This window comes from Aquila chrysaetos, chromosome 10 (genome assembly GCF_900496995.4).
Source record: "Aquila chrysaetos chrysaetos chromosome 10, bAquChr1.4, whole genome shotgun sequence".
In the NCBI taxonomy this organism is placed as follows: Eukaryota; Metazoa; Chordata; class Aves; order Accipitriformes; family Accipitridae; genus Aquila; species Aquila chrysaetos.
The window spans coordinates 41,094,650-41,152,343 of record NC_044013.1 but is presented as its reverse complement, the minus strand read 5'-3'; the positions used below and the strand labels follow the sequence as shown (position 1 = coordinate 41,152,343).

Sequence of the window (57,694 nt, the reverse complement as noted above, 5' to 3'; positions counted from 1 at the left end):
GTGAACGTTATTGAAAGTCCAATTCCTAAGTACCAACCCCTAGAGTTGATTATGCAGCCTGTCACTGAAAATTAAAAAAAACCAAAAAGTAAAGAATAAACTACAGATGTATTCAGGTTCTTTAGGTTTTGTAAAAAAAAAAAAAAAAAAAAAAAAAAAAATGAAGTAGTGCTTGTGTATCTCACCCAACGGAGCAAGGGGTGCAGGAGAGTTTCTGGGGGGTGCTGAGCTTGGGTAGGTGCAGGGCCCGCAGCGAACACAGGGCTCCTGCCGGGGCAGGGGGACGCAGGAGCCGTTGCAGTGAAAAGGGCCCCTCGGCCATAAGGAAATCTATAGGGACGGTTGTAGACGCTGTCATTTTGCAAGCAGCAAAGACCAGGTACAGCACCTGCTGACAGCTGAGCTGCTCGCTGCTTTCCTCCAAGCCGCGACCCCGAGCACCAAATCACCCGAGCGGTCTGCGATAACACTGCATTTAAAACAAAGTGTTCTTCATTCCTTTTTTCCCCCCATCATTTCAGCTGCTGGTAAAGCACAAAACAACAAACACTCCTCTTAAAAGTGATGGTTTCATCAATTACCCAGGACAACTACCCATCTGAACCAGCTCCTTGTGCATGCGCAAGCAGCGCGCAGCCAGCAGCTACGCTCTTTGAAGTTAACTGCATTTCTCCTGTAGCTGACAAATGGAGTATTTGATTATATTTGATTAAAGAGAACCACCACGATAAGGACTCCCCTTCCTCACATCGCAAAAGGAAGACATTTCCATCTTTAAAATTAGCCTTCTGCCATAGCAAACGCAACAGAGCCCATGCTGCTTCAGAGGAAGCTGAAGGTTCATTTTCATAAAGCTGAATTTCACAGTTAAAAAATCTGTTCTCCGTTATTCACAATGAATTAACTCTCAGGTCCTTTGTGAGAATCCTGGGCAAATTAAGCATCGCCAGGTACAGTGCCTCTTTATAATGGGTCTGAAGCATGAAGCAAAGCCAAGAGAACAAACCTGTCTCTATCGGAAAAAATAAGGGACCGCAGTACAGAAAATGAGGAAATTAGGAATGATATTCTGTAATTCTGCCTACTCCCCCCCCAAAACAGAATTTTCTTTTAGTGGCAGCTGCTACCAAAATCTAAGCACTGTCATATAAAAAAGCATTCATATCTTTATAGTTTTCTTCTGTGCTTTGTAATTGAGTGAAATAATCAGTAAATGCATCTTAACCAATACCCAAAGGGACTATTTATCAGTATTACCAGTTAACTTGGAAAAAATCATGAAGCTAAAGATCACTCAAGAACATATTTTTTACATCTGATTTTGTAAAACAGCTATAAAATAACAAAGTGGGGGTGTGCATTAACAGAGTATGATCTCCTTTAAATATGAAAGTTATTTGGGGCTTTTTTTATGGTGATGAAAGCATTTGTTTCTCGATTTCAATTTGCATACACAATTTTTAATTCCTACATTTTTCGAGTTGCATTTGTACAATGAGTAGTCTCTGTCTCTAGATACATGCCAATACACACCAGCTTCCAGGTGTCAGTGCCACAGAAGGCAGCTCATGTCAGCTGAATTTGGATGCTTACCGCACACAACCGTACCACCACCTCCACTCTTGTCAATTTAGTACCAGGTTTTAAACTCCTTTTTTCTTAATTTCCCGCACCCCACATTTTCACCGCTTGTCTGATCACCCTCTTACAAACAAGCCGTGCCATTAGATACCATATTTGTAAGAACAAGATATGGCTGGAAGGCTATTTATGCAAAAGCACTCCTGTTCTGTCCTCGGAACAGAGCTCATTATTCCATCAAGAAAACGTGAAGGTGTGTTGAAAACCTGCTTTTTGTTTGATTACGTTCTGATGGGCTCATGCAGAAGCTTTAAGTCTGCGTTGCCAGGGGAGAAGGAAAATGCACACAGCAGTCTCCTAACTCACTGGCACCAGTAATCGTCTTGATGAAAACCTAAATTAAGGCCCCAAAATGGTACAGGCTGCATGCTCACAACAAATTTGGTACCATCACCAAACTAAGCGTGCTGACCTCGGGCACAGCAGCAATGTCAAGATTTGTACGATATGTCCACACAGCACAACGCTGTCTAGAGACACCTCAGATAGCTCCGCAGAGCGCCGTGCCACATCGGTACGTTATCTGAGATCCTGGAAGCGGAACAGCCACTCCATGCCGAGCAGCGCCAGCCAGGTTGGGTGCAGTGCCACGCCGACACAACCGGGGTGTCACGGAGCCCGCTTGTTTGGCAGTAACTCGAAGATCTCTAAACCACACAGCCCGGCAGACTGGTATTCATGAGCGCCACTGAAGCGTCTGTACTTCTCTCAAGCAAGTTTACTCGCCTTACACCTACCTCCGTGAAGCTACGCGGACTGAAGCGACAGCTGTCCACCTGAACAGCAAGAATTCAGACCGCTGGGAAGGAGCGTTTAAAGTAGAAGCGTGTACACCAACTTTTACTATGCATATTAATAAATATTCTTTATTTAAATTTTGCACATTGCGCTTTAACATATTACATCCAAAACATTTTGCAAATGGATGTCTACTTTGTAAAATCTTATATTCAGCTCATTGTCATTCTGTACAGAATTATAGGTACAACATTACTTTGCCACTAGTTTGCTTTTTGTAAGTCTCACAGTAAGAGAAACATTTAATGAAAAGAGATGGCTTAAATTATAAGAGAGGCTTGCACAGCTACTCAACTAAAGATACAAGCCTGAAGAAAGAACAAAATTAATGAAATCACCTCCACCAGCCTCCCCAAAAAAACAAGAAAAAAAATCACATTAATTTAAGATAAAATTTTGCCATAAGTCACTAAATTAAGTTTTTGAAAGAGAAGGCGCAGTAGTCATCTTGAGAATTTCAGTGAAAGACAGAGCTACTTTATTGTATTTAGTTCGCTCCCGCCGTTGTCAACCAACCATTACAAATGGGCCCCTTGTGATCATTTAAGCGGCAGTATTTATTAAATTTCTCCTTCAGATGCTGTCGGTATTGTTCTCTATTGCTGTAAAAAGACTTGTTGTTTGCCATAAAGGACTGTATTTCATCTTGTGAGATAAAGATTTCCTCATCAGAAGTGCATTCAGACTCATCCTACGAATGAAAACAGGCATTTAAGAAGTCAAGCATTGTCATTCCTGCACAGCACACCTGTCTTGCAATTGTACATGTTGTCTACAGTTGCCCTGAAGAAAGACGTAGCCTTCATGTCACGACACCCACAAGGCTTAGCTGGCTAATCCAGTCACCTGATTCACATACAATGCTCTGCTATTTTTTGGGTATAGAGGCAGCCTAGACAGTCACAAAATCTACCAGAAGAAGCTTCAGAGTCTTAGCACATTTCCATTGAAAGCGGATGGCTTTTATTAAGAGTTTAAAAAACCAAAAAGAAAAGAAAAGAAAAGAAAAAAAGGACGTAAAGCAAGGAGAAGAAGAAGGGAAGGAAAGGGAGAGAGAAGAAAGTTGTCCAAGGAGCCTGTAGTGGGAAGTAATATTTGAGGCATGAAGGCAGCAATAATGCACGCTTCATTTTATGGAATAATGCAATCCTTGATAATGAATACGTATAATACAAGTTCTGTCACTTGCATTCCAGTGACAGGCAATTCCTCCTCCTCTGCAAAGCAGCCGAGTTATATACTTTACAGAGAACACGCAAAAGCAAACAAACTAAACACTGGGAGAGTAAGCTATGAATCTTAGGTTCAGTTACATTCTCTCTTGTAACAGTTCTCCAGTCGGATTTGAGTTCTAAACCCCACCCTCAATCCTGAGAATTTAAAGCAGTATGCTACAACCTAAAATTCAAAGTGGTTACTTACAAGGAGTTCCACTAAGCTCTTGGCACCTTTTCCAGTATCAGGAACAAGTGACATTTCTGTAGGTTCTGCAAACTGTGACACATTTTTCATATGCTCAAACCAAGGCAACTGCTGCCCACTTTTTTCTGAGCTACAGCAGCTTTCAGCATGTGTGTCTTTGGTCTTGTCGCGATGAAACTCTGTGTGCATGATATTTCCTGAGGTCTCTCTGTTACCTGGATCTGCCATACAGCTTCCAAGTTTCTGAATCTACAATTGAAAATAGCCTGTAATGAACCACGAGCAGTGTTAAATCTGAAACATTCCAGTTTCAGATGGAAGCAGGAGGGAAAGAGGAAAGGAAAAAGTTCAAAAAGAGAGCAAGGATTTATGGGTTTTTTTAAATGTGCGTGCCTGGGGAGGAGGGGGAGAATGGCATGTTAATTCACTGAGAGTGCGCAAAAGTGCACATGCTTAGGAACATAGAAGAGAAGAGAATCCTTCTGCCACAACCTATTCTAGGAAGGACCTCAATTTCAGCACTTGGATGGAGAGGTAACAGAAGATCCTTGTTACCCCATTTACAGCATTAGTCACAATTGAAATCTGAAATACTTCTGTAACTACTTTAAGATGTGTGCATTTAAATAAGCATTCTGGAATAGTTATGTTCCTTACATGTTCATTCTCACACTTCAAAGTTTTACTTTTCTTTTTCTTCTTTTTGTTTTTGCCTTTTGTGTTATTCTCTTCCGAATTAGCCCAACATTCCACACAGCTATCTCCATCCTCTTCTTTGTCGTCACAGCGATGGACACAAGAATCATCTCCTGCAAAAGACAGGGAATTTTCTTCTCAGATACTTAAGTTTTGTGGATACCAAAACAGTATCGCATTCTTACCAAACCTACCATTTTCATCATGGTTGCAAATGCCTTCAGTGCAGGCCACATCTGATCCCTCTCGAGATCCTGTTTCGCTGCCCTCCATGCTAGATGAATAGCCGCAATCACTACCATTACAATGCGGAGATAAACCTGAGACGAAGTGAAAAGTTACGGTAATCTATAGTAGCTGTTGCATATTCTTCAGTTATGCCCCTAACAAGAGAGAATTCTTTAAAAAAGTTATTTTTAAAAATAGCAGCTGAGCACTGTTTACCCCATAAATGGTATGTGTTTTTAAAAATGAAAAATAAGGACATTTAACATACCTTTCTTGATTTTAGGTGAACCTAATAGGGTACCACTACTAGGACAGGTGCAAGAAGTGCTTTCATTAGTAACAATTACTTCTACACAATTGTTAGCTTCTTCGGTGCTACCACAGGCTTTGCAACTACTTTCCGTGAAGTTTGAATTTTCCTTAAAAAAAAAAAGAAAAAATACTTGCAAGTACTGAAAATAGCTCAGCCAACATCTTTATAAAGATTACTCTTTCCACAAGAAGAACCAGCTGACAGTGACTGATAACAGCCACAGCATTGCTTGTAATTCTTCAGAAGTATGAGACAACTAAAAAGAAAACCAACCAACTTCTTTCCCCACAAGAGTATGACCTGCAGTTAGCCCATTAAGTTCAGTCAAGAGATGCAGAATAATAATTGACTTAGTCAACTAAAGCTTGCCCCTCTCCAAAAATTCAATGGTAATTGTCTACAACTAGCATTTGAATCCTGTACTCTAAGTGATCTTTAAGAAACGATAGTTGAAAAATATTCTAGCATAACCTGACCCCCTAGATTTAGGATTTTGTTTGGTTGTTTTTTGTTTTGGTTTTTGTTTTGTTTCGTTTTTTTAAAAACCCACCAAACCCAAACCCGCAAAAGCTAAGGAGTTTCAGGCAACTACTTTACAAAAGGACTGTACTAATCTGAAAAAGTAGCAAATTCCATCAGTGATCAAAAACTAGTTCCCAAAACTGAAATACAGTAAAAACCTCTCAAGAATTCTCACATTGAACAGTGAACTGATGAATGAAACACCAAATTAGAAATCTAGCTATTTAACGCTGGCAAAAAGCCACAGCTATCAATCAAGCTACCTTTGCTTGATTTATTTCCTTCTCTTCTGTTGCTTGCAAAGGAGGAGGGATCTCACACACACACTTATTTTTCCGTCTGTTCTTTCGTTTTTGGCGCTTCTTCTCTTGTTTAAGCTCTCGCACTCTTTCTTCTTCTGAAAATTCTTCACAGAGCTGTTCCAATCGACTAATACCCTGCACTTTTTCCACAGCCATCTGTTTATAAGAGGTTAGATCTATTTATAGAAGTTAACACAATTCAAGCTTTTACATTTATCAAAAAGGAGAAAAATAGCTGGTAAGTACCTTTTATAACAAAGCCACAGCAACACAACTATTGACTACAGAAGAAAAATGCCTATCCAGATTTAGTCACTAGATTTAGATTGCTGGAGAATATATATGTATGGGGGGAGCGCTGCATTTAACTTATGGCCCAGATTCACAATTTTCAGTGAAAAGTTGTGGACTTGAACGCATTTTCGGATCTGTTTACATGGCAGATACTCTGATTATTTAACAGAGCAGCACAAAAAACAACATTAGAACTATTGCTACAGAATTCCTGCAGCTCTTTGTCTAGGGTAACCAGTGAAAAATCTGATTTTCTAGGCAGTGCACTTTTGACGTGTAGACGTACCTTGAAATATAGCAAGTATCTAAATATGTTCCTTAATATTAAATTTAGAACAAATATCATAATGGCACATCTACATACAAAGTTACAAGAATATAGTTAAACTAGTAAACTCTTCTGGATCAATGCTCCTACAGAGGTAAAAATAAATTCATGGGTTTTGGGGTTTTTTTTCCCCAGATCACTCTGGGAACTCCTTAAGCCAAAATGAGACATCATCATTCCCACTCACCTTAGAAAAGGACCCAATATATAGATACAACAGTTCCGTATTTCAGATTCATAGCCAACCTTGCATACCAGTATAATTACCTGAGGTTTTACAGTGTCAATGAATTTTCAAAACCATACTTTACTAGATTAAAAAAACCACCAAGACAAAACCTGACAAAAACGCCACAGTGTACCCAGTCCAATGCAACTTCCATAGCATTGCAAGTCTTTAAAAAAATTACTTCTAAAAACCTCCAAGAACTAACTAGATTAGGGTTCCACTATGATCCTTCCCAAAGATCATGATTTTGTTCCTCCTCCTCTGACATTTTAGAAGTTTTTAAAGAGAACACTCATTATGAATGAAAGATAAAAATAATGAAAGAGATCTATGTCATACCAAAGGGGAAGCATACTATTGGCATACGTTAAAGGAACTGCACTGAGTTCTGTCTGAAGTTCAAGATCCCACAGAATTACAGAGTGCACTTGGAACACACTGAATGCAAGAGTTAGCTGTTGTGTTTGTAATTCAAAAGCACATCCTCCATTTTTACTAATAAGTGAAATAAAAACTGTTGTAGCCAGAGCTACTTTAAATGCTATCAGGTAGAAATACCTTCACTGTGAATTAAAAACACAGAAGATCCAGCGTACTGTAACGTGCAGCTTGGAAAGTAAAAAGCAAGCCTCAATCTTTTATGTTCCAGTAGACTTCACATCGGAATGCAACTCAGTTGTGCTACACATTGATATTACACAACTGTTGCCTGCAGTGAACAAGGGATTGAATGCAACACCCTTGAAGCTCCTTCCAGCTCAACGTTAGTAGAAAGCAGAAAAATCATTTTAGTGAAAATGCACACAGTTACTATAGCAATTCAAATACAAGTTAGATAAAATTTGATTTTTACCTCAAAGCTTTTGCGTAAAGCATCAACACCTAGGTAAAAAAGCATCTGCCACGTTTGTTCCTCAGCCCGCAACTTTTGCCAGATTCGGTGCAATCTTTCATAAAGATGAATACCCAGGCAGGTCAAAACTTCTTCTTGGGCTATGTCTATTGTCTTAGCATGCCTTTCTCTTCGTCTAAAGGAAGAGTTGAACCAAAGTATAGCATGGTTAAAGTAGCTGGAAGTCTACCAAGAGATCAAAGCAGTTCAATGACGTATTTTCTTTATGTACAGCTGAAGATATGTTTGCATGAACAGCTTTTTAAATAGAGTTCTGCTGTGCTGCATGCGGATGCAAAATAGAAAGGACCAGGTCAAAACCACCACTACATTCCTGACACGTTGATCTGTGCATGGCACTGTTAAGCTGCACTATGCCTTCCAACCTGCGGCTTCTGAAGGTGTTGCCCTATCGGTCTCTGCTTGCTCCTACTAGGAGTGATCAGCAGAGTTTTAATGCCAAAGAGATGCAGCCTTTCTTTTGTTTCCTAGAATTTGTATTTAGTTTACATAGCAAATATTTCAGCTTCCTAGACATTTATGTGTCAGTTAACTGAAGCTGAATAAACACACATAGAAGTTTATACGTTACTTACCATACAATGTAAAAATATTTCAATATTAATCTGTATCTATCACCTATTAAGGAAAAATCATTACAAAAGGATTTATCCTCCTGATCAAACAGTCATGAATAAACTTTAAAGATATTGAGCTCAGAACTGTATTTTTCACTGGAAGATTTTAAGATGCTAAAACAGGTTCAGAAATTACTGTAACATACAAATGGCTACAAAACTAAATTGAACACTTGGCATTTGGTAAAACTGCCAACCAAGGTTCTCTTTCTATTTCGCATATTTCGAACACCTCAATGGAAAAGCAGGCAGCCCTAGGGAGTGAACAAATGAACTAGAAGACGTTTGGCAATTTCTTTCAGTCTTGCCTTCAGAGTTAAATGCACTTGAAAGTCAAAAGCATATATGAAATCTTCGCTACTCTGAAGCACTGTCTTGAAAGTCTACTTCAATATGAATATTTACATTCAGAAGTTTATTAGGCAGCAAGGAGGCAAAAATCACTTTTGCAAAATACATTCAATAATAAAATAAAGAAGCAAAGCGCTAGATAGCCCACTCTAGCAAATTACATACTCATACCCTCCTGCGAACTCTGGTTCAGCTCGACCCAATAGGTGTGCGATGAAATCTGTTTCACAGCATACATGTATATGACGTTCATGGGGACAGCAACGCAAACCCTCGTAAAGTGCAGCGCAGTAGCCCTTTTCTTTGCTGCAGTCTAGCTCACCAATAAGAATATTGTATGCCCGAAGTACTTTATTTTTGCAGTCAGTGCAAAACCTGTGTTAAAACAGAACATAACAGAACTGAATTCTTATTCAAGCAGAAATTTAGACCCGCTTAGCCTAAGTTACAATATACTGAGCTATTTAATAGTGCATGCTATATTTAAACTAGGTCACATAAGGTTTGTGTTACTTCAAAAGGTAAAATACTAAGACTTTGGCTGTAAGCCATGGAAGTTTACTATATGTATTATACTACCTATCATATATTACAAGTCTGGATATCAACTTCCATGCTCCAAGGCATAGATCAAGCTAATTGTTAATATGAAGAAATTCCTATATGGATATGCAATTCCGTAGTTGTTCAAAGATCAGAAATCTAATAGTGAACAAACTGAATCATTAGTACAAGCCAGGACAAAATTCCTCTCAACTAACACACTCCAAGTTACTTTATAGCAATTATTTAAAGTATACTCAAGTGAGTGATAAGCAGCAAGAAAAGTTTCCTCTGTTGCCTGCTGTATAAGAGCCATGTTGCCACTACAAGCACCTTTAAACATATTTTGAATTATTAGATTACTGCACAGATAGCCAAACAAGGTTTATTTATAACACAACGTATTCAATTTAAACATGTGATAACTCAGATAACTAATACAAGAAGAGTATAGTTATGAAGTCTGTTATAATTAAAAATACAACCAAATTAAGCTTATTGTATTTTATAAAGGTAATCTTCAAGAAGCTACAAAACCTCTTGCTGTATTATTCTAAAAATGCAAGTCAGACAAGCTGCTCACATTTCAGCTTTCAGCTTGAAAAGCTGGCTCTTCATGCCATCTCTGGATGGTGTTTTTCCCTTTCCTAGTTTGTCCAGTCACTTGACAACACTAAGTCAAACATATTTTGATGTTTGATAGAACTATGATAACTGGCTATTTTCTGTGGTGAAAGGAAAGAAAACAGTAATATTATTGCAGGTTAGCATCAGGAATGCTGCCAACGCCATGTTTAATGTCACAGGAGATTAAAGGTATTTTGTTTCCAAAGTGTTATTCCCACACCACCACCACCCCCGCACCCATCTGTGCCCCCACAGTTTATATCAGAACCTTGAGACTGCTGGAAATTAAAACTTTTTAATCAGCATGGTAGCTACCGTACACATGCAACAAAAATTTAGCGGCCTATTTTTTCCCTGCAAGAGAGACCTAATAGCACTAGCACTACTTAGTCATAAACAACCGTTTCAAAACAGTGATTTACAAGCAACACCAAGCCTAAAATCTGCTTCTATTAGTTTAGTTTACATTATTTTGAAATTGCACATACTCCCCAAAAGCCTAGAAGAAGGCATAGTCCCAAACAGAGTAGGCTGATTAGGAAAGAGTGAAAGAATATACAATTTGATGTATTAAAACTGTGTAAGTCATAATTTAAACATAACCCCAAAAAATTAAGACAAGTAGCTATGACTTCATCTGAGGTCTCCACAATTCCCCTACCATAACCCAGAACAACAGGTAAACCATAAAGAATATTTCAACATCTTAGTCACATCAGCTGTTACAATGTGATCTGGCAAGGTTCTCTATCACCATGAATCTTAGATCTTAAGTTTTAGAAGGGTATCAGAAGAATCCTCTACACTTTTAAACATTGTGTGAACTCTACATACATTTCGATGCACAAAAAAACCGCAGCATGTACTCCTCAAAATGAAGGTGTGTCTTTGTTCTTTTAACATACCTGTGTTTTCGTAGATAGGTTTCTAATGTTTCTAAAAGACAACTAGAGTCAATTAAAACTACTTCATCCCTGCATTCCTGGGACATGAGCTCCCACACATCCATCCAACAACCCCTGCAAAAAAAAACCCAAAAAACCATAAGAAACAAAAGACTGTACATTATCCTGTTAGGGATTTAGAAAAGCAGCGAAATAAAGCAGCATTAGTTTACCTGACTGCTCCCTGGAAAGGTCCATAGTGGAAAGTGATGCTACACTTGCTCTCCTTCCTGCTGTCTTCACTATTTTTCTTATCTGCACTTAATTTCTCTGTACTGAGTGTGCTACTGCTCCCTTCACTGTCACATAGCATTAAAAGACATTTTTTTAAACCTGTACCATATATGTTACAAACTAGCTATTTTTCCTAAACAAATGCTATGAAAATGCTACCGTGTTCCTTATTTTACTTTGAATCCTGCATAGGCTAAGCCTTAACTTCCAGTAAAGCTAGGGTCAGACACGAGGTACAAGTTTTGCTGTCTGTGTTTATAAACCCAGCTTCATAATGACTTTTAAAGTTACAGATGAAAGCCAGTAGCAATTTTTCAGAATACTACCTTAAGTATAAACATATACAAGTTTTAATACTCCTGGCAAATTAAATTTCATATGACAGGTTACTAAAAAAAAAAACCAGAACAAAACAAACACCCAAAGAAAAAAGCAAAACAAAACCAAATTTCCACACATCTACCACCATGAGAAACCATAAAACACCCTACATTAAATTTCCAAAACTTGTTTAAAAAACCCAAAACACTTCACAACACACATTTGGATATGCTAAAAGTACACTTATAGAGCAAAGAACAAACTTCAAATAGCAATTCACACGTACTTACAGGCTTGTCTACACTTGACGTTTTATCAGAACGGTAATTTCTGTTTAAGCTCATGTATGGATACAACAGAGCAGGAAAACGGGGGAAGAAGCACCCCTATTTAATAATTAGCTCCTCAAGAGCATTTATGTATGCTATTATCTAGTTTGTCAGATCATATGTCTTACATTTATGAGAGGTTAAAATGCTCCTTAGCCCCAAATGGAACCAAGTAGCCATAAACCAGGCACATTGAAACTGAGGACGTCAAGTAACTCTCAAGCGGTATTAGCTAGTTATGTAACTTGTATAATTAAACACACAATTACAATTCAAAGTCTTTTTTGTGCGTATAAAATGCCTAGCAGATGCAACTCATCTGAAGAAGTTTCTTGTACTGAAGTCAAGCAGAAGCTCTAACTTGACAAATAAAATTTGTTCTGTAAGACAATTCTATTCGACACCTCCATGTCTAGGCTGTTAGCATATTTGCTTCCACTCAAGGCAGCAGATTTATTTGGAGAAGTATCAGTACTGATACACCCTGATCACTTCTGTAGCATAACAAATGGGTATCGACTGAGCAAGCAGAGTGCAAGCCATGTTTCTTTAGCAAACTACACTGATTGTCCACAAGCCATGTTATCAGATAAAGCTGAAAGCTTTACTTGCGGTATATTAAAATACTGCTCTTCCCCATATTCCCTATTAACCTGCCAGCATTCAAAATACTAAGGGGATTTATTCCAGCATGAATTGAAGAAATAAAGGCAGCATTTTTCTCTCTATTCATTCATTTTCAGAATTGTTCTGCCTTGCCAAAATGGTAAGTGCAGGTTCCATGATATATGTTCTTACACAGAAAAGATTAATCTTACTAAAAACAAAGCAAAAAAAAAAAAATTAACACCTTCATAATGCTTTGAATTTGCTTTATTTTAAAAAACTATACCCCTATCACCTTTTACTTGTGTAACATAAGGTTTAAACTAATTATATGAATGGCCTATAACCAGAATATAATAGGAGATAATGATTAGCTACCACTATCCTCAAGCAGCACAAGTAAAAATCAAGTGTCAAATTCCACATTCCTAGCATCTCAGGGGATTTATCTAAACCCAGAGAGACTCAAGTCTGCATAGAAAAATACATGTCCTGTAACTGGAAACCACGATCAAGCTTTCACAGGTTTTATGCTTAACCAGAAGCAGAACACAACTGACTGAAAAAGGTCCTGGACACTCCAACTAAGCATAGTAGACTAATTTATTGGTCATCATATGAAAAAAAAAAAAAAACAAAAAAACCCCAAACACCCCACAAACAAGACACCCCCCCCCCCCCCCAAAATCCGCAACAGATTTACAGGGAGTGTTCTTCTTGTTAACTAGCTGGAATAAACAATTTCAACTTCAAGACACAGAGGCATATATCCATCTTTTTCACTGGTGTATTCAAAACATGCCATCCCATTTTGAGAAAATACATTTTACAGAGTTTTAGTTTTAACCCTGCAGCCCAACCACAATAAAGCCCTTTATTAACAGTTGTGCATGGCATTTTTAATAATCCCAAGCAAAATTATGTATATTTGTTTAGCATGTACCCTTTCACCTCAATGTGAGAAAAACTGCTGATCAATCATTTTGGTGCAGAGCACAAAAACCAGTTTGTCTTTCTACAGCATTGTTTATAGCACAATGCAGAAGCCATCTATGCCCTGAGCAGACTACATTCCAAGTATGTCAGACAAGATATGAAAAGCACATCAGAGAGCACTGGTTTGTAGTGGCCAAGTTGCATTTTGGCAACTGGTTTTGAAATTAAACATGGGATGTTTTTATACAAAAAGCCCTCACAAACAAACAAAATACCCCACCACCAAGTAAAAGACCCAAAAGCCAAGAGGCAAAAATGGAACAGCTAGAACTAACAAGCGTGTTTTGGGAAACAGCTGATTCCATATTGTAGCCTTAAACTTTATATGAAAGCATCACCAGTTGCCTTAGAGAGCTCTGACAAAGGGCAGAGGAACAACTCTCTCACTGAGGAAGGAGTACAGATCTTATGTTGGGAGGGCAGAAGACCTTATAGCGCTAGTTTTGTCCAGTCAATAAAGCATGAGCAAGGGCAGTGGGGAAAGTATTAAACATCCTACTGATAAGACTGTCACTCTTACTGTACAAAAAAGGGCTAACTACCTTCTTATGAAAACCCATGGAGAAAGGCTCATGCCTTACAACACACGCTGCCCAAAACTCCTGGGTGCCTCTGTTCCGCTCCCCCACAATTACTTGGGTCTCCTATAATCCAAATAGCTTGGAGATTACTCCTCTGGCAAACAGACAACAGCCTAAGAATTGATCTCAAGGCTTAAAAATAAATTAGTATCAATAGTTTGGTTCCTTAAAATATTTTAGATTGAATTGTGCATGTTAAACACAAACTTACCCCAAAGGTTTTGGTTTGTGTGTGTCCAGGGAGTGTAACTGACATCTCTTGTTCTTCTTACTTTTGGGAATTGCATCAATCATATCATTCAGTTTGGACCTATGGAAAAAATGTAACTTAGTATTCTTAAAGCATGGTTATCCAGAGAAATTTTAAAGGGATTGATTCAGCTCATGTATTAGAAACAAGCATGCTAATGAACATTAAACCTAAAACTTTCTTCCTGTCCCCCATTTTTAGTTGTTATGACATACAATCTTGCAGTACACAAGGAAAATACAGTATAGATCTTACAGACAAATCCTAGCAAGCAAGATAAAGATAACCCACATCTAAAAAGCTATTGCATAACTTTGTAAGTTACAGACCTCGAGCAATGGCACCTATTTCAAAAGTGTCGGGAGCCACTACAACCACTTTATCAAGTTACACTACCTCACGCTCCAAATCTCAATATCCCCAGCTCTGCACTAACTTTTCCTACTTGTCACTGGCTTCTAACTGAAGCAAGAATTAGAATGAGCTGAAGCCAACCGTAAGGCAAAGGCACACTGTGGTGAGCAGTCACTGTTTGGTCTGCTGTCAGCTGAGAAACAAATGGCACCGAGACTGAGGTTATTTATTGTGCTAGCCAAACCCAGAAGGTTTCACTTTCTCAGTGTTACCTTTCTAACCAAAGTAGAAAGTTGGGGGGGGGGGGGGGGGGGAATTTAGTTAATTTTTTTTATCATTTTATTTTTTACATACAAAGTAGTGGGGTGAAGAAACTCTTCTTCTAGAGATCATGAAAAACCCACAGTGCCTATTTCAGATTAATGACTAAACATTTTAATATTGGTATCTTTCAATTGCAATCATGGCATTGCAACTGATGATATGAAAGGTTAGGTGTTTGGGGTTTGTTTTTTCCCAGTTTAGGCAATAACTAGTTTAACATGGCTGTAAAAGACAAGTATGTACTATAAGATTCAAACTTGCAACAATTTAGTATCACCAAGAAAGCTGCAAAGTCAAATGCACAGAAGCTAGCTTTCCTTTTCCCCAGATAAGAATAATCGGAGCAATCTAAGACGCTTACCCATGCACATAAAACAGTGTATAAAGCTTCTTTGCATCAGTCATACAGCTTCGAGTTACAGAAAGAACCCCCTTTGGCCCTACTGTTAGTGGCTCAAGTGCTGGATTTCCAGACTCAACAAGCTGAGAAAATAGACGTTCCACACTACGACGACAGCCAACACACGGGACCAGCTGAGAAAGTGCACTCAAAACTTCACGCGATGTCACCATCATGGCGATATTTAGATCCTGCTGTTTAAGCATGCTATGCCTCTAAAAAAGAACAATAAATGATATAATTAAAAAAAAAAAAAAAACCAAAGAAAAACACATCTTAAACTGTTGAAGATTTCTTTGCCTTTGTTGTGGTTTAAACCCAGCAAGCACCATGCAGTTGCTCACTCACTCACTTCCCCCCACCCAGTGGGATGGGCGAGAGAATCGGAAGGAAAAAGGTAAAACTCATGCGTTGAGGTAAGAACAGCTTAACAGAACAGAAAGGAAGAAACCAATAAAGATAATAATAATAATAAAATTACAATAATAATAATAAAAGAATTGGAATATACAAGTGATGCACAATGCAATTGCTCACCACTCGCTGACCAATGGCCAGTTAGTTCCTGAGCAGCGAACCCCCCGAGGCCAACTGCCCCCAGTTTATACACTGGGCATGATGTCACACGGTATGGAATATCCCTTTGGCCACTTTGGGTCAGCTGCCCTGGCTGTGTCCCTTCCCAACTTCTTGTGCATCTCCAGCCTTCTTGCTGGCTGGGCATGAGAAGCTGAAAAATCCTCGACTTAGTATAAACACTACCCATCAACAACTGAAAACATCAGTGTGTTATCAACATTCTTCTCATACTGAATCCAAAACATAACACTATACCAGCTACTAGAAAGAAAATTAACTCTATCCCAGCCAAAACCAGGACAGCCTTCAATAGTATTTCCTTATCAAAATATACTTGTGGAAACTGCATGCAGCGCTCAGAGCTTCAGGTCACTGTCTTACTGTAGATCACTTAAAATACTTGCTGTATGAACAAAAACACACCTGCTAATATCATAGGAGCAATTCTGGTTCAAGTCTTACTGTTCACCCTCTGAAAGTAAGCTAATATTTGTCTCCTCTTCATGTTCCCTTCTCCCACCACTCAAATCAGCACATGCTGCTTCTGAACAAATGGCACACCTCCCTGTCCTTATCAGGAAGCCCTTTTTTCTCCACTTCAGCACCGATGTTTTAGTAAAGGGTCTCACATACAACTCTGCAAGTATCCATCTTCTACTCACACTCATTCTATATTTGGCACATAGAAATTCCTGGACACTCATTAGCATATATGGAAATCTCATTTAGAACAAACTTGTTCTGACAAGACCAAGACAATTTAGCAATATTTTTCCTGGAAGGCTAAATGCCATTTCCCATTACAATTCTAATACCTGAAATTAAAAAAAAAAGCCCACATTACTATTCAGGGTGAAATGTTTGACTTCAGTAGTGAACATTCAATGTGTGCTAATAATAGAACATTAAAGAGAAAACCTTCTAATATTTCTTACATCAATAAACAATTTTAGGAGCTTCTGGTTCCTCTGTCAAACACACCCAGGCGCGCGCACACACACACACACACAAAAAGCACATACCCTTCTATTTCTTCTTCTAACTGCTAAATTACTGGCTTGGACTTCATTAACACTGAACTGCCACTAGCACAGCTATGCAGGAGAGAGAGTCCCTTCCTCACACACCAACCAACACATCATATCAGCACTACAGGCACTTTCCAACACCATCTGTAAAAGCAGAGTCCTGTCAGTGTATTAATTGTGAGCATCATTTTCCCCCGGTTATACAAAGTACAGCTTTGTAATAAGCATAGTTGTATCTATGCAGGGAATGTTTTGCCACGATAGTATTTTCTGTATTGTTGTCATATCCCACCACTTAAACACTCCTAATGTAGAAATGACTTGCCACAACTTCTGGAGAAAGAAAGAAAAGACCATACAACACAGCAAAACTAATCAATCCAATGGAACGTGTAAATATATTAATTGAAAAGGGAAAATATTTTCAGCTGATTTGATGTAATACATGTTATGAAAAGTAAAGCTATTATCAGGTAACATATAAGGTTTGTGCTCTTAAAGACAGGCACATTAAATAATCTGACAAGTTGCATCATTCTGCAATAATCCTCTTTCCTGTAATTAATAGTACTAGTCACGGCAACAGCAGGAATGAGCTATTTTCACAACACAGCCGTGCTTTATATGCAGCACATGTCTGAACTGCTGCTGTCAAATCACAAGTGAAGAAGCACAAGCTGCATATCAGCAAACTGGCCTGTTCCTTTGGACATCAAGCAGCACAATTTTTTAGTTGCTACAGGTGTTACAGTGCTACGGTTATTTGCAAGAGTGTTAGCAGATAAGTTTCTATCATTAACGCTTCAGAGGTATCACAAAACCATCTCTCACTATTCAACTATATATAATCTATAAACTGGCACATTAAGTCTATCTTGGTATGGTACTCATCGTAAGAACTTGACCTTAAGCAATGCACACTTCCAGTTGAAAAAGCAGTACAGAAGTATTTAGAAAAAAAATCAAAATATATTTAGAAACTGTAGTTTCCATTACATATAAACTGGCAGTGACCAGAAGATGCATTATCTTTACAGGTTTTCAATTCTAACTAGATATGCAGCAATTGCCTCCTGATAAGACAACAATGTATAAATGCTGGGAAATACAGAAAACAAATGTACCCGGTGTACTTTGGTACCAATACATAATTGCATATAGGTGCTGACGTGTCTTTTAAGTCACTCCAGGAGTGACAACCTCCTACAGAAGCAAAAGCACAAATCTAAGGAAAGCAAGATCTGATATGTTGCCTTCTTAAAAAACAGAGGATGTATTTACCTGAATGAACTGTTTTAATTGTGCACTGTTATTCTGATGTCCATCAAGGTTTAGCACATTATCAGGAAATTCCATCACCATCTATATAAGAGAGAAAAAAAAACAAAAACAAAAACAAAAAAACAAAGAGCCTTCAGAAAAAAGTCAAACACAGAGCACAGAGCCATTAGTTTACTTTCTTGGGGGAAATGACACAGAAATTGTTAAATGCTCATTCTTTTCATGTAACTATTGGAAGCTTGGGAAAGGACAAAAGTAACAGTTTAAGATAGTGTATGGGAAAGGATAAAAGTAACAGTTTAAGATGGTGAATGTTTCAGCAAAGTAACTAAATGTTTTACTAATACAATGTGCTAGATGCAGTTTATAAATGGCAACTCTTCAATAGCTGTTACAGAGAAAGCAAAAGCTGCTAAATGGAACATCAGGATTTATATTACACTATCTACATGACTTGAGACCATGTTTCATTTTTTAAAAAAAATATTGTACTTCAACACACCGAGATCCAAATTGATCCAACAGCCAAACTGAATTTGTAAAGCTATGAAGAAACAGTCACAACAGTTTAATGACTGAGTCCACTCCTTCAAAGGCTAATTTAAAACCATATTAACCCAACAAGGTACTCCAAGGTATACTTTGTTTTGTATGATTGCAGCTGCAACTCCCAAGAGGCTCAAAGTAAAATGTTAAGCCTACAGAACAATGTGATTACTCCTAAGTAATTAATAACATTTATTTTCAAATTACTGAGCAACAAAGAGGGCAATTTCTTGGCAGGGGGAGCAAGGCAAAAATCAGTATGATAATTTTCAGTCAAAAATCCAACTTAACAACCATGGAGAAAAATGAAACCAACTAGAAAAATGTGTAAAGGCTGGCTTAGTTGATCTTCTTTGTCCAAACTGAGAAATATAGAATTTATCAATATGAATACTGAAAGTTCACTTTAAAATCTGAAAGACAAAATAACAAACTTCGGTTAATAACTCTAATACCAATCAACACCAAATATATTGTCCAATTCATCCTTTTTCCTCCCTCTACCCTCCCTCAATTGTCCAGTAAACACAGAATTCCCTACTGTCTTTGTAATTGCTGACACTGCCTCCAGAGAACTCAGACATTTACTTTTACAGGCACTCAACATTGCTCCAAACTAAACATCTAATCTCCAAGGCCAGAAAGCAAGGCAATATTTTGATCTCACATGTGCTAGAATTGGAACATTAGCACAGCTGCCTTATCTTTGTGCAGAACAGTGCCACAGTCAGTGCTAATTTTGACCTCTCATGCATTTTTTTCCAGATGCCCTTGCACCCAACCCGTACACACTAAGCAGCAGCACAAGTTTTTGCTGCAGAATTACAGGTTTCCTACATTGCTAATTTGATGTTTCTGTGGGAAATGAGCTACATGCAAAAGTAAAAGCTCTATCTGCTAATAGCAGAGAGAAGAGATAAATCTGCATATTTTTTCCCCCTCACCTTCATCTCCCACTATCAGACAACACCCTTAGGTCTTTTGTACAACAGAGTGAAATTATCAAAGAATATATTAATTCATGTGTCTGATGAGATTTTATTAAGTGGTTAAACATCAACCACCATCACACCCTGAACTGGAAGACAAAATTCCCGTAATACCACATCAAACAGAATGCCTTCTAGAAATCATAAGAGCTGCTTAAGAAATGAAAAGGGTTAAATATTTAAACTTCCTTTAATTTCTAGTTGAGCTGTAAGAAACAGAAAAGTGTGATAGTGAACAATTCGTTTAGAAGAGCAGCATCACATTGCACCTAAACAGCTTTCTATGCTACTACAAAGCAACGTTGCAAGCTTAAGAGCATTATAGGCTATTCATTCACTAATTTGCAATCACCGATTCGCTATTTCTAGATTTAAGGCACAGATTAAGTCTTCCAGCTGACTAACAGAAACGAAGTAGTCCCGTTATTTTTAAAATTTAAGTTTTAAAAGAGGTCAACAGAAGCCAGTTACTATCAATAAACACCACTATTTTTTAGAGATGCTGCTCCAGATGTAAAATTATGCTTCAAAGACAACTGCATGCCTTGCAATACCTCTCATTAAGAATTTAAAACATAAATTATGGGAGACTGAGACAAGGACGATAAGAGTTCGTTCACTTGCTCCTGCAGATTTATTTAATAAAAGCCTCCAGAAACCACCTAGAAATCCGAGTACTTTGTAACATTGTAACAACAGTAACAGAATGGAGGGGAAAAAAAAAAAAAAAAAAAGGACCTGAGATAAGATTATCTTCATGGTGAGGATGACTTGCACTTGCAAAGATGCCTTTCATCCAGATGGATACAAAACTGATTTACAGCTATAGGAACCTCTTCAATCATGAGTATGGCTTGCCTCGCCTCTGGTGTAAAAAGTAGAAGGATAGCGACAACACAATGCAATTGCACAAAGTTTGGGCCTGGTGTTAAATCCTGGAACTAAACCACAAATGGAATTTTAGGTCAATTGAAGTCATCTACCTGACGTGTGGTATAGCCAAATTTTCACTCTCTCTTTCTCAAGCTATTAAACACAACAAAGGTAACAAGAGCATGGTAAGTCTTCTACTTGACACAATCTAATGAGTATTTTTTTACCAGGGGAAAAAAATAAAATAAATAAATAAATAAAACCAAAACCGCAAGAAATCTAAGATCTTAAAACTACATGGGGAATGGAGGAGCAAAGTAACTTTTAAGGCGTGGCCAAGACATCAAAAAACCCCAAACTTACACTATTACTGCACAGTGCTGGGTTTTCCAGGTAATCAACCACTCTAGGAGAGCTAGGTATTGCTTTAGACAACTTAAGGGGAAACTTAGCCTAATGTATAAGCACAGTTAACCAGAGATGACAGACTATGTAAAGCCAAAAAATAGTGAAGACATTTGGTAAATTAATAATACGCCATCATTTAAAACGATCAAAACTAAAATACAGTGAAGACCCTTTCTTCAAACCTAGCAAAACCAGATGGGATTGAGATAGATAATCTTTAACAGTGGGATGGAGGGTTAAGAGACTGTCTGAAGATACCCAATTGTTTTGTTCTGGAAGATGGAAGGAATTACATTACAAAGTTGCTCAAGTTAGCTGATGCAAGTCAGGCATTCTCCCATACTAAAACACGAGATTAGGAATTTAAAGCACATACATTTTATGCTGTGTAAAATAAGAGCAGTCACTGTCACACACTGACAGCAACAGAAATCAAATACGAATAACTAAGATACCCAATTATACTAAGTCCAATTTTATTTTCAACCCAACATTTTCATACCTTAAGAATTAAAACAACTGGCTAGTTAGAGAATTTTTTTCCATTTGCTCAGTGTTCACCTACGATGCAATGTCTGAGCCTTCCTCTAAACATGTGAGGAAGAGAAGAGAAACGAGAGAGCCTCCAAGCTGCACTTAGTTCGTTTTTCCACTGAATCTTCTGGAAATGGCACCCCCCCCCATGTTTTTCAATTCAGAATAACACGTTGAAATAGAAACTCTCCCAGATTTGTTACTGTAGGCATTGCAGCACATTATTACAGACTGGATAACCCCTACTTTAAGACAAAGCTTTCAAAAACACCTTTAGCCTTTTCTTGCCTATTTAAGAGCATGATAAATTACCTAGTTGTAAACCTGGGTTTTAAACCTTAATATGGCTCCCTTCCTTACTCACTGAAAAACGGCTCTGCTCCACATTTGGGCTCGAGACACGCTTGTCACTTGAAAACAAGTTATGCGCAGGCCCCGGTACAGCGATAACTTTCTTATTATGCGGTTTGCATGTTTTTAGAGCCGGGAATCAGATAAAAAAGTTGCCACATTAAGCGCTGTTAACCCGAAGTGTTGCAAAGTCCCAAAGATTAACGCTGCAGGAGCAAAGGAGGAGCCTAGGAGGCCCGTCCAGAGAAAAGGCCTCGCCTGGGAATTGCAACACACCGCCCGCACACGTTGCAAGCGGGAGGCTGCAGGGACACCGGGTGCTCGGCGGGGCGCAGGCACTCACCGTGAGGGTGTCATCGATGTAGAGGGGAATCTGCCTCTTCTCGAAAGGGAATTCCTCCTCCCCGTCTCGGCAAACTGCAACCAGCCGCGCCATCTCTGCTGCTGTTACTGCTTCCTCCCAGCTCCAGCCTGCGAGCAGCCAAACCCGGGGGAGGTAAATACCCGCCGCGCTTCCCCGGCACACTTTCACCAGCCCGGGAACAAGCCTGCTTTACCCCATCGCCTGATTCACCACGCCGAGCTCCGGCCCCGCCGCCCAACCCACGCCCGGGCGGCTCAGCCTGCCCGCCGCTTCAGCCTTGGAAAGGACTCAAAAAAAAAAAAAAAAAAAAAAAAAAAGAAAAAGACTACGGGCCGGGAACGGGAGAAGTGGGCAGGCTGGGAAATGCGACATAACATGGAAGAAAGGGAGGGGAAGGCGGGGAGGAGCGCACCCGGCCCTCCGCCGGGCACACCCGGGGGAGGAAAGCCGAAGGAGGCCGGCGGGGGATGGAGCCCGCCGCGCTGCGGGCCGCTCCCCCCCTCCTCAACCCTCCCCTCCTCGCCTGCCCACCCGCCACCGGCCCAGACAGGCCGGCGGGGGACCCGCCCGCCCAGCCCGGAGCGGGGTTTAGCGGCTCTCGGCCGCCCCCGTCCCGCCCCGCGGCGGCTGGGGAGGGAGAGGAGCAGCGGCGGGGGCGAGGTGGGCTCCACCTGCGAAGCGGAGCCGTCTCTCCCCCCTTCGCCCCGCTCCCCGGGCGACCCGCCGGCGGGCCGCAACCGCGGGGAAAGGGGCCCGCCGGCCTCCCGCTCCCCAGCTCCAGCCCGGCATCGGCGGCTCCCCGCGGGCCCGCCGCCACCTCCCTCCGGCGGACCGGGGAAGAAGGCGAGCCGGGGCGGGGGGGCTGCAGCCGGGGCGACGCGGGGGGCAAACCCACCCCTTTCCTCCCTCTACCCCGCCCGGCCTCCAGCCGGGGCGGCGATGGCGGGGAGGCAACCCCCCTCACACACACACACCCCGCCAACGGAGGCAGCCGGCGGGTCGGTTCCCGGCCTCCCCCTCAAAGCCCCGCCGGGGCCGCTGCCCTGTACCTGCGGCCCACCGGCCGCCTCACACACACACCCCCCCACCACCACCACCCCTCGGGCCTTTACCGGCTCCTCCGCGAGTCGGCGGCCCGGGCACTCTGACAGGCGGGCGGACACCCCGAGCTCCGCCACAGAGCCGCCTCCTTCCTCTCCCCCCCCCTCCCCGGGGCCCTCCCCACAGGCGGTGGCCCCGGCCCCGGCCCCGGGCCGCCCCGCCCTCCTCTCGCGAGAGACCGCAGCCCCGCCGTTCCACCGCCCCGTCGCCCCCGGGCTTGGCCGTAGGAGGCGCCCGCTCCCCTCCGTTACCTCCCGCCCCCGCGGGCCCGGCAGCCCCGAGAAACTGCTTGGCGGCTCCTGTCACAAACGGCGTTCGACCTGCGAGGCGGGAGGCTGAGGTAGGGGAGCCGGGGGAACGTTAGAGGCTTGGCCCCCGGCGGCGGAGGGAGCAGGGCGCGGGGGTTCCTCGGGCTTTTCCCCTCCCGTGAGGCGATCGCTGCCGCCCCGCTTTCTCGCTGAGGGAGCGGCGGGACGCGGTGACAGGAACCCTCGGCCCGGATAGGCGCCGTGTCCGTGGTGCCTCAGAGCGGTTTGCGAGCGGCTCCCGGTGAGGTGAAATTGGCGGGAAGGAGGAGGTGGGTGAAGGGCGAGCGGGTGGGGTTAAACCCCAAAGCGTTGGCGGGATGAAAACCCGTCGCTGTCTCGAGTGGGACAGGGCCGGAGCGTATTCGGGGGCCCGTGTGAGGAAGGGGCCTCGGCGCAGGTTTTGCTGCGGACCGACGGGGAGGGTAAGCTGACAAAAACGCATCGAACGCCCGCGCCTTCAGACGCAGCCCAAACATCAAAGGGCAGCCTCAAGATTTCCCTGCCCTGATTACAGGCCAGGTAAGGAAGGCTTTAATTGCACTTACGGTCTCTTAACTTCAGGCTGTTGGCTTCTGCAGCACCCTAGTGCAACCAGCTAGAAATCCTGCGGCTGCTTAATTTAGGCAGCCAAAAAAACCCCCATAGCCTTTCTTGAACTAATAAATAATACAGCTGATCTGTTCATTCTTGTTATTTATGTACATAGATACTAAAGTCCTCACAAGAAAATGCAGGGGAGGCAATTAGGGAGCAGGATTTTTTTTTTCTTGTTTCTGCATAAAAACCATCTTTAGTGGAGGAGTTAATTTACTCAAACTCATCATGCAGCATCTCTAACGGAAACATTGTGCAGAGCCACATCGCTGTACAGTTTGCAGTTTGTGTACTTCCATGCTTTTCTTCTTCAGCAAAAAAGCAAGCTGGCATTTTGCAACAAGGGATAGTTTCTCACATTAAAGCGTCGTGAGCACACCGAACTGCGACCAGCATAGGTTGTCTTCGCAGGGTCCATTCAGCGTGCGGGCTCCTGTGTCACTTCTGCCCCTCCGCTCCCAGAGCGTGGTTGGATCACATCGACGAAATGGCAACGCCCCAAGTTTTGTATTCTCAGGGTGCACATTGATAAACTACGTATGAAAAGCACCATGACATTTCATGTAATTTTTACCCACGGGAAGGGTTTTATTTTTAAGTTGCTAGAACATGCAGCTTGCTTGTTATCTACAAAACAGTGAAAAGACAGACGGCCCCTTCATTTGCATACCCCTCTTTTGCCTGGAAGACATACCTGTTCTTTAGGACATAGTGGCTTTGAAATAGGATCCTGAGATCTTTGTTGTAACATTCGACTTCAAAAGAGACACTACTGGGCTGGAAAGGAAGGCATGGTAGTGAGTTGATCCTTAAAAATAATGAAATTTGGTAAGAAGCTACTAATGTTTAACAAACAAGGTTAAGTGCAATCAGCTCTGCTCTCCCACCATATTTTTTCTATCCTGCAGCCCTACAAAAAGGTCATTCCGTGGAATTATGGCAGCAAAGACAAAACAATTTACGTTTTCCCAGTCCTCTGCTTTGCTGTTGTTATTGAAGTCAGTGGCATGCAACTAGTCTTACTAGTTGAAATATGTTTAACTTTTACTAACTATGTAACAGCTAAATCAAAGTTTCTGATTTTTTAGAATATGTCTTTGTTCTGTACAAGCTTACTCATCTAAATACACCCCAAAGTGAAATGAAATGCAGCGTTCGTGTTCCTACCAACCACTGAGCTAACAGCTATTGAGGTGCGTGTGGAGAAAAGTCTCTACAGCAGTATCATAGCATTAACTTCTCTCACATCTTTTCAAACTCATTACAGCGCCGTTTGCTCGTACAGACTCTGTGATCAAAGAATGCTTGCTTGTGTTTCTTGGTTCTTTCAGAGGCATGGTTAATTATCTGTATCTATTCATAGTCTAAACATTCAGCATTAATAACTATGCTGGTTGCTTCAGGGCAGAGCTTGCTGCATTTGTTATTGACAATAAGCAATGAGAATTAATTGTCTCTCATTAATTCAGTGGTGAACAACTTACTTCATACGGCTTTAAAAGCAAGAGACGGCCTCACGATGCGGTGTTGTGCCGTTGTTGAGAGAAGCAGGTTGTTGTCGCTCTCGTCGTTACTTGTGCACCACAGTCCCCTTGGTTTGCTGTCTCTGTTGTTGCAAACCGCAGCTCCAGCCCTGGAATTGGTACCCGCCAGCCTGCTGCCTCCGCGGAGCTACCAGGGCTCTGAACAGACACAGCAGAACTCCCACGTAATTTTTTCCTTCACAAAATGGAGTTGGCATCTCGATAGTTTGCTGCTTGTCCAGACACAACTCTGCTTTGTCACACCCAATTAATGCCTTAATTCTGAATCACACTGATAGACTTGTGCTTACAGGCAGAACTCATCGCAGGTCTTGTGCTTCAAATATTTCAAAAATTAATATCCATGAGTAATTTTGCATAAATGAGTAGTGCCATTCAGTTCATGATAGAGGCCCTTCTTCCCTAGGCAAGGCTAGGAAGCGTTTTAAAATAAATACATACACCAGTTACCAGAAAACTCTGCTGTAAACTGTGACATCTGTTTACAAGACATTGTTGCCAATTAATTACATTTGTCCCCAGGATAATACAGGCTGTTTTTCTTTAAATCTGAAGACTATATGGCTATAACTTGGAAGTAAACAAGCATGAAATCAGCATGGCCACAGCCTATAATCCTCAGACTTCCCCTTTCCATTGCCCAGCGGCTAAGAGAACCTCATAAATTTAAGAATATTCCACAGCATGTCTGTCTTAAGGAATCTGATTTAGAGGCTTTATGTCCATAGGTTTTATGATTCATCACCTTTGAGAGACAAGGAGAAATATGAAATATGGCCCATGTGCACTGCTGTAACTCCACTAACATCAGACATCTATCTAATCAACTACCATTTGTATTCTACTTCTTAAGTATTTATATCTCCCATTATTGAGCTCCTCACAATTGTTAAATGTGTTTCTTTTCTCAACAACTTAATGAGGTCAGGAAGAACTGTCGTAGTTAAGAAAGTGAACAAGCGGGCGTTCTGCTCTGGGCTTGCAGGAAGACTGTGATAGAGAAACTGAGCACATCTCTTATCAATACTCTGCCGGTACCCTGACCCACTGCATCATGCTTCTTTCCACTTGCACACTGTTTGTTTGCTAATAAGAATTAATACAGAATGTTCCTACTTGAAGACATCTCAGCTGTCAAAATACAGTACTAAATGAGCTGCTGTTTAAAATAATTTTATAGACAAGTAGGTGGGCCTTGAGTACTTTCAAAGTAGAGCTGAAGACCGTATTTTACAGCGTTCCTGAAGATGAGCTGTCACAACATGTTGGTATGCAGGTTGGGGGTGAATTAGTTTTGGACCTTTGTATTTTCTTCTAAAAGGCTGTGCTGCTCATTATCTGCACCACAGATTCCAACAACTGCTTTATGAATTCATCTGCAGTTGAGTTTTATCCTTCAGAGCATCACACTTTATCTAGGGTCTTCATTTATATTCATCACTGAGGATGAAAATAAAATTTAGCTTTAATTCAAGGGCTAATTTAGATTTCAGTGTATGATTAACATTCCACATGCAATTACTGCCATCAAAGTCAAACCTATGCATAAATCTTTGCAGGACTGGGGCCAAAACATTTTTAAGTATCCACTTATTCAATACATTTTATATAAAGAATTATTCTTATCTATTATTTATGGAAGGGCCTTAACTAGGTAAATCTTGACACAGCTAAGTCTCTCTAAGTAAGTACTCATTTTCTTATTTTTCATCTGGCTTCTACTCTATGCATTGTTATCTAATTCTTCCAGCAGTTGGGTATGAACACAGTTCACTAACTGCAAATACAATATTACTCTTCTGCATGAGTGTTTATAGGAGCAACAGGAGCATTCAGCAAACAATCTCAAAAACTAAGTTTTCAGGAAAATGTGTAACGACTCCAACAGGTAACAGGACTGACTGTATAATTTGGTAAAACAAACCATTAAAAAAATAATCAACGCTAAATCATAAAAAGCTATACTAAGTTACAAATTATTGCAATACATACAAGAAAAATACTAATTTTTCCAATAAAACACCATCATTCAGCTGCAGCAAACAAAATTCAACTAGTCCACTTAAGACAGAGTGGAATCACCAAAACTTTAATACTATATTTTTTGCATGCAATATATGCATAATTAAACAGTTAAAAAACATATACAAGTGTAGTATACATAACATAAACGCAGTCTTGCTGTGGATTGTATCTATCAGTATATTCACAATACCAGTCATAACATTTGCTAGCAAGAAAAAAAGTAATTGATTTTTGTTAATAGCACTAATCAGGCAAATGTGTGACAGCTTGCCTTCCCTTCGCATAGGCATGGCCTCCGTTTCATGCTTTTTACTGGCATTAGGGGGCTTTACAACGTTCCAGCAACAGGGCACACTGGACCCCTTCACAAGAAGCTTTGTGAACACCAACGTGAGATCACTCACTACAAAACAGATAAAGAAAGTCAGACAGTGAGCAACCACCCATATGCAGTAGGATAGATTAGCCATCCGGCGGGACACAGGGTCTGCATATGCTTGCGACACATGAAGAAATACGAAAAGCACGAGAACTGTCAGCAGTAAGAAACACACTGCTTCAATCCAGCCTTTGACTGAGTTTCTGCACTTCAGCAGCCAGAGTCCCACTTGGACGCTCGCCATATATATGGCTAGATATCCAAAAAGAGAGAGCAGTCCTTCCCTGTTGGCATTTAAAACGCCAACCCTGGTATCTCTGCCATCGCTCCCATGCAAGATAAATGTCTTCAGAGAGGTAGTGTTAAGAATAAGCTGATAAAGTACAGCAAGATTTATAGCAACAATCCAAGAATTATTTTTTGGAAATATGGCTAAAAGTAGAGATGCTGCAAGCCTCACAAATGCTAAGGTAAAGAAAAAATTCCAGTGCACTCCGTACTCTGAAGTATGTTCATGATACTCTATAGATTTAACACTAAGCAGTCGTCCAATGCCAAGAACAATCAACGGCCAAACGGAAAAGAACTGTCTGGCCAGACTGGAAAATTTTGGTTGTGTCACGTAAGACTTTTGTCTTACTTCAGGACAGACGACAGCATTACCAAAAATAAAAGCTCCGACCCCCAAATCCATAACTCCTGTTCCGTAGGTCTCGGCTTTGGCGTATCGCCTTGGATACTGCGGGAAATCCACTGCTAAAATGCTGATTGATGTCAACACATTGACATAAACGCGAAACACAGTTATTGCTGGAATGTATTCTGGATCCAAGTACGTCTTCTGGAAGTCTTTTACAATTTGCCTAAAAGGCACTCTGGTCTCCTGTTTTCTTTGGCTGTATATTTTAGAAAATATTCCGGCACAGAAGGCTGCAATGATAGGTGGCACGAAAAAGATGACTGGAGACAAGACTGTACAGGAGAACAGGAGGGGAGATACTAGCACAAGGAAGTCTAGCAGCAGGCTGTATTTCCTCGAACTTAAAGGTTTCCCATAGTGCAGGTAATATAAAATCAAGAGGAGTCCTCTGCAAAGCAGGCAGAGTGGAGCTAGAGACAAGCCTACTGAAATTTCCAGCAAACTAGTTCCATTTAAGTTGCTGATAAAGGCTTCTTTCAGATGTTTTTGTGACATTCTTCTTTCTTCCTCTGAAAACACAAACGTGAACTTGAGTTAGTTGTGTAAAACGGGTCTTAGAACTTCATCAAAAATGAATCTAATGTACCAGTTCATTAAAACATACATTGATTTCAGAAGTCATCTGTTTTTCAGTTACCCTTCAATTTAAAGGATACAGAAGAACAACCCCAGTGCTGCAAATGCCGCAAGGCACGGACACTCGGCTGCGGCCTGGGAAACTGAGCAGAGGCACCGGCACTTGCAAGGCCTGACCGAGTTCCAGAATTACAAATCTTGCTGAGTTCCAACGAGATTCTTAACGTATTTTTGCTGAAGATCTCTAAATACCCAACGCTCTGTTGGATGTTCACATTGTGAATAATCTTACTGTACATCCTGCTCTGTAGAATATACTTAGTCATATTCTCTATAGCGTAAATGAAACAGATACGTAAAAATGCGACCCTAATGAAGTTTCTGTTGCCTGGTCAGCAGAGAGCGTGCAATGAAACCAGCAGCTAAAAACCCCACTCCCAACTGACGTGCCTTTTTAAAAAAAGTCCCAGACCCACAGCGATCCTACCCCAGCCAGGCTCCTCTGCCTTGTGGGACCTGTTTCAAGAGAATATACGTTAAATATAAAAAGCATTAATTAGCAAGTCAAAAATTGCTCTTTTGTTTGTTTAACCCGCAGCGTGGGTTGCAACAAAGATTTTGTTAGCTGACCGCCCTCGCCCGCACGACCTGGACAGCCGTTTCCTCGTGCAGGGGCGGGGGGGAGAGCTTACCGCTGTCGGGAGAGCTTACCGCTGTCGGGAGAGTCTTTGCCGCTGTCGGGGCCCCGGCACTGCGGCAGCCGGAGGCGAACGGGCGCCGGGGGGGGGACAAGCCCGCATTTCAAGGTTGCCGTCCCCCGCAGAGGCCGAGATGCCGGCGGGGCGAGGAAAACAAGCCCCGGAGGACCCCGGTGTAACTTAAATCTCTCGCCCTCGGCGTCCCAGGCCCCTTCCCCGCCGCAGGGCGCTCTGGTTTTAGCCGAGCCCCGGGCCGGGCCGCCCGGCCGCGACTTTGGCAGCGCTTCCCGGGCTCGTCCCGCCGGCAAGTAAACGCCGGCCGCGCTCCCCGCCCGCACTTTCGCCAGCGGGAAGCAGCCTGCTCTTCCGCAGCTCCCGATTCACCGCCGGCCATTGCCGCCGCCGGTAGCCCCCGCCCCGGCTCCGCCTCCTCCGGCGGCCGCGCCGAGCTGCCCTCCGCCTCGGCCCGCGGTGAGTGTGCCCTGCCCGGGGACAGCGCGGAGATGGCCGCGGCCCTGAGCGGAGCCGCCGCCGGGCGCTGCCCGGAGCCCGCCCGCCGTTAACCCCCGGGGAGGGTCCTGGACCGGAGCGGCCGCGACTCGGCTCTGCGAGGGAGGGGGGGGGGGGGGGACGGGACCCGTACCGCAGAACGCGGGGTCTTGCAGTGGCCCGGTGGCGAGGTCCTGGGGGGGGGACACGGGGACAAACACGACGGGCCGGTTGGGAGCGACCTTGGGGGCGCGGGCAACGTCGGATTCTGCCCCGGCAAAGGGCGGAGGAGAGGCTGCATCTGCAGGGAGCTGCGGTTGGTAGGCTGTGTCCTTGGGGAACTGGGACAAAGAACGGCTCTGCCAGCTGTAGGCAACACCTCTCCTAGGAAAGGGTAATAGCGTAACGAGATTGGAAACCCTTCAAAGGCAGGGAGGTGATGATGGTTGTGTGCACCGCGAGCTCTACGCACTTCAGGGATCAAAGTAGTCTCTAAGGGGTGTTTTCGTGCCAGGCAAGGATGGAATAAGAATAGAATAGGAATGGAATAGAACGGAATGGAAGTAATGGCAGTTTCAGCTGCTGGAAGAAGACAGAATTCTTCCTGGCTCTGTGACTGGAATCTCTGTGTTTATCACAGAAATGCAGAGGGTGAGCTTGACTCACCTTGGGTTGGCTCCCACAGATTTTTAGAAGGAACAGGAAGAGGACAGCAAGCAAGCCTATCTTGTTTCTGGTGCAATACAAAACTTCTCCGAGTCATTCCTCTTCCAAAAGCACTAGCTTCTCTGGTGCCATCAGACCCACAAATCTGCCCTATTTGCCCTAACAGGAGAAATTGAACAAAACCAAAGTTGCAATTTCTTGCCAAGAAACGTCACTTTATTAATTCAAGAGAAACAAAGCATTTTATTCCTGCAGTAAGGCAAGATATATAATTCCCTCCAAATAAGCTGTATTTGCAGGGGCAGACAGAATGTATGACTATTACTCTGTTAGTGCAGGTAGGCTTTCTAGCTCCAGCATTACTTGGGATTGGTGTCTGAAGCATTTGGGCTCTGCTTGTGGAACCCTCCGGAGAATGACATGTCCAGAATTATTTTGTTCTAAATGTCTTTTTTTTTTTTTTTAATTTAAGTGTTCTTCAGTCTGATTTGAATGAGATGCCCTAGAGTAAAGGCCCTCTCCAGCATTCCCGTCCATAGGGCTGGACAAGATGCCAAAGCAGGTAAAAAGATAACCAGGAATTGAGTGCGCTGATTAAATTTTACTGGTAGGCCCTGCAGTCAAGATTAGGTAACTACCGATGTGTATTCACCCCTACTTCATGAATTGACTGGACCTATTAACTATGTGGTTTTGAGCTTTGTTACTAACACCAGCTAGTAATTTCTGTTATGCCATTGGCTTTAACAAGGCAGGTGTTCATGCATGTAGCAAGCACTTCCTTAAGGGTATTTTTTCAGTAAAATTGATGGACACATGAGCTATGCAGTGTAGGCATCAGAAGTGATTGTATTTTCAAATATTATTTTTCTTTTGGCTAAGCGATCACCATCTCTTCTCAAATGAAGCGATGTTGAGCAGGGGGTTGCAGGGGAGCAAAACCAAGCCCTTTCTCAGGTCTTGCAATATCAGCTGCACAGTGGACTTAACTTGGCTGGTGCCAGCGTAATACAGCGAACACATGGGAGGGCACAGGAAGAATGAGCAATTGGCAGAAACTCATCTTGTCCATGGAGCATTTCATAATGTGCGTGTCTGTTCTCTGTGGAAGCAGCAAGCTTCTTAATGTTCATTCAGAGGAGAATAACAGAAATCGCTTTGATGGCAATGCTTAACTGCGTTGCTAAGCTTTTTTTTTTTTTTTTACCTTGCTGTGTAAAATTTTGTATTACTGGAAATGAACTACTTACGCTGTCTGCAAAAGATAATGCTCCTAAATGAGAACATTATTCTAGCTTCCCCCCCCCCCCCCCGAAATGTGTTAATGGGGTTTTGCAGTATATTTTCCCCTTTATTAATGAGCTTAGCTCATGTAGTGGGAATGCTGCTAACTAAATTTAGCACTTTTTCTGTATAAACAAGGTGATACTGTTCATTGACTTGGTTAACTTGTAAAGAATTGCAGATTTATGCTACTAAATACAAATGAGTAGGGTTACTTAGGAGGACTTTCTGTCAAGGAGAAGGGCAACAGAAAAGGAATATCTAGAATGCAAAAATCAGGACTGTCATCTTTTCCCTTCTTCATTTTCCCTTCTAGCCTCTCTCTTCTCCCCCCCCTCGCCCCCACCCCACCAAATGACAAACAGGACCTGAAATCTCTTCTGGCTAAGTTTTCCATTATGTTTGTACAGCAAATACGTCCTTCCAACTAATATTGTCAAGGACATGGGAGCCCAGAGGCTAAGACTTAAATACCTGAAGTGATTCAGAGGGGACAAATCTTCACTTAATGCAGGCCAGCTCTTACAATGCCACCATTTCTTTCCCCTGGCTGCAATATGTGCACTCTGCAACTTCACTCTCGGGGCCCTCAATCTCTGCTCTAAAAATTGAAGTCTCTGCTAGGAAAACTGCATTTGTGTTGGACCACAGTAGCTTTCAGCTCTACCTTAGCCTCTGCAGCCAGTCCTTCCTGCTTCCCTCTACCCAAGGCAGTGTTTGCATTGAATGCTTGACATTCATAGGCTTAGAAATATGCCACTTAGAGAACATTGTATAAGTGTGTCTGTGCTGAATGACCTGCAAAATTGCAAGTGCCAGGTGGTATGAGTCTAAGGACACATTCTTTCCGAGTGCCTTTGCTTACAGCCAGAATTACCAGCAATGAATTCAGTTTACAGACAGTGTTGTCAGCCTGCCATCTCTCATACGCTAGATAATACCTTTCTAAAAACAAAGCACCCCATGGGAACCATTGATGCCAGGGGACGGCAATTGGGAGGAAGAGTAGCTCAAACATACTAAGTTATGACTGCTGCTGAGACTGAACTTCTGTTACATGGAAGCAGTAGAAAAGCTATAAACTACAGTGGATGAGGTAAAAGTCCAGCTATATTCAGCCTTTGACTGGAGCTGATCTGACATCCTCTCTAGGAAAATGGCCAAAAAGAAGACTCTATCTTCCAGAATGACCTCAGTGAATCACTTGAAGAAGAAGTTAGAGCATTCCTCAGTGATGAGGAGAAACTGCATCTTTTTGATGACCTCACTAAAGTTAATCCGGTGACAACTACAACAGGTAAGCAGCCAGCCAGGGGAGTATCTCCTGAGGAATCACTTTCCTTGGTGGCTACTAATATATGGTAGTTACTGTTCTCATCGCATTAATACAATCATGAACACAGTAGTTAAAGATTCAAAGCCTATTAAAGCCTATAGAAAGCCTTAGAAAGTCACATTTGGCTTGGTTGATTATTTTTTTTTTCAAAATACTCTTATTTTAGATTTAGCCATGCTGACCTCTTATCCAGCTCTGCATGCAGAGCTCACATTTGTATTATTGGTTCAGGTAGCCAGGGTGTGGTTGAGAGTTAATGCTATTGAAGGACTCCTGCATGACCTTGTGATTGCAGTTTGGTGTTATATGAATGTATCAGAAAACGAGGCTCTAACTTACATTCAAAATATATCCATGAAATTAGTTTTGAAAAGTAAATTCCTCACTCGACTTTTAAAGACGATCCTGTTAAGAGAAGCTAAGGCCTGTTCCTAGTGCAGGTGGGGAATTCTTGCCTCTGTTTGTTCTGCAAGTGAGCAGATTTGCTTTCTAGGACTGACTGTGAAACTTCATAAAAGCACAGGATTTATTGAATGGAATAGTTAGCAGATCCCTTAAGATTTTTAAAAATAAGGGCAACTCTTAAAGACATTGTTATGTATATTAGACCTATATCACTCTCTTGATCACCTCATTCTCTGTTAAACCTAATAGGTAACATATCTGAAGATTTTTGTTACAAACAGGAACAGGAAGAGTCAAATACACTCTTCAAAAGATGCTAACAGAAGGTGTGTCTTTCAGTTCTGAAATGTCTTCAAGCAAGATACACAGTAAACTTGTTTTACACAAATGCTGGCTGCAGCCTGGTGGCTTTAAATCCATTTCAGCCTGTCTCCTGCCTCTATTCACCTGAGCTTATGAGAGAGTACCATGTTGCACTTCGTCCTCAGGTAATCCTTATATTTGAAATAACTGTCCTGCAGAACCAGATGTCAAGTTCTTCAAAATCTATATAAGCAAAATAATCCTAAAGGATAAAACCCATTTCTAGTGAAATATGACTTCTGTTAAAAGAGCAGTACTGTTTTCAGATAAATGTGAGAAGACCTTTGCTGTCCATTGCTGTTGAACTGTGTAATTACTGTTCTCTTAAATATTAATATTCTCTTTTATTGCCAGGATTTAAAGCCTCACATCTTCACAGTGGCTGAGCAAGCCTACAGAAAAGTCCAAAGCCAGATAGACCCTGTAAACCAGTCTATAATTGTGAGTGGAGAAAGTGGTGCTGGGAAGGTAAGGAGATTTTTTTCTGACATTGCTCTTAAGTTTTGAGATTTGCTAGTGATTTGTACTGCATAGTATTTCAGTGAACAAGCAAAGAAAAAAAAATTCTGACAGAGCATGTAGCCAGTCTGCTCTAGCACGACTGTCTTGAAATATGCGTAAAGCATTAAGTGATTGCTGCAGATAGACTCCACTAAATATAGCTGCTCTTTAGGTGACATCTGTAATTTCTGGGAGGGCTAGATTTGAATCATTCAACAGGAATTGCACCTCAGTTAATGTCTCAGCCTAGTCTGTTAGGGAGCTAGTGTGGGTCTCAGCAAACCCTATGCAGAGACTTAGAAGAAGTGGAGAGTTCAGATCCTATCCTAGGCCCTTCCATCCCTATTCAGGAAGATATTGAAGATATTTTTAAGCCTGAGAACAAAATGGTTTGCTGAGTGTTAATGACTCAAAGTCCATTTGTATTCAATTCATCTTAAGATACTAGCTGTTAATTCTAGCTGAGCTTCCAGATGGTTACAGCTTGATAAAACTGCCATTCAGCAAAGCACTCTGACTCCAATAGCATTTAAATGTGTCTGTTGCATGTAAGCATAAGCACAAAAAGTTTCCACTGAACTAGAGCTATAAACCTGACACAATTACTCTCTTTAGCTTCATCGCCAGCTGCAGCTAGCACTGTTTCACTAACTAACGTAACTAATAACATGGTAAAAACAAAGACCTATTGTCAAGCCTTTCTCTTGCAGACCTGGACATCTCGCTGCCTTATGAAATTCTATGCTTCTGTTGCTGCTTCAGTTATCTCCCCAAAAGGCAATGAAACTGTGGAAAGGATAGAGAAGAGAGTGTTGGATTCCAACCCTGTCATGGAAGCATTTGGTAAATTAGGCTTTTTTTAACAGCAAAAAGTAGTAGTGGCCACTGTGGGAATTTTCTTTGTTAATAGACAAGTCTAAGCTAGCTCTTGGTCCTCTCCTTAAAAGACAAACTCTTCAAATACTGGAGCTACATACAAATCACCCTTAATATCTGTATGTCCTACATGGAAGAGTAAAACCACTCTGATTATTCTGTATCTGTCACTGGCAATTTCACAGGAAATGCATGTACCCTGCGGAATAACAACAGTAGCCGTTTTGGAAAATATATCCAGCTTCAGTTAGACAGGTAATAATTACTGTGTAAAAACCTTATCTATTGTCTTGTTCCTTTAAATCTTTACAAGTCTCTTTCTGAAGTCTGCCACAGAATATTTTATCTGTCTTTAGAACATATTTTGGTTTGCTGGCAACTTACATTATTATTATTATTTTTTTTTTTTTCTGCAAGCTCTCAGCCTGATTCTAAAAGAGAGCAATGGAAAAACAGATGCAGTTAAGAACTCTGAATAAAATATTACATTAAGCTTGCACAATGCTGAAGGTGGACTGCAAAGGATTCATAGTCAGTCGGTATCTTAACAACACAACACCTGTCAGATTCTGTGAGGAAGTTTTGTTGAAATCTTTGCGCTTTTTTTTTCTCCTCTAGATTCCACCATCTGTGTAGTGCTTCCATTCAGACTTTCCTTTTGGAGAAGACCAGAGTTGCCTATCAGGCCCCCAATGAAAGAAACTTCCATATTTTTTATCAGGTTTGCCTTCAGTTAATTTTGCTAGATATTTCTGACAAATAGTGGGGATCAAATCATGAGATTTAGCATAGTTGCAACTTCTAATATTTAACAGTTTTCCTGTCTGCCATGCTTCCAAATTAAATTATGCTCCCAGTACGTTATTCTTCATTGTCTGTGAGCTGTAAATACCAAAGGCAGAATTCAGTCGTTACCTTGTTTTCTGTTTCCAGATCACAAAAGGTGCTACTGCAGAAGAGAGGCTAGAATGGAACCTTCCAGAAGGGGCTGACTACCGCTGGCTGCCAAATTCTGAAAGAAACTTAGATGGTAAAGATTAGTTTCACAGACTGTCCATTAATAATGGCTGTAACCTTAAAGCAAGGCAGGCAAAAATGTGTCTGTCCTATTAAATCCTCTGACCCAGGTTGGTCAGCCAACAGCAGACATTCTGCAAAGCCACCTGCATTAATGGGATTCTTTATAAGTTTCAGTTTGCACTATTAAGAGTTTTCACCGGGCTTAAAACAGCGGTTTCTGGCCAAGCAAATTTGCATCTCTCTGTGGCTATGTTTAGAAACTGTCTCGTCTTTGGATGTGCTTCAGCAACCTGCTGCCTAACTTCAGAGCCCCACAGAGTCAGTATTGTCAATGACTTGGTTCTCTAGTTTGTGCTCTGGGATTTACCGAAAGAGCATCTGGCTTCCTTGATCTCCTTTGACAATTCTAGCTAAATTGGTTGTGGTATAGACTGTTCTGCTTGCTCGTGTTTGTGTGCATGGCTTTCTTTTAAATAGCACTTGTTTGGCTTTTCAGAGGACTGCTTTGAGGTGACCAGAGATGCGATGTTTCACTTGGGCATTGACCGCTCCACACAGAACAATATTTTCAAGGTCAGGTACAAAGCATGGTCACCACAAGACTGCTAATGATGTCTGGAATGTCTTTTTAGTGTGGGATTTCTGCAGAAGTAAATCTGTATCAATGTACAAAGCATGGGTTATTTAGTACTCCTGGCTGGAGGACTTGCAGCTACACATTAGGTTGCATAGCCAAATATTAGATCTTAACTAAAAGCCTGCACCTGTGAACTTTAGTTTTCCTTCAGTAATTGCATCATTAGGAATTAACATAGAAATTTGGAATCTACTTACTTTTTTTTGTGCAGAAATGTTTTGACTGTTTGTGTGGCTAAGGCAAGGCTAAGAGGACGCTGTCTTGAAGGGGAGCTCTGTTTTAGAAAACTCAGTGATTGATTATATTTCAGGTATTGTCAGGCCTTCTCCATCTTGGGAACGTTCAGTTCTCTAATCCAGTGGATGAATCTCAGCCTTGTGAACTAGAAGACAAAACCAAAGGTGAGGCAACAAGCATGCTGTGCTCCAGAGAGTCTTGTTATCTTAGTGCAGATGCCTAATGGAAAGGATTACTACGCTTTTCTGCTTGATAAGAGACTATCAAGGTCACGAGCAAACCAAAATTTAAATGTGTTTTTGTTTGGTACCTCACAGTTTCAAAGTATTGAACAAACAAAAACCTAATGCTTCCCTGCTCCAAGAGATAACATCCTTCCATTACAGGTCAAGGCAACTGCAACATTAGACAGTCATTTCAGAATGATTATTGGCAGAACTGTTACTCTTGATTGTAATCTTCATTGACATCACAAGACTCCCAGAAATCTGACCCAGAGTGGAGAGCAGGGCTTTTAAAATGAAACCTTTGAAGTTTTCATGATAAGGACTAAAGCTTAGTAACAGCAAATCTGTTAAATTGCAGCATAGGTTGTTCTGCATGTCTTTAGGAGGCTTGTGGATCTAGTTTTCCTTCAGAACTAAAACACTGTCCTGAACAGGGAAGTTTCCTACTATTATTTCACATGGTCTGAATTCACACTACTTAATATTCCAACATTTTTGCATATAGCTCAGGTTAGCAAGATCTTAAATGCTTTGTTAGCAAATACTCATTCTTTGACATTTCCTTACTATCCTCAAAATCCCTGTTCTTCTCTGGTCATGACTGTTTGATTTCTCTATCTGGATTTAGCCGTCTCTGCTCAAAAAAGGTAAAAAAGTAACAAAGACATACCTAGAGAGTACTCTCTAAAATGCCTACTTCAGTGTGGCAAACTTCAGACTTTTTTGGTATTGTTTCATTTTAAACAGAGTACCTAAAATTCTAGGGGTACTGTACATCCAAATTAAGAGTCTCGTCTTGCAAAACTTTATCCCGAGTTTGGGTAAAAAGATCCAAAATCCATATTTAAGTTTGCAAGTTGATGGAAGTGTCATTTTTCTATACTATCTCTAGACCTTTCATAACTTTAAAGGGGCTGCATTCATTTGACACTGCAGACAACTTGCAATGTTTTTTTTCCTGAACAAGATTTTGTGAAGACCGCTGGAGACTTGCTGAAGATACCTGTCGAGGAACTACTGGAATCATTAAGAATTCGAACAATAACCGCTGGAAAACAAGTCTTCAAGAAGCCATGCTCCAGAGCCGAATGTGAGACTAGGAGGGACTGCCTTGCCAAAGTGATCTATGCTAAGTAAGGACATGTAGGCCAGGCTGCTGTGCTAATCCATATAACTTTTGTGAGGGAATAGGGAGGCCAGAGAGATTTACTTTCCCTGGCTTTCTGCTTGGACTCAATAACAGTGTAACCCTCCCTTCCCCTCTCGACACACCCTTGATTCAGTTGTGGATACTGATGTAGCTGCCATATATCTAACAGAGAGATCTTCAGAGAACTGCTGTTTCATGTCAGCAGGCAGCATGTCATCATTTTTTGTTTCTTCCATCTGATACTGGTATAAACAGCAGTAAAAGAACGCTACTCTGATTGTTGTAAGCAAGCACTTTCCGACTAATCCAGTTGTCATTGTCTGCAGATTGTTTGAATGGCTCGTTTTGGTCATAAACGAAAGCATCTATGCAGATCCATCAGTGTGGACCAGCTTCATAGGTATGGTTATTCAACCCTGGTGTAACCAAGTAACTGTATGTCCTTCCAGCTACTCCTAGACCAAAGTGCACTGTCTTCCCATGTTTCTTCTAGGTTTGTTGGATGTTTACGGTTTTGAAGCCTTCCCTGAAAACAACTTGGAACAGCTTTGTATTAACTATGCCAATGAGAAACTGCAGCAGCACTTTGTAGCACACTATCTGAAGGCACAACAGGTAATACCCCACTAAGATCAAATGTTAAATATCTAATTTTTAAACAGCATCTTTTGTCTCTCTAATTTTATTTCTGTGCCTCTGGTCAGATTACAACTTTCAGTCGAGTAAGTAATGCCACAGAAATCAGTAGGATGTGAGTGACAGCTGCTTTTTTAAAGAGGAGAGTGTGGGGCAGTTTGTGAATGAGACAGCTTTCTCCCTTGGGTACTGGAAATCTGTTCCCTATTATATAGCTCCATTGGCTCTGTGGCCTGTTAAACTGTTTGCTTTCCCTCAAAGAGCTGAACACTTAAAACTAAATTCTTGAGGGAAGTGTAGCCTAAATTGAGATTCTCTTGGAAGCTGCTGCTTATAACCATGTTAATTCTCTTCATCAAGCGTAAAGTACCTAAATGGGTGGGGAGCTTCTAGACCTGAACTTAGCGCAAAGGCAGAGCGCCCAACAGAACCTTGTAACCTGAACATTAACAGCACGTGGTACCTGGTGGAGACCTTCTGCCGTGGGAGAACAGCTTCCTAAACCCAGTTGTCATGCCGGTACCTTTAAAGACAAAAACACACCGTGCACTAGCTTTTATTTTTGAATGGGGAGGTACACGAGTTGTGTTGTTTCACAGTACAGAAGGTATTTGCACCATGCTAAATACATTGCAGTCACTTGCCTAACTGGTCACACACTGCTAATTCCAGTTCTCATCTGAGTGCTTTGAAAGCTACAGAGTCCCTGCTAGGCCTGGGCTGCTACTCTAATAGATGTACTTCAGTCCTTGTTGAATTCCTCCACAACATATACATTACCACAACGCTCTTTGCCATTAACTGGAATCTGGGGAATTATTTTCTTTATGGCACCAACATGATGGTACCTTCTGTCTCGTGGCATAGTTTTATCAATTTGTTCAGGAGATAAGTATCTCTTGGACCATAATTTGTGCTTTCATATGCCCAGTGGTTTTTTTCCTGCCTGCCCTCGTCAGTGTGCCAGGGGTTAATGGTCAGCAAAGATGGAAACCAAGTTCAAGTGCACAATTACTTTCCTTGAAACTGATTCATGACCTCTGTTTACAGTACCCCTCCCAACCACTGCCTGCCCTCTTACCTCCCTTGATCTGGCTGTGTCCCAAACCACTTAAACGCCATTAGTGGCTGTGCTGAGCAAGCTGTTCGCAGGACACTTTTAAAATAACTGGCCAGAGCTTGTGCTTGTTAAACACTCCTGACAGTTTGCTCTGTAATTTGGCATAAATATTGTACAAATTATTTTAAGCAGTATCTTTCTCCATTTTGGATCAGCTGTTGTTTTAAATGGAGCCCAGTTAGAAAAGTCTGGCACGCAATGGTTGGTTTAGGGCTACATCCCAGTCTAAAGAAGGAGTTCTGTGTGTTCCTTGCCCTTCGGGGCAAAACTCAGTTACAGCCAGGAGAGGCTTAGTGTGACTGTAGCCTCTGTTTGTTTAGTCTAAATCAGCCTTGCAGCTCTCTGATAAATCTGTGAGGTTCCCAAACACTTAAACAAATTGTTCCATCAGGATCTGCTGCTACATACTCAGAAGCTACCTGGAGTAGAATATCCTCGTTTGTTTTGTCTTTTTTTTTTCCTCTGGATTGCCATTGAACATAAGCTGACTTTTGGATGAGCAGGCTGAGCCTAGGAATAACTTGTTAAACAGTAACTGCATCCAACTGCAAAAAGGCATACAGTTATTTGAGCTCTGGTGCCCTCTGCTGCAGAATAACCGATTTCTCTCTTACTTCAGGAAGAATATGCAGCTGAAGGCCTACAGTGGTCTTTCATAAACTACCAGGATAACCAGAACTGCCTTGATCTGATAGAGGGCAATCCTCTCAGCATTTTTTCTTTGCTGAATGAGGTAAGCGTGGATCTAAACCCCTAATGCTTTTGGCCTAGTTGCCTGCCTTCTGTCTCATGCCACCAAAGAAATCATGAACACTATATTAGCAGGAAACTTGTCAGCTGTAAAATTTCTGCAGAGCTTGTTTTTCAGAACAAGCATGACACTGCTTCTTCCTATTCTGAGTTGTCTTTTTTCCTCTGATCCTGGATATTCTGATTCAAATATGAAGCCTTAATTACATTTTTTTGTTGTGTTCCCCCCCTCCCCCATATTTCAGGGCTTGCATACTCAAAGCAACTCTGAAAATAAAATGGCTGTGATTTTAAAGTGTTTTAGCTTTTAAAGACAGTTCTTTATGACAAATAAGAGATGCTGCAATTTTGTCTCGTTTGCTATGCAGGAGTGCCGTCTGAATAGATCCTCTAACACTGACCTGTTTCAAACTCGGATTGAGAAAGCCTTGTCTAATAATCAATGTTTAAGTCAAAACAAGTTTAGTAAGAAGCCTAACTTTATTATTTCACATTATGCTGGCAAAGTCTGCTATCAGCTGGCAGCAATGGTGGAGAAAAATAAGGTAGGTGTTTTCAGAAGGAGCTGTTTAATAACCAACAAACAAATAATCTTACAGACCAAAAGCACTTTAAATCAAAGCACCACTAACACGTATATTCAGTGATGCCTACTGGCTATACATACCTTGCTCTAAATAAATCCTTCAGGCCATGTAGAACTGGGTAGTGTTCTTGGTTTGATTTTCAGTGAACCATCACTGGCACAAGCAAATGCTTTGTTAGCTGACCTTTCAGCTGAGGATTAAGTGGACCATGTATCACCAAATCACGGCTTCTTCCGTTCCTGAGACAATGCAGAAGTGTTAATGGCATCAGGGCATTTCTATAACCATAAATATAGCACTTCATTTCCCAGAAAAATTCAGATAAGTTTATGAGAAACAAGAACATGGACTCAACTACTGAAAGTTCTGAAAGTACCAGGAAACTTGAGTTTTGGCCTCATTGTCCCATCAGGGATTAAATGAAATAGTCTGCAGACATGAGGGTCCCTTGTCAGTTCTGACATCGCCAGCAATTATGGGAAGTGGTATCAGGTGATGCAATAAAAATACCATCTCTTAATTAAAAGGAAGACTTTCTAATAGACTTTCTAATATCTGCTGCAGACTCTCCTATGGGGATTAAACTAGTCCTGAGACTTCTAGCTCACTTAAGCTGTATAACTGGAACAACGTTAGGAGCAGCTGTACATTTGACTAGATTTGCTAAATGTTCAGCCAAACATTGTTTTCTGTACCTGAATCTGACTATGAATGAATGTATGCAGTCAGATTTGAAACTACAGCTGTGGTTAAATCAAAGTTGGCATCAGAAATACTATTCCATCTATATATGTGGAATTTTTAGTCATTTTCAAAGGTGGCAGGTTTCTGCCTAAGTTCAAATACTAATGAGTCATGTTTGTGTTTGCAGGACCCCATTCCACCAGAGCTGGTCCATGTTTTGCAGAATTCTAAGGATCCTTTGCTTCAAAAATTATTTCCTGTGACAGAAAGGAACCAAAATAACATCAAAACCCAGAACAGAGCAGCTGTTGTTACAGTGGTGTCAAAGTTCAAGGTACATCCTCTTCAAGTTTCTGCTTTATACTGCTATCTGCATAACTAGATGAGAAAACAGTACAGTTGGACCAAGATCAGTCAATGTTATTAAAATGAAACAGCTGTAAAACAGAAATAGCTTCAGACTCCTGAGATTCTCTGGGTTTTAACTCACTCCAATTTTACTTTTTCCTTTAACAGTTGGGCATCTGCCTTTGTGAGGCTTCTTCCTACCTGTTCCTCTTGAGGGGTTAGCTTCAACTGATGGCCCTGCTATAATTTTGGAAACTTTCTGAATTTACCATCAACAATTTTACAAAAGCATCCATAGAGTGGATTTTTTGCTCAAGCTGTCCTTACAGAAGAGCTCTGCTAATACTGACTCTGTAAAGCCATCCTTCCAAAAAACAGCTTCATTGTTTTTATAGAAGACCACTGATTAGCTAAACTGCCTGGGGAGGAGGAGTCCCTAATTAAACTTGCATTTGTTTTCTACAGGGTTCACTTGAACATCTCATGCAGATTTTGAATAGCACCACACCACATTACATCCGATGCATCAAGCCTAACGCTGACTGCAAGGCAATGACTTTTAAAAGAGAAGAGGTAACTTTTCAAAAGCTTCTCCTCACTGAGTCAAGCTTCATAGAGACATTGTGCAGGGCTTCGCATTGGGTCTGTTATGATCTTGAGTCACTTGCAAAGCTCTTTTCGCAGCACATTTTGAAATAGCTTTTTCTCTTTTGGAGCTTCCAAGTTCCATCCTTTCAGAATCATTGATGCTGCTTGTCTAACATGGAGCTAGTAAGCACAGCAGCTCTTCCAGATGCAACTTACTTGTTGCTGTATGAGAAGTTCTCTTAACAGAGCCCTCCTGGGTTATTTGGGGTGCTGCCATCCCAGCCCTCAAAATAGATAAAGGCAATCTGACTGCTCAGCAGTCCTGATCACACATATATCTGCATGGTGAATGCCTACAACAAAACTGCTTGCTCCTGGAGTCTAGTCTAGGACAAGTTAGATGAGATCAGCTGACAAGCATGTCTTTGGGAGCAGAGCAGCAGATGCTAAAGCAGTAACTAGAGAACCTTATCTGATGTGAAAACAAGCAGCTGGAGTAGTGCTGCGTTAATCTTAAACACTCAGAGAATTTGCTGATTGCATGCAAGTAGTATTAAAATACCAACACTGGGTTTTCATATTCTGCTGCATTTGGTCAGTGCAGGGTGTGTGGATACCACAAGAGAGGGCACACGAGGACTGTGTGAGCACAGCCTTGACCCTACTCTGGGTGTTACTCAAAGCAGTAGCTCGATGGCTGCATAATCCCCTTCTCCACCCTCTCCGTTCATTCCCCAGCTGCCAGTGTGGTGGTGCACACCAAGCAAGCTCTGGCGTGCTTCCTGAGCCAAGCTGCACGTGGCTTGGGTCAAGCACACCCTGTACAGACCTTAGCAGCAGCTTCCACAGACAGTGGTTACCTAAACCATCTCAATTTATGCCTCAGGTTCTCAGCCAGCTTCAGGCGTGTGGAATAGTTGAAGCCATCACCATCAGTGCGGCGGGCTTCCCTATTAGGTAAGTCCAGAATTCTTGAGCAACGTCTTCCGTAATCCATTTCTATAGCGATCAGTGGCATATTAGTTATTTGGAAGAGCTGGTAAGCAGGAAATCCAAGTATTTTGCAGTCTGTTTCAGACCACAAAACTACTGATTCTTTCAAAGCTATCTGAAGAGTTCTGCTCACTGCTTGCTTTTAAGCTTATTTGACCACATCTCCTTCACGTTTTGGAGACAAAAATACCTGTCACAAATCTGGACGGTTGTTCTGCGTTTTGGATAATGAAACTCTGCTCGTTCAGCAAGTCCAAAAGTGGAATAACAGCACAAGCAGCAGTGGTAGCACAACTTGCATTCGAGACAATGGGATTCTTAAAAATACAGCAACAACTAACAAAGTCCAGATGTATCTGTAACACACCCCCAGTCTGAGATCTCACTGTACCTTTCCAGTCTGAGAAGCTAGGGAAGAGGTGTTTTGATGTGGACTATCACGTGCTAAAACTTTCTAACTGAATGTGGCTTCGCAGTAACATGTTCAGCAATTAAAACGAAATTATAAATGGCATTCATCTAAGTGTAGTCATCTTGAAGTCGAGCATCTCATCGCAGCCAGTCACCTTGCTGGGCTTTCTTGACCACCTTTAGAGGATGGAGGGAACAAGGCCTGAGCTAGTCACATTTCTGACAGCTCAATATTGATGGGGTGAAGCTCACTGTTAACATTAACAGGCACAATTCCTGCCCAGTCTTTGTTACAGGCAAAAGTCACTGTCTGTTATTGGGCCACAGGCAGTCTCCCGAATTTCTTCAGAAAGTCTGTATTTTCTTGCATGTTGGTGACTACATAGGCATCAGTCTATTTGCACTGGATCTTTGAAGCCATTCTGCAATTGTGCCCTCTCAAAGGACAAGTTATTTACCATACTGTGAATGATACTTGCCTAGAATTAACTGTACGTTTGTCCGTCAGGATCCCCTTCCAAAGTTTCACTGAGCGCTATGAAATACTGAGAAAATTATGTGGGTCCAATAAAAACAGAGTGTGTGATAAAAGCAACTATCATTCTGCCAAGAAAAAAGGTACGTTTCTTTAGATAATCCCTCTGCTATCAAGTAAAATTATCGCTGCACCAATTTGATATCACATAGATCAGTTACTGTGTTCAGCACTAGGGACACCACTATTCTCAAAATCTTTTTCTAATCTATCACAACTTGAGTTTCTAATCTATCACCAACTTGAGCTTCTAATTTGCCTAACACTTACAGCATGCTCTTTTAAAAACTGCAAGTCTTTAATCTTAGTGCTGTTTTTCTGTGTTCCTCCTGGGTAGGGCAATTACAGTTATGATGGTGTTTGGGGTTCCCCCCCCCCCGCCCCCGATATAATTTGATTTAGAGTTGGTTCTTGAGTAGGCTTGAAAACCACTTACCTTTTTGCTTATATTCCTTCTCCTTCCTTTCTTTTTTTCCCCCCACCTTGTTTTCTTGCCGAACACACTGACCTTCTAGCTTACCTGGATTCTGCTGCCTCTACCTTTTGCAAACTTCTGTATGCGATTCTTTTTTCTAAGCAAGAGCGAGGATGGACTTTAAAAAACACAATCCAATCTACAAGGTAATATCTTTGGTCTGAACCCCTGAAAGAAGGACCTAATCAGGTGGTTACATTTAATATTGAAAGTTGCTGCAACCCCCTTCTTTCTCCCCGATTAATCGATCTTCACCCAATGGGTCTGTTCAGTAACCAGTAGATGTGGGAAGCAGGACCAGTAAGTACCAGCCTATGTCAGATAAGTAAAATGGCTGGAAATCTATTAATCATGCGGAAACGGAATGAAGTAACAAAGTAGAGGCTGGAAAATGACTTAGACACCGTACCTTTCTCCCTCAGTTATAAACCCATTAGCTGAAATGCCCGATTGTGATAGGTTACTAGTCCTTTTTATCTTTAGTGGGTAATAAGCTGCAAACAAAGCAGAACAATTTCCTAAACATGGGGATAAGCTTTTGGTTCCCTTATCAGCCCAGCCCCAGGAACACCATCATAGTCACCAGATGTCTTCCTGTAAGCAAGAATTGCTTGTATTTGTTTTCAGTACCTTAAAATGCTCTCATCTCCTTAGAAATATTTATAGCAGAAAAGCAAACAGTATCCAGGATGGAAAGATACAAAGACCATCGAGTTCCAGCATTGGGCATGCAGAAACTCATGCAGCATTGCCTTGAACAACACAATCTCTTTCAAGGACAGGTCTGAATTAAGTCTACCTCTATTTCCACATAGATTAATCTGGCTAATCTGTTTGTCTCATAATGTAAAAAATTGTGTACTATGTCCCAGAAATGGTTTTAATAACCTCTTATTGCTGCAATAAACTCCTGCTTAGTACATGTCCCTGTAGCTGCTTCTGATGCCCTGTGAAAGCTGTAGAGTTGTGTAGAGTTTGTTTGCTGTTCCTGCATCTTTCAGTACATTAAGGCTACGAGGCTAATTCCTTGCTTTTTGTTCATTGTTCCCAACAGCTTTGAGTTTTGGGTATTTCATCAGATTTTCTTAGGGACTGAGCTGCTCAAATATATTCTTAATTGCAGTGCTGTTGCTTTCTGATGTTTCAATGTAGGATGCTTTAAACAATGTGAGAACAGCTGAGCCCTCCGTATGTCTGTCTTATTGTCCAGATCTACCCAAAATGACATTTGTTACCTATGGATAGGTTATAATAGAGGTCATAAGACAGCGCCCAAACTACATCCTAGTTAAAACTCACCACGCTGGTATTCTAGTTGCTAGCACATGGCAAAATCTACGCTGTCACATTTTTCCCTTAAACACAGATAGATCTAGTGATGTCTCGGCCATCACCTCCCCTCCTCTTGTATCTGTATCCCCCCCTAAATGGCCAAGAAGTCTCCATGTAAAGACAATTACTCGGTCTTGATTTCCAAGTTTTGTGATACTCTCTCCTCAATGCTTCGTTCGCAGGCGAGACTCCAGTGGTGGATGACAACAAAGCATCACGTTCTGTTGTTTTTGAGATCCTTCAGAATGTTGTTATGGGACCAACTACTGCTGAGCAAACAGGGAACAGAGCAGAAAACACTTCAGTGTACTGCGGCAAAACCAAAGTGTTTATGGCTAATTCTGTGGTAAGAGTGCTGTCTCCTTGGCTAGCAGTTCTGGAGCATAATTGCATAATGGGGATTCTGGCAGAGATGATCATCATGGTTTAGGCAATACTCCTGCTAATGCCAGTGTGACCAGAATTTGGCCTTTTCTATTAAACTAAATCAAACATCCATCAGAATCCAACTATCAGAAGCACTTTGTTTAATGGCATCCTTGTTGCTAACGGACAAGGAGCTGCACTTGTGCCTAGCGTTATCAGTATCGTGCCAGCTCCAGTAAAGATTACAGCTTTCCTTAGCTTCAGCTGACAGACTTGGCTACTCTGGCAGGCCTAAGCAGCAGCTTTGTGAAAGAGATGAAGGAGATGAAGGCACTTTTGCAAAGCTTCCGTACTGGAGGATGCAGCCACAGAAGAACCCCCTTCAATGGAGCTAGTTTTAAGCCAGCTGCTACTGTGACTTTGGGAGTGTCCGCTTTTTCCCCCCACAACACTCTCTTCCCCCTCATTTTCATTTTACATGTTACCTAATAAGCACTAATGAAGTGCTCTCACTTCCAAAACCTAATCCAGCAGTCTTAGGACACTGAACTGTGCATGTGGTTTTCTGACAAACACCAAGAGACTGTAGAAGAGGGAGGAGTCGTAACCACAACTCCGTCCCCGAGTATTAACTGCAGGCTCGTATCCCCAATGCAGCTGGAGCAACTTGAAGCTAGAAGAGCAGAGGTGTTAAATGAGAAAGCATTTTGCATCCAGTGTTGCTGGAGAAGATTTAAACAGAAGAAACTAGCAAAGGAGAGATGGTCTGCAACTGTCATCCAAGCAGGTAATTTGGTAAGGGTGTGACTGAACATAGTATAACAAGTAACATTTCCAGTTACACTGGATGTTTAAAGCGGCAGGAGTGGTTACATTAATTGAACATGGAGAAAGCTTAAGTGCCATCTCGCATTGTGTGCAAGAGCTTCTGGGATTCTTTGTACTAAGATTTCTTTTAATTAAATCTTCAGCTATTCGTTCCTGGTTAGCCAAGAATCGCTTCCAAAGGATGCGCAGAGCTGCTAATGTTATTAAGCATGGCTGGAGGAAATGGAAAGTAAGTACGTTGGTACAGGAAAGCATTGAAATTGAGTGACAGAGGCTTTTTAGTGTTTGAGAAAGAATCTACCTCTGTCAAGTAAATGTACAAAACCAATACTGTCAATTTTCCAGAAAACTGTTCTCAAGCTGAAGAGCAGAAAACGGACGGCAGTCTTGTACAGCTGCTTCTACAGGGTAGCAGCGTAGAGACTGCAGAATAAACTCGTTCCTTACCTTCATAAAATGGGAACCTGTCCCAAAGGGTGTCCTGTCCTTTAAGATGCCCTTTTTTAGACTCTTCAGTTTTGCAGTTTTGAACTTTGCTCAAGATGTTTGAGAATCTTGTTCAAGAATATTGTTCTGCATCTCTTTGTCAGGCAAAAATGGCTGCGTTAGCAGCAGCAGAACTGGATGAGGGTGAAGAAAAGGCATTCTTCTCAGTTCCTGGAGCTACGGTGATCTCAGCCAAACCGCCTTGCTCTTTGGAAACAACTTGGCCTCTGCATGCGATAATTCAATTCTGGCCTCTTGGCCTTGTCTTGGCTGCCGCACCTGTTACTGTAACGGGACTTCGGAGAGACCTGTCCCTGCTGGCATGCCTCAAAGTACTTCAGGAGAGCGACTGCTACAAGGTGGAAAGCTGTTTCTTTGGCTCTGGCATCACTTCCATTAGAGCCCTCCCACAGGTAACAAACCTCACGCACTCCAGTCAGCAGCACAGCTAAGCTGCCGCGGGTTCAGGAACCTGAACTCTGCTATCGAGCAGAGCAACTGTCAAGTCTGCTCTCAGGCTACAGTCTTCCTTTCTCCGCTGGCTTAGATACACAAGGATGAATCTGACATCAATAGGTCAAGCTAGACACAGGGCTGAGTTGAGACTTTCAACTAAGCATGAAAACTCTTGTTAATCTCTGTCATAGGAACAAACCGATCAAAGCTCTGCTTCAGAAATGGAGAGCAGAGGATTCTAACATGGGCTCTGCTATTATGTAGTACGTATTTTTTCTGCTTAGGGGATTCAAGTTGCACAACAGGTGAACACATGAAAAAGCACCCACTGGGTGTATTACTGTCCCAGTAATTCTGTATTAACTTCACTGTGCAGACAACCGCAGACTAATTCGCACAGAGGGTTTTCAGGGCAGAAAGCAGGGAGCAACCCTCGAGTACTTCATCTCCTGCACACATGCAGAATAGTCATAGATACCATTTACTACAAACAAGCTGCAACCCACACTGGCTTCTCTCAGAAACTGCACTCCGGTTACAAATCACCTTGTCCCCGTGCTTGGGTTTTTTGTTGATAAATTTTTAAGGTTGCATAAAATTATGCGTGCAAGAATGTAGCCTTTGTCTGGTCACAGTTACTACAAGCAGGAAGAAGCAGTACCAAGTCCAGTACTGACTGAATACTCAAATCTTCAGAGTTCAAGCTAATTTCAGTTCAAATTACGGTACTGGTACTCTTTGTAGTAATCATTTCTCTTAAACCCATTTGTACTAGGACTCCTTTGGAGGTCTTCCCCTCCCCTTCATATTCACTAGTTGCTTATATGCTAAAGCACTACTTAGTTTGACTAGCAAAACTAGCTCAAAATCTGGCAAAAACATGAACTGACCTCTCCGCCTCTTTTTCTTGCAGGGCTCTATCAAGTTTCACTGTAAGAAGTCTCCCCTGCATTACGCAAACGTCAGCCCCCATACGGATGCCTATTCCATCACTGGATTTAACCAGATTTTACTGGACAGAAAAAAACTCCTTCCAACATAGGTTTTGGCCGTCTGCATATACTGTACTTTTTCCTTCAGGGAAGGACTGTCTGCAAGCTGCTGCTTTCAAATTACTCAACGTCCGTATCTGCTGCTACCTCAGAGCTTTCTATATTGATGCATTGTACGTATGCTGTACTTCACATTTAGAACACATGGGGGGGGGCATTCCTCCTCCCACACACATGCACATTATAGAGGAAATATCCGTACTATGAGAACACTCAACATAATTAAAATAGATCAAGTGCTTTAAGCAATATATACTTGAAGCGAACACTTCTAACACTACCTGGGAGAAGCACGAGGCTGGTAATGAGAGAGCAAATAAGGCAAACATTTCTGATGCGTGCTGGATTCTGTTGGGAAGTACAACTACAACTACGTGGATTGTCCACGAGCGTTCAGTAATGTAACACAACTTCTGCTCTAACACCACCAGCAGATGTCTCAGGGAAAAGCGAGACTGGACTCTTGCGTTGTATCTATACGACCAAAACATACGTACTCTCACAACTGCCGTGCATTTCCAGCACTCCCCAGTCAATAGCGTTACCTCTGCCAAGGGCCCAAGGTTCTCATCAGAGGCGCTCTACACCGTCTCTTTGTTCCTCATATGCGTCTTGAAAATGTTCGGCTCTTCTGTGTATGCCACTTTTAAATAAACTGCTAACTACCTTGTAAAGGTGTCTGACAATCTGCAACAAGGTTTAGTTAACAAAAACATTTCAGATCAGTTTGGGAATTAAAATAAATGCAAATATATTTAATATTAATTGTCATTGGGAAGCAACGTTTCCCATGGTTGATAGTATTTCCATATCAACAGAAAGCATAGCCCACAGAACATCCAGTTTAATTCCTAGTACCTAGAAATCTGTCCTACACTATGTCACGGTTTATCAACTCTAAATTGAAAATTAGAGCACTGACGTCCATGAGCGAGGTGTGACCACACCTGGAGGAAGCACACAGCATGGTGCACCCCAGGAGCACGGGGTGCTGTCAAACCTCTTCTGTCAGAGGGAAAAAATGTCAAGGAAAGAAAAACGTTCTCCACGTAGCTCACTCAGGAAGGATGTTCTCCTTCTCTGGAGGTTCAACAATTCTCAAGCAACAGTCTGCAAACTCAACAAATAACGGCTCCTGCATGTACTTCTTCATGAGGGAGCTTTTGTCTTCTGCTTGATCGACTGTCAGCAGTAGCTGCTGGAGATGTGGATTCAGAAGCAAGCCTCTCAGTTCTTCCGATTCCCCTTAAGAAAAAAGAAGAAAAAGATTAACAGTACTCGTCTCTTCCAAACGCGGTCGAGACCACCCTTATTTTGCAAATAAACTTTCAAAGAGACATGGTGAAAGGCCAGGTGTCTGACATTTAAACCCTTAAGGCCATGCAAGGAGGCGCAGGAACTGGGATAAATCGCCGTGAAGAATTCGGGGGAGCTGTGCCTCCGCTGAGGCCCCCCCCCCCGCCTTCTAACTTCTCAAGATTACCTAAAAGCTTGAGTTTCTGCAGCGGGACGCGGTCCTGCTCGTCATCTTCCGTCAGGATGTCCTCCACCGACCAGGGGCCGCCTGCGGGCGCGGAGAGCAGAGCTGCCGGGGAGGGGGGCGGCGGGGACACCCCCCGCTCCCTCCACAGCCCACCCACCCCCCCACCTACCTGCCTGCCGCCCTCCGCCGTTCAGCGGCCCGCCGGGGAAGAGCTGTCCGACCGCCGCCGGCCGCTCCCGTTCTTCCTCCCGCTTCGGCTCCGGCGGGCAGCGTTCTGCGGGAGCGGCGGGGGTTAGAGCAGCGCTGCGGTCCGACCGGACCCCCCCCCCCCCCGCCCGCCCTCCGTCCCCGTCCCGCCGCTCAACTCACCCTTGTGGGCCCTGCAGCAGAGCACGGAGCAGCTGCGGGACGAGAGACAACGGTAAGGGCGGGAGGCGGCCCCGCACCCGGAGGCCGCCCGCCCCGGTTCCCCCCCACCTCCTCCCCGGTTCCCCGTCCCGTCCCGTCGCTCACTAGCCGGCGGCGCAGCGCGGACAGCGGTACTTGGCCGCGCCGGCCGCCCCGCAGACCCCGCAAGGCCGCGGTGCCCTCATGGCGCTCCTTCCTCCCTCCGCTTCCGGTCGGCGGAACGCCGAGCGCCTCCACCCAGGCTCGCTAGTCCATTGCCGAGCGGCGGGAGGGGCCTAGCGCAACCCGCCTGGCCCCAGCGTTATTTTTTTATTTATATACATATATTTAAAAAATCTCCCCTTGAGGGGGTTGTGGCTGGATTCCAGCTGCCGCCTTGCTTTTGAAACGACAATCGCTGCGACAGGCAGCGATGCGTTAAATATTCTGGCGGTTACCTGCCCCCCCCCTTGCCAACGTCGCTACGAACAGAAATCATACGGTAAAATAAAAAGCAGGTAATAAAACCGCCCCCAGGTTGATATTTACCATCTGCCCCGTGGTGAGGTTCGGCTGAAGCTCGAGTTTAGGTTGAAATACGGTCAGTAGGAGACAAGACGTTCGGTTTTTAGCCGAAGGCTCCGTGGGGCCGGCGGGGGTCGAGCTCACAGCAAACCCGTAGTGTTCAGCAGAAAAAAATGGAGCCGGATTTATCCCGAGTTACGTTATGCGTTTAAATAATTCATTTTAATTATGTTTCATTTAGCGCCATCCATTTCCTTAAATGTCTGAATGTTAATTCAGACTGACACAATTCTCCCAGAGTTCTTCAATGTAAAGTAGCACAGAAGAGGGGTTTTACAGCAATAAACGCAAACCGCTGAGTATCGGAGTCGTTAATGTAATGGCACTTGCCCGTTTCTTTCACCAGTGGGTGAACCCATTTCTCACGCAAAACACGCTCTTTTCTCATACCCGCTCAGGATCAGATCAATGGGATTTTGCTCTTGCTTCACGCAAGCCTTTTGAAATGCTGAAACGATGACAACAAAGCAAACAAACTGGAAAGAAATCCCTGAAAACTCCAACCTGGACTGGAAGGGCTGATTTTGGTTGGACTGTGTGTGCGTGTGTTTCGTGAATGGGAGAACATTACCACAGTATGAATGCTCACACTGATGTCATACCACTGAGCAGTATTTCAGCATACTTTAAAACCAGCAAGATGAGCTAACGTCACCAGGGTCTATTCGATCAAGGCTTCTGGACTGGTAACTGTGCAAGAGGTAAGAAATTTAAGCATTGAGATTCTTCTAGGCAATATCCCTGTATAACTGAGAATGAGCATTCATCTCTACTAGGATCTGGCAGATTCAGTAGCCAACTTCTTTTTTGGAGCAGCAGGAGGTAAGAGCTTTTCCTTTTACAACATACTTGGCCTTGACATTTTTTTTTTGTTTGGTTTTGTACAGGCGACTTGACTGCAACTCTGATACTGATGAATTCAAGTGAGTTTTCTCCTAGCACAGTGCAAATTTCAAAAACCATGGACTCAAGTGTTCCTCTATTTATAAGCAGAAATATAAAAAGTGTAGTCGCAAATGCCTCGCAAAAACATGTAATCCAGCTGCGTACAGCAGTTAAAATTACAATAGTAAAACAGTGCTGAGTGCCCCCATTAATAAAGAGATTCACCAAGTATTCAGAGATAAAACTGACTGACTGTCAATGAGAAAGCAAAACTACATTTTCCCCCCAGACTACTGAAAATTTTCTAGCCGTTTCACTGTCTTCAAAACCACACAGATAACACGAAAAGGAGCAAAGCGAGCACAACAGAAGCCCGTTTCCAAACGCAAAGTAAACAGGGCTAATGGAGTTATTTTTATCTCTGAGCAAAAGAGCTCTCCCGTTTCCCTTCAGAGCCCAGACAAAGCAGCCGCGCGCCCCGGCCCGCTTCAAGAAGGAAAAGCCGCAGACCTCCCCAACGCTGCACCCGCTTCACCCGCTACCGAAGGCTGTGAAAGCTGCTGAGAGAAGCCACGAAACTCCAGCCCCCCTTCCGCGGCTGCCCGCCCTGGGACCCCCCCCCCCGCCCCGCGCTGGTTTCCGCGCCCCGCGTTGGTTTCCGCACCCCGGAGCTGTCCCCTCGCCGGCAGCGGGCGGGAATGGGGCGTTATTTCAGCTCTGCCCCTGACTACGTTGACTAGGTCAGGTCCATCAGCAGCCCTGGACCACGGGCAGCCCCGGCTGGATGTTCTCAATGGTGCGGGCTCGGACACGCTGGCGGAGAGGCATTTCAGAGGGTTGAGTTTAGACCCCAGGGTTTTGGGTTTCAGGGTATAAATGATAGGGTTTCCCAAGCAGTTCATGGTTATCAGCATAGCTGTGCAGTTTCGAAAGATGTAGACGCCTGGGTAGAGATCAGCGTGGCACTGGTGGTTAGTTGCGTCGAATATGACTCCTGCGAAAAAAGGAGCGTAGGAGATCAACGCCAGGAGCCAAATAAAAATACTGGTTCTGGCAACCTGGATTTCGGCTGATTTGTAGGTGCCCGTGGCTTGTCCGCATGCTTTCATTCTCAGCTTTCTTTTCCTCAGGATGATAATGATTCTAAGGTAAGTGAACAGAGGTATAATAAAAGCCACCACAACATTGGGAATGGCGATGAAGATGAGGTAGTCGACGCAAAACGGACTGTAGAGGATGGAGAGATTTTTTTCCGTGCGCAAGCAGTTCCACCCCATCAATGGCAAGCACCCCAAAAAGAGAGCAAGGACCCAGTTAATTAAGACTGCAGCTATGGAATGAGTTCTAGCAACCCTGAATCTTGTTCTCATGCTTTCAGCCACAGCCAGATAGCGTTCAATTCCAATGCTTACCAAGTTATAGATGGTGGATAAAATAGACATAGTATATAAGGCATAAGGCGCAAGCATATCCTTGGATCCAAAGATTGTAATGTCAGGATTGGTGATGAACAGCATTGAAATCCAAAAGCCAGAAAAGCTGGTGAAGAGATCAGAAAAAGCCAAATTGCAGAAGAGTATAGAGATAGGCTTGTGCAGATCCTTTGTGGCCATTCTGGTGAAGATGACTGTGCAGTTGAAGATCACAGATGCTATGTTAATGGTCAGCTGAGGGATGCCCAGTGCGAGTACTAAATAATGACTCCAAATTTTAGTGTGGTTAGCAGAGCAGTTTGGGTATCCATTCATGGTGGAAACCTCTATTTTCAACCATTAACAAGGTCTGCTTTACTCATCCCATATTCTGTAAGAGACCGTACTACACGAGCGTTACTGCCACCTCGTTCTCCAGGCGAAGAATGAATCCTGACACACAGCTTCTGTTGCCACATCATCACCACGACAGCGGATTAAACTTTAACCACTCATGTTTTTAAATATTTGGGTTACTAACTCAGGGCATAGCCTATTACCTTTAAGTTGCTAGGATAGCCAAAACTGGAAAACATATTTACTACTAGACAGATGATCTGCTTAAAGCCACCTTTATCAAGAGCAAAATCTGGCCAGGTATTGTGAAGATTAATGATCACATCCATCGTTTAAAAATCTTTAAGGACATTCTAAAATGGAATGAATGTGACTTCAGCTTTAATTCACAAATAAATTAGATGGATAAAGATTAGATAGTCAGAAAATGGAGAGCAGTAATTTTTTTTGTTTTGGAGGAGGGAGTATGTGACTGGTGGAACTCAAAGAAGAGCAACAATCTTGTGTCACTAACCTGGACCCCAGTTCAGTGAGGGTGTAAGTCCAAATTTCAGATCAGCTCTAGTGACATCACAAAACTTCTAAAGTGCTTGAGATTGAGTACTTCTGGAGTACTCAGAAGTTGTCAGAATACACCTGAAATCGTACGGCCTTTCTTTCTCTTGTGTAAATCAGAGGTACTGATGGTTTACAAGCTAAAAAAAAAAAAAAAAAAAAAAGAGATGCATTTAATGATTTGTTGAATTAACTTAATTTTCAAACAAGGAAATGCAGGATAATGGCTTAACCCTTTAGTAGATTAATTGTATTGGAGACTTAAGATGCCTAAACAGTTCTGAAAATGCCATTTTTTTTTTTAACCTTAATTATTGGATGAGCATGTAGCTAGAAAATGACAGACATCTATACTCATACCTTTGTTACAGGATATTTTGTGTTTGCTTATTTAAAGTTATTGTGTAACTTGTACACTAATAAAACAACATAACATCATTATATCTTTTCTTTCTCTGTCTCTTTAAAGGTAAATGATTTTTGAGAACTACATTTATAATACTTGACACTTGGGGGAAAAAAGCTCTTTGGACGTACATTCAATGCTATCAGGCAGCAGAGGGCACTGCTGGAACAAACAATAGAGTATACAGTGGGGAACGTGGGGATTTTTAACAGCGGAGCAGTTTGGGTGAGCAGTACATCAGTGTATCAACATGAACAGCACCATGGATATTTTTTTTCTATGCAGAAGTGGCTGCTTTTGTTTGCTAATACTGAGTGTGGGTCGCCTCTGTGTCACCCCGTGTTTTATTCAAAATGCCCACGTACAAGGAGAAATCTCCAATGTGCTCTGGCTGCTACCTGGCATCAGCAACAGAGCAGCTTTCCTTTAGCAAAATTATCCAGGTAAAGCCATGTTACTTACAAAGTTATTCTGATTTAATTTATTTTTTACTGTTAGTAACAATGTTATATCATGATATTGCAAAGCAGCTCAGCTAAGTTTATGGGCTTTCCACATTCAGTGCTGACATCTGATCATTATAGCAGCAATCCCAGCTCTAGAACTGTAAATCTGTGCACTATATGATAGCTCTGCCAGAATTTACAACAGAAGAAATTTGTGCTAAAATGCTGAGCTTAAAAGGGAAAATTCTATCGCTTCTTTTTTCTATTAAAGTTGACGTGTATCAGTGTATTCAGGTTAG

At 42.2% G+C, this 57,694-nt stretch overlaps 5 protein-coding genes and 2 long non-coding RNA genes across 16 annotated transcripts; 2 read left to right on the top strand and 5 right to left on the bottom strand.

The window, feature by feature from the left end:
* Window positions 1–2,479: 2,479 nt before the first annotated feature.
* Window positions 2,480–23,341, bottom strand: GGNBP2 (gametogenetin binding protein 2). Of its 3 annotated transcripts, none has more exons than XM_030028944.2 (14): window positions 23,229–23,341; window positions 22,096–22,223; window positions 18,052–18,132; window positions 15,125–15,378; window positions 14,047–14,145; window positions 10,730–10,843; window positions 8,820–9,029; window positions 7,627–7,801; window positions 5,884–6,078; window positions 5,054–5,204; window positions 4,752–4,877; window positions 4,519–4,670; window positions 3,862–4,110; window positions 2,480–3,130 (listed from the first exon to the last, which is right to left on the bottom strand). In XM_030028944.2, exons 2-14 carry the CDS (start codon window positions 22,186–22,188, stop codon window positions 2,927–2,929), a joined length of 2,103 nt encoding a protein of 700 aa, XP_029884804.1. In that variant the 5' UTR covers window positions 22,189–22,223; window positions 23,229–23,341; the 3' UTR covers window positions 2,480–2,926. The 3 variants fall into 3 exon arrangements, with proteins under 3 accessions (XP_029884804.1, XP_029884806.1, XP_029884805.1); XM_030028946.2 differs by having other exon boundaries at window positions 8,826–9,029; XM_030028945.2 differs by lacking the exon at window positions 23,229–23,341 and having other exon boundaries at window positions 22,096–22,410.
* Window positions 23,342–24,683: 1,342 nt separating this feature from the next.
* On the bottom strand, window positions 24,684–30,415 carry PIGW (phosphatidylinositol glycan anchor biosynthesis class W). 2 transcript variants are annotated; one of them, XM_030028949.2, is made up of 2 exons: window positions 30,055–30,415; window positions 24,684–29,276 (listed from the first exon to the last, which is right to left on the bottom strand). In XM_030028949.2, the coding sequence occupies exon 2, from the start codon at window positions 29,260–29,262 to the stop codon at window positions 27,742–27,744; it is 1,521 nt and encodes a 506-aa protein (XP_029884809.1). In that variant the 5' UTR covers window positions 29,263–29,276; window positions 30,055–30,415; the 3' UTR covers window positions 24,684–27,741. The 2 variants fall into 2 exon arrangements, with proteins under 2 accessions (XP_029884809.1, XP_029884807.1); XM_030028947.1 differs by having other exon boundaries at window positions 30,036–30,173.
* Window positions 30,416–31,668: 1,253 nt separating this feature from the next.
* On the top strand, window positions 31,669–51,553 carry MYO19 (myosin XIX). Of its 6 annotated transcripts, none has more exons than XR_003925505.2 (24): window positions 31,669–31,758; window positions 33,633–33,777; window positions 34,561–34,709; window positions 34,939–35,052; window positions 35,796–35,928; window positions 36,147–36,216; window positions 36,580–36,682; window positions 36,895–36,991; window positions 37,478–37,554; window positions 37,929–38,019; window positions 39,050–39,215; window positions 39,559–39,632; window positions 39,726–39,847; window positions 41,608–41,721; window positions 42,107–42,283; window positions 43,197–43,343; window positions 43,823–43,930; window positions 44,832–44,902; window positions 45,858–45,967; window positions 47,014–47,141; window positions 47,874–48,037; window positions 48,715–48,844; window positions 49,029–49,114; window positions 49,476–49,617. XR_003925505.2 is itself a non-coding variant. In XM_030028939.2 (24 exons), exons 1-24 carry the CDS (start codon window positions 31,747–31,749, stop codon window positions 50,867–50,869), a joined length of 2,898 nt encoding a protein of 965 aa, XP_029884799.1. In that variant the 5' UTR covers window positions 31,669–31,746; the 3' UTR covers window positions 50,870–51,553. The 6 variants fall into 6 exon arrangements, 3 of the variants coding, with proteins under 3 accessions (XP_029884799.1, XP_029884802.1, XP_029884803.1); XM_030028939.2 differs by lacking the exon at window positions 47,014–47,141 and adding an exon at window positions 50,741–51,553 and having other exon boundaries at window positions 49,476–49,784; XR_005933478.1 differs by lacking the exon at window positions 49,476–49,617 and having other exon boundaries at window positions 49,029–49,115.
* LOC115347499 lies at window positions 35,799–43,201 on the bottom strand. Its single transcript, XR_003925509.2, has 5 exons — window positions 42,406–43,201; window positions 40,332–40,391; window positions 37,816–38,000; window positions 36,877–36,983; window positions 35,799–35,871 (listed from the first exon to the last, which is right to left on the bottom strand). It is a non-coding gene; the product is annotated as an uncharacterized LOC115347499 (long non-coding RNA).
* Window positions 51,554–51,613: 60 nt separating the features above from the next.
* ZNHIT3 (zinc finger HIT-type containing 3) lies at window positions 51,614–53,007 on the bottom strand. Of its 2 annotated transcripts, XM_030028957.1 has the most exons (5): window positions 52,876–53,006; window positions 52,732–52,763; window positions 52,532–52,636; window positions 52,363–52,443; window positions 51,614–52,124 (listed from the first exon to the last, which is right to left on the bottom strand). In XM_030028957.1, exons 1-5 carry the CDS (start codon window positions 52,953–52,955, stop codon window positions 51,934–51,936), a joined length of 489 nt encoding a protein of 162 aa, XP_029884817.1. In that variant the 5' UTR covers window positions 52,956–53,006; the 3' UTR covers window positions 51,614–51,933. The 2 variants fall into 2 exon arrangements, with proteins under 2 accessions (XP_029884817.1, XP_029884818.1); XM_030028958.1 differs by lacking the exon at window positions 52,363–52,443 and having other exon boundaries at window positions 52,876–53,007.
* A 443-nt stretch (window positions 53,008–53,450) lies between these two features.
* LOC121233612 lies at window positions 53,451–54,411 on the top strand. The gene is made up of 2 exons (XR_005933479.1): window positions 53,451–54,035; window positions 54,222–54,411. It is a non-coding gene; the product is annotated as an uncharacterized LOC121233612 (long non-coding RNA).
* A 452-nt stretch (window positions 54,412–54,863) lies between these two features.
* Window positions 54,864–56,304, bottom strand: LOC115347494 (lysophosphatidic acid receptor 1-like). The gene is given in 2 exon segments (XM_030028950.2): window positions 54,864–55,037; window positions 55,040–56,304. Coding segments are annotated over 2 exon segments (996 nt in total). The 5' UTR covers window positions 55,968–56,304; the 3' UTR covers window positions 54,864–54,969.
* Window positions 56,305–57,694: the final 1,390 nt, after the last annotated feature.

What these genes read in the sequence shown, in the direction of transcription:
- GGNBP2 (XM_030028944.2), bottom strand. Translation starts at nt 22,188, where the DNA reads ATGGCGCGGCTGGTTGCAGTTTGCCGAGACGGGGAGGAGGAATTCCCT. An exon ending in ACATCGATGACACCCTCACG is followed by an intron (nt 18,133 to 22,095) that starts GTGAGTGCCTGC and finishes TCTCTTATATAG; the next exon opens with ATGGTGATGGAATTTCCTGA. An exon ending in AATTAAAACAGTTCATTCAG is followed by an intron (nt 15,379 to 18,051) that starts GTAAATACATCC and finishes GTTCTTTTTTAG; the next exon opens with AGGCATAGCATGCTTAAACA.
- ZNHIT3 (XM_030028957.1), bottom strand. Translation starts at nt 52,955, where the DNA reads ATGAGGGCACCGCGGCCTTGCGGGGTCTGCGGGGCGGCCGGCGCGGCC. An exon ending in CCGCGCTGCGCCGCCGGCTA is followed by an intron (nt 52,764 to 52,875) that starts GTGAGCGACGGG and finishes CTCGTCCCGCAG; the next exon opens with CTGCTCCGTGCTCTGCTGCA. An exon ending in CGGCGGAGGGCGGCAGGCAG is followed by an intron (nt 52,444 to 52,531) that starts GTAGGTGGGGGG and finishes CCGCGCCCGCAG; the next exon opens with GCGGCCCCTGGTCGGTGGAG.
- PIGW (XM_030028949.2), bottom strand. Translation starts at nt 29,262, where the DNA reads ATGTCACAAAAACATCTGAAAGAAGCCTTTATCAGCAACTTAAATGGA.
- MYO19 (XM_030028939.2), top strand. An exon ending in GAGAAAGTGGTGCTGGGAAG is followed by an intron (nt 35,053 to 35,795) that starts GTAAGGAGATTT and finishes TTTCTCTTGCAG; the next exon opens with ACCTGGACATCTCGCTGCCT. An exon ending in CAATGGTGGAGAAAAATAAG is followed by an intron (nt 42,284 to 43,196) that starts GTAGGTGTTTTC and finishes TTGTGTTTGCAG; the next exon opens with GACCCCATTCCACCAGAGCT.